This window comes from Rutidosis leptorrhynchoides, unplaced genomic scaffold (assembly GCF_046630445.1).
Source record: "Rutidosis leptorrhynchoides isolate AG116_Rl617_1_P2 unplaced genomic scaffold, CSIRO_AGI_Rlap_v1 contig374, whole genome shotgun sequence".
NCBI classification, from domain to species: Eukaryota; Viridiplantae; Streptophyta; class Magnoliopsida; order Asterales; family Asteraceae; genus Rutidosis; species Rutidosis leptorrhynchoides.
The window spans coordinates 9,337-72,991 of NW_027266612.1; the positions used below are offsets into that span (position 1 = coordinate 9,337).

At 39.3% G+C, this 63,655-nt stretch overlaps 5 protein-coding genes and 2 pseudogenes across 5 annotated transcripts in view; 4 read left to right on the top strand and 3 right to left on the bottom strand.

Moving 5' to 3' along the window:
- Positions 1–1,596, top strand: part of LOC139883248 (receptor-like protein 54) — a 1,901-nt gene extending 305 nt beyond the window's left edge. Inside the window, exons 1-3 of the mRNA XM_071867457.1 lie at positions 1–119; positions 419–945; positions 1,123–1,596. The exon at positions 1–119 is cut by the window's left edge and continues 305 nt beyond it. Of these exons, the coding sequence (XP_071723558.1) occupies positions 1–119; positions 419–945; positions 1,123–1,596 (1,120 nt within the window). The remainder of the gene's footprint in view (positions 120–418; positions 946–1,122) is intronic.
- Positions 1,597–8,351: 6,755 nt separating this feature from the next.
- On the top strand, positions 8,352–8,888 carry LOC139883249 (receptor-like protein 9DC1). The gene has a single exon (XM_071867458.1). It carries the CDS (start codon positions 8,352–8,354, stop codon positions 8,886–8,888), a length of 537 nt encoding a protein of 178 aa, XP_071723559.1.
- A 16-nt stretch (positions 8,889–8,904) lies between these two features.
- Positions 8,905–10,683, top strand: LOC139883250 (receptor-like protein 6). The gene has a single exon (XM_071867459.1). It carries the CDS (start codon positions 8,905–8,907, stop codon positions 10,681–10,683), a length of 1,779 nt encoding a protein of 592 aa, XP_071723560.1.
- Positions 10,684–28,420: 17,737 nt separating this feature from the next.
- LOC139883251 (uncharacterized) lies at positions 28,421–30,493 on the top strand (annotated as a pseudogene).
- A 4,694-nt stretch (positions 30,494–35,187) lies between these two features.
- Positions 35,188–37,582, bottom strand: LOC139883252 (uncharacterized). The gene is made up of 3 exons (XM_071867460.1): positions 37,510–37,582; positions 36,541–36,750; positions 35,188–35,906 (listed from the first exon to the last, which is right to left on the bottom strand). Exons 2-3 carry the CDS (start codon positions 36,743–36,745, stop codon positions 35,188–35,190), a joined length of 924 nt encoding a protein of 307 aa, XP_071723561.1. The 5' UTR covers positions 36,746–36,750; positions 37,510–37,582.
- Positions 37,583–43,390: 5,808 nt separating this feature from the next.
- LOC139883253 (uncharacterized) lies at positions 43,391–46,150 on the bottom strand. The gene has a single exon (XM_071867461.1). The coding sequence runs from the start codon at positions 46,148–46,150 to the stop codon at positions 43,391–43,393; it is 2,760 nt and encodes a 919-aa protein (XP_071723562.1).
- Positions 46,151–52,214: 6,064 nt separating this feature from the next.
- On the bottom strand, positions 52,215–54,650 carry LOC139883247 (uncharacterized; annotated as a pseudogene).
- Between the last annotated feature and the right edge of the window lie 9,005 nt (positions 54,651–63,655).

The following is a 63,655-nucleotide window of genomic DNA, read 5'->3' on the forward strand; positions in this document are numbered from 1 at the left end:
ATTCCACGGTGAGATACCTTCATCAATCTCTCAACTCCAAAATCTCCAGATCCTCCTCCTTGTTAAAAACAATTTCAGCGGCACTGTTGAGCTAGACAACTTCTCAAGCTCAAACAATTGTTAGTGCTGCAACTATCATTTAACAAGCTATCATGCCGCACTAGTAGCACGAATGTTAATCTTCCTCAGCTTCTTGTCCAAGGACTGGCATCATGTAATTTGAGCAAGTTTCCGGCATTCTTACAAAACCAAGAGAGCATGAATTGGTTGGACCTATCGGATAACAACATTAGGGAGAAGTGCCCTTTGGGTGTGGAACGGCAATTTTAATAGGATGCAATACCTGAATCTCTCTCATAACTTTTTATTGGTCTTGATCAATATTACCCTATGAATCCTATATATATGTACACAATAGACCTATCTCATAATGTGTTGCAAGGACCACCCCCAGAAGCACCGCCGTCCATAATGTTCTATCTAGTATCCAATAACAGGCTGACGGGAGCATTGTCACCATGGATCTGCAATTTGAGTTTAGCAATCGCACTAAACTTGTCTTCTAATGATTTGACTGGCGTGCTTCCAGTTTGTTTGGGTAATATCAGCGAATCTCTCATGATATTGAGCCTAAAAGGCAACAATTTTCGTGGAAATATTCCTAAGCTATTGGTGAAGGGGACGCAACTGACGATGCTTGATTTGAGTGACAATCAGTTGCAAGGCAATTTACCAAGGTCCTTAGCCAATTGCAAGATGCTCGAGTTCATCAACTTTGCAAACAATCTTATCGTGGACAGCTTCCCATCATGGTTGGGATCTCTACCAGAGCTTTGTGTCCTTATTTTGCGATCCAATAAATTCCACTATGTTATAGAGAGGCTCAATCTAATCAGACGTTCCTTAAGCTGCAAATACTTGACCTCTCTATTAATGCATTTGCCGGTAAGTTGCCTGTGGAATTCTTTCAATCTTTGAATGCCATGAAATCTGAGACGGGAAACTTTACATAGATGCATAGAAACCTACAACCAAGATGGTACCTTAGCCTCACCTACTATGGCAATTACGAATTTCTCCATGATAGTGATTTATAAAGGCCTTAAATTGTATTACACGAAGATATCAAAAGCCCTCATAGTCATTGACCTCTCCAGCAATTTGTTTGAAGGAGAGATCCCGGGTGCCATTGGTGATCTTAAAGGACTACGGGGATTGAACCTTTCAAATAATCTCCTCACTGGTCACATCCCACCATCGTTAGGGAATCTCAAAGCACTTGAGTCATTGGACCTTTCTTTGAACAAACTCTCGGGACAGATCCCCCAGAAGCTAACAGAACTCGGGTTCCTTTCTTTCTTGAACATGTCTTACAACAATCTTACTGGGTCTGTGCCTAAAGGGAAACAATTTGATACGTTTTTGAATGATTCTTTCGAAGGAAACTTGGGACTATGTGGAGAATTCATATCCACAAAATGTCAAGATTCAAGGGATAAGTCAAGACAACCTTCAACCCACCAAGAAGAACGCCTGGGATCGCCAATCGAACTTGATTGGAAAATTGTTCTTTTGGGTTATGGAGCGGCTTGGTGATTGGAGTGGTCATCGGAAATGCATTCATCTCCTGGAAACATGATTGGTTTGAAGGAAATGCTAGGAGAAGGCGACAGCCTAGGCAACCTAGGAGGGGTAGGAACTCTTGGTCTGGCAAGTTTTTTAATTTTTGCAGATATTAGAACTTCCCTAGAAAAAATGAGCTAGGTATTTCCTTCTCTATCTCAAATGCATTTGTTTCTTCATAGTATTTTTATAATTATTTATGTCGAACTTCATTTTCCTTCATCTAATCTCTCATCACGTCTATTTATAAAGCCATTATCAACTTGAAAACCCAGGTCATTTGCGCCTTTTCCTATAAATGTATAAGCAAAAGTACTACTGTTGAACACTCAAATCTGAATTGCCATAAGGATTTCTTCTTTATCCAGGGCTCACATCACTAGCTAAAACCCATTTATGGATTCTCGTAAAACAATGATACAATGTTCTCACAACTTTATGCAAATCCTAGCTTTCATCCATGCCTTGATTATTTGCTTTGGTTGTTTGTCACCTCACAAATTGTACAGACAATGGTTGTATTGACATTTGAAACAAAATTCGCATTTGGAGATTCATTGGACCTAATCCCATTTGCTCAGCCCATTTATTAAGTCTAACTTGCTCAAGTTCGCCCAGTCCACCAACCCAAACCACTAGCCAAGCCCATCAGGAATTTGACCGGCCCGTCAGTCTAGCCCATGAAGCCCAAATTTAAAATCGCATGAAGCGACTTCTGCACAGGCCCACATTCACAAGTTTAAGTTGGAGCCTCTAAAGCCTGTTAGAGCTTGGCCCATAAAGCGCGCATGTGCAGGAACTGAGGAGCGAAGGAATTCTGGCAAGGGGACTATGTTACACCATATACTTATAGCACCTCACGGACTGACAGAGTTCCCTTCTCTCTAGAATTCGTAGCCCATTCTTCTTCTCCGGACATTGCTTGCCGTCGCCGCCGTCGATCGTCACTTCAATCCATCTCCACCGCCGCGAGATTAAGACTCTGTTCCCCCTGTTCTCAGTCATTGATCGCTGAAGAGCTTGAGCGGCAGTTCGCCATTTACTCTTTCGCTGATTCCTCCTGTCTTCCGAAGTTTGCTTCTGTGACTGTCTTGCTCTGGTCCGATCGATAATCATTGCAGGCAATCCTTAGTTTACGAACCGTATCTGCTCTGTTTTTGCTAAAAAGAGAGGCCGAGAATCCTACGTACTGATTGTGTCTGAATCTTATGTAATCGAGCTTCTGCTAGCAGTTTGAACTCCTCGCGTTTTGTCATATTCCTGCGTTTAGATCATTAGATTAAAATGTCTACCATGTGTTTGACAATTTTTTTAGTGAAACCTACCTGTGAATTTGAGTAAAATTCCTTGCATATTGACGTTTTGTTGATTCTTACGTCTTCAGAATAAGACGTCTGTGTTTGATCCTCTCATTGCACCATTGAATTGACCTGCTGTGATGCTCATCCGAGACGTTGCCTGTTCTGTCTTTGCTTATTTCAGCCTTGATTTCAGCCCATTTCGCTAGTCTTATTGTCAAACGTGAATATATGTCGATTGATCTTTAGAGGCGGCTCAGAATAAACCAATATGAAAATTGATAAAATAATTAAATATTAAATTGCGCTTTCATTTAAAAGTTTAACATTTTAAATAGTTGATAGTCTAACAAAATCTCACAAATATGAAAGATATTAATATATATATATATTATATATATATATATATTTCAATAACAAGTTGTTGATTGTTATATTTGAAACCGTGTCATTTGGATAAAAGGACTACCATGTCATTGCACCTGTACTTGTAAAGTTGGGGGTGTGATAGTAATTTGGAAAATTACATAAAAAGTCCTAAATCGACCGGTGTCCACATCAGCACTAGTCGGTGGACTAAATTGGCATTAATGTGAGAAATTTTGGACTAAATTGGCAAAAAAAATGACTAAATTGATACAATTATAATAAGTTTATGATTTTTTTAAATAATTTTCATGAAATAAACATACATAGGATTTTTATTTTATATTTTTTACGAGTGAATATTTGCTGTGGAGATGGTAAAATGTTGACAAGACCCCTTCTCAAAAAATTGATATGTAATGTATTTAAGCGAGCAAGTATACAAATTTTTATGGCCTCCATGTTTGTGATCAGATTAACCATTGTGAACGAGGAAAATTCAAACGGGGAAAGCACGTGACTTGGTGCTTGACTTTTGCAGACTTGAGTGGAACCGTTATTGAGACCTTGCATTATGCACAGTAGACTGGCTGGAAGCACTGGTTTGGCCCAGTCCTGGAAATATCCTGCATGGCTGTTTGAATGATATGATCGAGTAAAAAATTATTGAATACGAGATCTCGACCCCACGAGTCGGCTTAACGGTCGAGGCCTAGACATGTGTATGCTGTTACAATCTTCCTAGGACCACGTCATCGTGTGGATGATCGACAACGCGTAGGTGAAAAGTCTAGAGAATCAAGAGAAAAGTCCTGAAAGTGGTAGCTATTGACAAAATCAGAGGAACGTAATGTCAAATGACATATCACAATTAAGAGTCTCAAAAGCATTGGAGGTGAGCCTCTGTTGTTGATGGGGGTAAAACTAGGCTCGCAGGCATTCATTGGATTCTATTCGACGAGTATTGTCTATCTTTATGACCACGAGTTCCGAGTACCCTAATGACTAAGGCACAAAGAAAATTGTGGCTATTCTTATTCTATTTGTAGCATTGGCCTCCAAGTGTAGCCCTGGAGAGACTCGGGGGTTCACATCTCCTGTGAAGCCATGAAAGCTAATTCTGCATCGTTGAATTTGAAAAGGAGTTTGCCATGTCCCCTTCATGTAAATATAAGAGGGATATGTTCATCACAAATTCTAAAACTTATTACAAAAATATAATTGTATATTAAAATTTGCAAAAAGTTTAATCAAGTCCTAAAACTTATCAAATTTATGCAATCAAGTCATAAAATTAATACTGTCAATTTAACTAGTAGAAAACACTAATGTAACTTTTTAAAATTCCACATGACATTTTTTTAAATAATTTTTAGCCAATTTTTTTAAATTAGATTAAAATAATAATAAAAAAGCTAAAATTTTATTTAAAAAGACAAAACTGAAAAGAAAAAAAGAATAGGGAATCCGGACGAGAAATCGCGTTGGAAGTCCACCACGAAGTACGATCCAGACTCTTCACCGATGGATTATTCGAATTCGTGGAGGAGGACGAGGTACTGTCGGATTTGGGGGCTGTCTCCGCTTAAGAGCAGAAGAAAAGTTGCTGAAGAAGGCAACGGAGGAACGGGGAAGAACGCGAGGATGGCGAATCAAATGGAGGTGTAGGCTGTTAATTTATTCTTACTCAAATCTCTCCGTTTTGTTCGCGCTTCCGCGTTAGTCGAAACATGATTTGTTACTTTCTTGGCAGATTTGCCCTTAAATATCTGTTTACTTCATTACTGAATAGTAGTGATTACAATCTCGGCCATATGTTTTGGGTTTCAATATAACGAGCAACTTTTTCACATAACCGTGATTCGGAAACAAAAATCAAACCATAGATGCCGGCAAACTGGGCACGGCCTAACTAGGTCGATTTTGAATTTCTGGTCGTCGAGATCTTTAAATGTCATTACTTCTATGTTTTGAAAGAGGAAATGAGCGTGAACTAGCAATAAGAGGAAACGAGTGTTTGGCAAAACCCCTGCTAAATTAAATGATCTGGTTGAAACTCAGGCTGAGTTGCGTGGAACTTTAATGCCTCTCTCAAGTCTCAACTAGATAGAGTGGCCTTATGAGGCTCTAAATCAAGTGATTTCGCTCAAGGCTGATGCTTGGAGCTTAACTAGGGAGGAAAAGGCTAAGGTAACTTGGCATAGGCTAATTTGGTTTAATCCAAATGTGCCGAGATTCGGCTTTATATCTTGGCTTGCTATCCTTGCCAAGTCGCAGCAGACTGGTGATAGATTATGCAAATGGCAGAACGTGAATGGTATTTGTGTCCTCTGTGGATTGCATGCCGAACAAGGAGACGTTTGTTCTTTGATTGTTCTTTCTCCTCTGAAAAATGAAGTAGGCTTTTGCAGCTATGTGGTATAAGAGGTTTTGTGGGAGATTGGGACGCTGAGTTAAGGTGGGTGTTGCAGACATCAAAGGGGAGATCTCTGGAAAGTCTTATTAAAGGTGGCAAGGAATGGTGTCATTTATTTCTCATGGAAGGGAAAGAAATACTATAGTTGCAATAGGAGAGTTGCATGTGCTGAAAAGGTTTCCGAGAGTATCTTGTTTATGGTAAGGTTGCCGTGCAATTTTTTTTTTCGTTGAAGGTACTTTTTTCACTCGGACACAACGAAACGTCATATAGCTAAGAAAGAAATCACATTACACCGCATTTTTGTGCTTAGTTAAGATAACACATCGTGTAACTACACTATAAATGCCGTACCAAAGAGACAATCACAAACAATATGCTTTGTTTCTACTCATAGGCAATAGGGGTATAAAGATTGGGCCTAAAGAAAGGTAGATCCATCATTGAATTGCCTCTGGATGATTGATGGGCTGCAAAAGATTGGGAAAATTATCTAAAAAGTCATATCCTTTTACACTTTTATTAATTCATTCTTAAATTTTTCAATTTTATCAATGAGTCTTAAAAATTTTCACACTTTATAAATTTAAAGTGCATTTAGCCAATTTTAGATGAATACTGCTAACATAGACATCGATCATCTTACGTGACATAATCCATGATAACATGAATATTTTTAATAATATTTAAATATTTTTCGTCTTTTTTTCCTTTTCTTCTCTTTTTTTTTTTCTCTTTTCTTTCTTTTAAGTTTTTCCTTTTCTCTTCTCTCTATCTTTTTTTTTTTTTTTTTTGCCTTCTTTCTTTTTTCCTTTTTCCCTTCGCCGACCACTACCAAGACTCATTAATGGTGTGTCGAAGTCACCAGTCTCAGGCAAGGGCCCCACCCTCATAAACCCTTGGCGAAGGTTGACCTCACCAAGGCAGGCAAGGACTTGAGGCACACCGAAGGCCAGCGACCTCCACTAGCTTGGCGAAGGGAGAAAAGAAAAAAGAAAAGAATGAAAAGGGAAGGATAAAAAAATAAAAATAAAAAATATATTATTTAAAATTGTCATATCAATGTCAATCATACTATATAGGAATGGTTGGTGTGCCAACACTCACTTAAGCAATTTATAGTCAAAATTGGCCAGATTAACTCAATAAGCAAAAATATAAAAAATGTTTAGATTGGCGCGCCAACACCAACTTAAGCAATTTGCAGCCAAAATTAACATGATTAACTCAATGAGCAAAATATGAAAAATATTTAGAATTCAGTTGGTAAAATTAAAATGTTTATATTAAATTAGCAAAAGCGTAATAGATTTAAGATTTTTTTAACAATTTTTCACAAAATTTTTTTTAACAATCTTCCACCCATAGATTTCATGCTTTCTTACTTCAGCAAATGAGGACCTGTTTGCTTCATTGTAATGCGTGGAGATGTCAAGAAGGTTAAAATAGAGGGTCTCAAGAAGGTTAAGCGTGTGTGGGTCCATGTTCCCAAGTTTGTTCTCACGGCTGGGCCTGAGATTGGTGCTCGAGCCAGGTCTACAACACTCCGAACTTGGGACTCCCATTGTGCTCAAGACTTATTCCCAAATGTCTATTCCGTAATTTTCTTGTAATAAATGACTTTGTTAATGATTGGTAGGTACAAACCAAAAGTTCCTTTCAAAAAATTTCAAGCAAAGTTCATTTTTCGAGAAATAAACGAAACTTGAGTTTGAACAAACTGCCTTGATTGAATATGGGACTAAATGTAATAAATTTGTTGTTTCTTGTGAACCGATAAGTATTGTTTGCGCAATGAACAGAGGAGCTTGATGTTGCCAACAACACAGTTTAGTTTTCTTTTGTTTTCTATTTATTTCAAAGACAGAAACAAGACTGTTCCAAACTCTAATTAATCTTAATTTCTACGAATGCATTACACAGTGTAATGACATACCTAATCAATGACCCAAGGAAATGTCTACAGATCATGAATCCAAAGTCGAAACAGCACTAACATTGCAAATAAAGAAGTCCAACGCAGCGTAACCTAAGTCTTCAACTACCCTTTATTATTTTTTATTTCATGAATTTTTTTGCTGTTTTCCGTACGGTTGACCCAAGTCTACCATTCAAAATGCAAATATATATGTATACAATATAATACGATCTAATATATATGTGCTTTTTGCTGCTTTCTCCACGGTTGACTCAAGTCTTCCACGCAAACGGAGATCGATTGGATGAGTTCAGAGTATGTGCCCAGCAGCTACCTGCTACGGCGCTACGGAAAGTAATGCCCATGCGCATGCGCATAAAATATTCATAGATGCTGCGCACGCGCACATTTAAATATATATGCTTTTTTGCTGCGTTCTCCATGGTTGACCCAAATCTTGCACGCAAATGTAGATCGATTGGCTGAGTTCAGACGGCAGCTGCCCGGCAGCTACCCGTTACGACGCTGCGGAAAGTAATGCGCATGCACATAAAATATTCATAGATACTGCACAATGTGCATTTCATCACACGAAGAGTCATTGATTCAATGCATTGTAACACGAGATAAAGCGTGTTTATATCCCCAGGCACCCAGCGCCACCTATAAAATCTGTTTTGCCCTCTCATACTCTGCTCATCAAAACAAATTTGTCTCTATTTCGAACAAAATGGCTTGTTCGCCGTGCTTCTACATGTCGATACACTTTCTTTTCTTGTACTTGTCGTGCCAGCCTATTGACGCACACGTCCTCTCTCGTTCTGTGAAACCTCTATGTCTTGAGGATGAAATTTCTGCACTGCTACAGTTTAAAGAGAGGTATGAAATCGCCAATGTTTCGGGTGGTCCTCTCGCTCATCCCAAGACTCTATCCTGGAAAAATAGTCAGGATTGTTGCTCTTGGGATGGGATCGAGTGCAATGAGAACACAGGCCACGTAATTGTTCTCGATCTGGGAAGTAGTTTTCTCTATGGTTCTATCGACAACAACAGTACCATCTTCCAGCTTGCTCATCTTGAAAAGCTCAATCTTGGCAACAATCACTTCAACTACTCTCAAATACCATCTCGAGTTGGAGATCTATCAAGATTGACTCATCTCAATCTCTCTGCTTCCTTTTTTTTCTGGCCAAGTTCCATCAGAAATCTTCAAACTTACAAGGTTGGTGTACCTCAACCTGTGTTGCAATCTGGATCCACATCATGATAGACTTTTATTGGAGATGAAAGCGCCAGGCCTGAGAAGGCTGTCTCAAAATCTGACCGGCCTAGAAGAACTTCTCCTTGGTTTCGTCAACATGTCGTCCCAAGTGCCCAACACTCTGGCGAATCTGTCTTCACTAAGAAGGCTGAACATGGATGTGTGTGACCTGCACGGTATATTTCCGCCTGCCATTTTTCATTTACCGAAGCTGCAATATCTTAGTGTGGATGACAATGAGGATCTCACGGGCCGCTTGCCTAACTTCAACTCGAGTAGTCCTCTTAAAGAGCTGCAACTGGGAGACACAAGCTTTTATGGGGAGCTACCGGCTTCAATCGGTAACCTCCGCTCTATGGAGATATTGAATCTTGAATTCTGCAATTTGACAGGGTCCCTACCCCTGTCAATCGGAAACCTTCCTTTGTTGAGTCATCTTGGCATATGTGGTAACAACTTCTCAGGATCCATCCCGGCTTCATTTGCTAACCTTAGCAACCTCGAATACCTAGATGTCGGAAAGAATCCATTCATCGCCCAGCCCACTTCCTCTTTGTCTTGGGTTTGGAAGATAAAAAAGCTTGCCACTTTGTACCTATGGAGGATCAATTTATATGGCGAAATTCCCCCTTCAATCGGAAACTTGTCTCAACTTGTGGAGTTATCCTTTCTTGGCAACCAATTAAGCGGTACCATCCCATCTCAACTCATGAACCTCACTCAGCTAACTCATTTGCGACTCCGAACCAATCAACTATCAGGTTCTATACCTTCTTGGCTTGTGAACATGACTCAACTAGTTGTGCTTGACCTTTCACACAATAAATTCCACGGCCAGATACCTCCATCAATCTATCGACTCCAAAATCTCCAAGTGCTCCGCCTTTTCGAAAACAACTTTAGCGGTACTATTGAACTAGACAACTTTTTCAAGCTCAAACAACTGGGGGTGCTTCAACTATCATCTAACCGGCTATCATGCCGCACAAGTAGCGCAAATGTTATTCTTCCTCAACTTTGGGCTCTAGGACTGGCATCATGCAATTTGAGCGAATTTCCGGCATTCTTGCAAAACCAAAAGGATATGAATTGGTTGGACCTGTCAGATAACAACATTACAGGAGAAGTGCCCTTTTGGATGTGGGACGGAAGATTTAAAAGCATGCAATACCTGAATCTCTCCCATAACTTCTTAACTGGCCTTGATCAATATTACCCGATCAATCCTTTATATATGTACACGATAGACCTATCTCATAACATGTTAAAAGGACCACCCCCAGAAGCACCGGCGTCCATATTATACTATATAGTATCCAACAACAACTTAACGGGAGCATTGCCACCATGGATCTGCAATTTGAGTTCAGCAATCACACTAGACCTCTCTTCTAATAATATGACTGGTGTGCTTCCGGTTTGTTTGGGCAATATCAGCGAATCTCTCATGATATTGAACCTAAAAGTCAACAATTTCCATGGGAGCATTCCTGAGGTTTTGTTGAGGGGGACGCAACTAACAATGATCGATTTGAGTGACAACCAGTTGCAAGGCAAGTTACCGAGGTCCTTGGCCAATTGCAAAATGCTCAAGTTCATCAACTTTGCAAACAATCTTATTGTGGACACTTTTCCGTCATGGTTGGGATCTTTGCCAGAGCTTCATGTCCTTATTTTGCGATCCAATAAATTCCACGGTGTCATAGAGAGGCCTAAATCTAGTTCCACATTCCTTAAGTTAAGGATACTCGACCTCTCCATTAATGCATTTACCGGTAAGTTGCCTATGGAATTCTTTTAGTCTTGGAATGCCATGAAATCCAAGACAGGAAACTTTGCATACATGCAAAGAAATCCATCAGGTTACCTTATGGACAGCGGCAATGACAATTCTGAATTCTCCATGACTGTGAATTACAAAGGGCATAAATGGTATTACCCAAAGATATTAGAAGTCTTCACGATCATCGACCTCTCTAGAAATTTTTTCAAAGGAGAGATCCCTAATGTCATAGGTGATCTCAAAGGATTGCAAGGACTGAACCTTTCCAACAATTTCCTCAGTGGTCACATCCCATCATCGTTGGGAAATCTCACAGCACTCGAGTCATTGGACCTTTCTCTGAACAAACTCTCGGGACAAATCCCCCAAAAACTATTAGAACTCAGTTTCCTTTCTTTCCTGAACATCTCTTACAACAATTTGACTGGGTCTATGCCGAGAGGAAAACAATTCGATACATTTTCAGACAATTCTTTTGAAGGGAACTCTAGACTCTGTGGGGAATTCATATCCAAGAAATGTCAAGATTCAGGGGATAAGTCAGGAAAACCTTCAACCCACCAAGAAGAAGACTTGGGATCACCAATTGAACTCGATTGGAAAGTTGTTCTTATGGGGTATGCGAGCGGCTTAGTGATTGGAGTGGTCATTGGAAACACATTTATCTCCTGGAAACATGTTTGGTTTGAAGGAAATGCCAAGAGAAGGCGACGGCCTAGTCAGAGGCAGCCTGGGAGGGGTAGGAACTCTTGGTCAAGCAATTTTTTCAATTCCGGTAGATGTTAGAACTTACCTGGAAGAATAAGATGAGCATTTCCTTCTTTTTCTTGGAAGTACTTGTTTCTTCATAGCATCTTTACAAATATTTATGTCAAACCCTCACTTTCTTCAATTAATCTCTCATCACATCTGTTCCCCACCTCTCTAACGTAAAATTACACCTTTTGTTCTTTTTTACAAAGCCATTGTTAGCTTGTAAACCAAGCTCATATGCGCCTTTTTTCTATCATTGTTGAAGCAAAAGACTCCTATCTAACAAGCAAACCTAAATTGTCACATGGATTCTTCTTTATCCAAGGTTCACATTACAACGCGAAACCCGTTTACAGATTCTAGTAAAACGATCAATAGCAAGACCACAGTGTCCTCGTAACTTTATGTAAATCTAGGCTCTCGTCCGCACTTCAATCATTTGCTTTTTTTTGTTTTTATGTCACCACACAAATTATGCAGACACTGTTGTATTAACATTTGAAACAAAATCCGTAGTTGGAGGTTGATTGGATGAGAATTGTAACAAATTATTCTCTCGGATCTTCTTTTACGTTTTTGCTGTTGGAAATAGGATTCTCATAGAGCAGTATATTATGCAGAGAACCAACATGGCACGGTTGAAGTTTACGCACTTCAATCATTTGCTTTTTTTCTTTTTTTTGTCACCACACAAATCATGCAGACACAGTTTATTAACATTTGAAACAAAATCCGCAGTTGGAGGTTGACTGGACAAGAATTGTAACAAATTATTCTCTCGGGTCTTCTTTACGTTTCTGCGGTTGGAAATGGGATTCTCTCATAGAGAAGTATATTATGCAGAGAAACCAACATGGTATGGTTGAAGTTCTTAAAGCTCTTACTATGTCTGCTTGCTAGTCATGTACTCTGGAATTTACACAGTAAATCTATTTGATTTTTCTGTACATCCATTTCTTTTTCCCCTGAAAGGATAGTTTGGTAGGATGGCTTCTCTACAGCTAATTTAATCACTTGGAATGGTTCTCAAGATAATGATTGGTTGATTATGGCTCGAAGTTAAAGTTGATCAATTCAAAAATCCGATACGTAATTGAATCTTAAGGAAATATGGCTATCGTTAGGAAAGTCCGAATTGAACTCTTGCCAATGAGTTCGTGGGTGATGGAAAAAAGGAAATCCGATTTCCTGTAGCCTTCGTTTCCTTATTGAAGTATATGTTGACGTCGGAGAAGGGCTCATAGTATATATGTATAAAATTATTCTGTTGTTGAGTTTCATCTCTGGTGCCCAGTAGTGCGCTAAAGCACGCTAAAATGTGCGGAATTTGCTAGAGTCACAGAGCATCGAGAGCGTTCTAACAAGAGAACTGAGATTTTTAGAAAACTCATTCGTAGGGATAGACTCTTTTAAGTTCGGGTGCTATCTAAGACTTGGAAACGCTAGAGATTAGAACGTTCAAAGGATTGTAATCTTCTTTTTGCTGATTATAGTGAAATCATGCCATCGATCTCTTCGTGGGTATGCACACCTTCGAACCATGTAAATCCATTGGGTTTTAGATTGAACTTCTGTAACATAGTTCTCGCTTGAATTGTTTCCTTAATTGTCGGTCCCGCATTCGTCGTATCGTGATTTGCGTTTCTTTCTTTGTAGATATGCCCTTAAATATTCGTATACTTCACTATTGAGTAGACCGCCACTTGTTTTGGTTTCAAGATAAGGAAGCAACATTTTCCAAAGCCCTAATTCAGAAACAAAAATTAAACCATTGGTGCCTGGGAACTGCTTGGGTGCAGCGTAACTAGAAGGTTCATTACTGAATTTCTTGTCAAAACTTGTTAATGTCATTACTTATATAGCGACAAGTGATTATCATGTAACAAAACCTAAACTTAGGACTTTATTCTCATTTCAGTAATGAGTATTTTCATGTACAATTTAAATCAGAAAAAGATATTCGAGGACAGAATATAATTTACCCTGCCATGGATCTTTGATCATTCATCTAATTTGAATCTATATATACATCAATTAAATTTTTAAAATGTCCCATTGCCAAAATCTGCAGAAGTCTATTGCTTTTTGCACATCAATTAGATTATCAAAATATGCATAAAACTTAAAAGACTTTCTAAAATTGGAGATACTCTAAAGTCCATAAAAACTAAATTTCTAGACAAACCTCACACATGAGAATGGGAAAATTTGTTTAAAACTCCTAAACCTATTATACAGCGGTCAATTTAATTCTAAATCTTTCAATTCTGTCAATTTAATCATAAATCTTTTGACAATTTACCAATTTAGTCATGAATATTTCAATTGTGTCAATTTAATTTTAAGCATTTTCATGATTTGCCAATTTAGTCATAACCCTTGACAATTTGTCAATATAGCCCTTTCGACTAATTATATATATATATATATATATATATATATATATAATTTTTTATGACTAAATTGGTAAAATTTTAAAACATAACTTCAAAAGGTTTAGGTGCCCATGTCCAAGCACCCAAGACCTATGCCAATTCACCGATGACCTAGCCTAAGTCCATGGCTAAATTCCACAGAGGTGAGCTCGTGACCCCAATGCCTATGCCTAGATCCCTGCTAATGATTCCCAAGTACTTGTCACCCAAGCCCGAGTCCAAGGAAGTTGGACTCAAGACCCAAGTGCTTGCACCCAAGTCGCCAACAGCCATGCCCACGTACTCAACTCACACACTCGAGACACTAGCGCTTAAGCTCCGACCCACAACCATCGAGCTCCACGCCATGGTGCCCATGCCCAAGTCCCTAACTTCTACGCCCAAGTCATCAACGATGCCCGAGCCTAATTTCTCATTAGCTAGGCCAAATGGGCCTAAGACCTCAACACTCGTACTCAGGTCCTTAATGGCCTTCCCTAACTCTCGTGCCCAAGTCATCGACAAACAAGTCCATAGAGGTTGGGCCTGAGAACTCAATGCCTATGTTAGAGTCCCCAGCAGCCAAGCTCAGGAGAAGACCCCAATGCAATGCCTAGTTCTCCGATAGTCTTACTTGGATAACTGACCATTGCTCCCAAGTTACTAGCTCTAGGGCTCAATTCCTCGACAGGCAAGCCCAAATCTGAAGAGACTAGGCCTAACTCCCTCAAGATTGGGACCAAGACCTTGGTGCCTATTCCCAGGTCCTTGATACCCATGCCCAAAAACTTGGCTCCTACACCCAAGTCACCAGCATCCAGACCTAGGTCCATAAAAGTCAGGGTTCTTAGTGATTGGGCTCAAGAACTGTGCTTCCTCAGCTGAGACTCCGGCAATTGGGTATCTCTTATGTAGCACGTATAGCGCTTGTCCTTTTTAGGAAAATAAAATCAAGTTGAGAGAGAGAGAGAGAGAATATTCCTATTTTCTTGAAAATTGACTTCCTAACAAATATTTTCGAAATATGTGAAATTTTTCGCAAAACAATGGAGCCTTAATATCTTTCTATACAATCTCTTCTTATTTTTCCCTGAAAGAAGGATCATTTCATGAGGTTGCTTTTTACAGCTAATATAATCACTCGGAAGGTTCCCAGATAGCGATTTGTGGATTATGGGTCGAAGTAAATGTCGTTTGATTAGACAGCTTTTACACATAATTAAATTGGAAGGGAACCTGGCCCATATCAAGAAAGTCTAGATTGAACTCTTGCTAACGGGCCCCCAAGAAAGGATCCTTATTGAAGTTGAGGTCGACGCTGACGTCGGAGAAGGGCTTATGGCTTTTTATGCATATAAATTTTATTGAGTTTGGTCTGGATACAAAGTGGGTGCGCTTGACATATGTGAAACTTGCGAGAGACACAGAAAGCATTGAAAGCCTTCTAGCAAGAAATTAAAGAGTGAGAGACCTCATTTGCGGTGATTGATTCTTGCGAGTTCAGGTGTTATCTAAAATTCAGAAATGCTTGAGAACGAGTGTTCAAGCAATGGGAATCTTCTCCTTACCATTTATGATGGAACCAACTTGTTGATCTCTCCTCGGTAGAGTAGGCACACCGCCAAACGTGTTCAAGTTTTATTTTTGCAGTTTATTTCTTACTTGATTGCAGTTTATTTCTTACTTGAATCACTTCGTTTATTCATGCTTCCACATTAGTTGTAATGAAGTGGCATTAGAAACTAAGTTCATTGTCAATTGGTTGTTCAAGGAATTTTGTCAGCTACGATAATCATTATGGTCTCTGTGATATTCGAGTTAGACAAATCCACAATTTTAATTTTGTGCTCATTAAGATGCGCATTGGAGACACGGGATTTGATTGAGCATTTAAGGGAGACGATAAATTTCCCCAAACTATGAAAGCTGCTAAAAAAGCAGATACTTTGAAAAGAGTTCCACTTTTTATTTTGCTGAATTTAGGGAACAACGTTTTGGTTTCAGTGGCGTATGAGAGGAATAGAGCTGCAGTTTCAGCGAAACTTGAAAGCGTTATATATGTCGAAATCGCTCTCAAAGGTACTTTTCGTGTTTTTTAACTGTTCAGATTATTGAGGGAACATCAATCCAGGATCACCTGTATAAGTTCAATAGAGTCATCAATGATATGAAGAATGTGGATGAGAACGTGTTGACCAACCGTGGAGGAAGCGTGAACTGGTGAACCTGCTAATTTACTCAAGACTGCGAGCATTTGGGTGCCCTGCATACGGCCATGTTAGAGACGGTAAGCTAGAACCGAGGACAAAGAATTGCTTATTTCTATGCTACGCAGTACGCACTAGGGATGCAAGGTTACAGGCCGTGGTGTTCAGATCCTAAAATCACCCGGATTCATCAGCAGCAGAGATGTTGCAAGGAAACTCAGTAAGTACAGACTGGTGCCACGAGACAAGCGGAGCTTCAGTTGGAGGCTCGGCGGAAAACGCAGATGGGAAGTGAGGATAGAGGCCCCAAGCCGGGCGTCAGTGAGGGCACTAGTCAGTCTAGAGCAGAAGATAGTACTGGTGGAGAGGTGCAGCTCGCAAAGACCTCATCCTCCATAGCGACAAGTAGAGAACGCGGGGAGATCAGAGAACCACGGAGCCATGCAGATTGCGTTACTTCACATAAGTGTTACATATGCCATGTCTGCTGAGGAGGATGTCGAGGATTTACTCTCATACCGAGAAGCAGTGTCAGGTGTAGAGCTTCAGCAATGGATTGGTGCAATGAGAGAGGAGAAGGGTTCTCTCTAGTGGAATCAAACATGGCAGTCACTGGTATCTTCAAAAGGGCAGAAGATAGGGTGCAAGTGGGTATTCAAAAAGAAGCATGACAGTTTCAACTCATGAGCAACTAGATATAAGACGTACCTGGTGGTGAAGGGGTTCATGGTACGAGATATTCTCACTTGTGGTGAAACATAGTTCGATCGGGGTGGTGTTGCGATTAGTTGCAATGGACAAGTAGCTAGATGTTAAGACGGCTTTTCGGAGAATCAGAGCAGATATACATGCAATAGCCGGAAGGCTTTGTTGTTCTGGGTCCTGAAGACAATGTATGCTTGCTCAAGCGATCTCTTTATGACTTTAAGCAATGCCACAGTGGTGCAAGCGATTTGACTCCATTCAACGCTATGATAAGAGTGCTGATAAAAATTGCATGTAACTTTAGGAGGTTATGCGGTGGTAGTTACAAATTTTTACTCTTCCCTGCTGATGATATATTGATAATAACTAAGAACATGTTCATTATTGATGAGTTAAGACGCTAATTGAGGAGTAATTTTAAGATGATAGATTTAGGTACAATGAAAAAGATACCATGGAGATCTAGAGAGATAGGTTCGTAGCCAAACTTTTTGGCTATCACGAGATGATTACATACATAAAGTGTTGAGGCGGCTTAGTATGCAAAACACCAAGCCAGTGAATTCCTTGCTAGTTGCAGACTTTACAATTTCAACTGACCTTAGACCAAATTCGGAGGATGAGATGGCATATAAGTCCCACTCAAGCTTAATGGATCTCAAAAGCATTTCTAGGCAAGCTATGTAAGACTATTTAGTTAGAAAGATCAGGTCCAGCCCGAGGGCAGGCCTAAACAACAAGTTAGGCTCAACATAAATACATAACTAAGCCTAGTCCCGCCCCGATCACATCTATTGGCAAGTCGAAAGGTACCCTTATTTATAGTGGAAAATCTACATATAATTAGCAACTTTTTTTGTATTAAAAAAAGTATCTATACTCATGTTATCTTTATTGTAATTCATAACTTTTCATATAAAAAAATAATTAAGAACGTATTGAAATTCATTAAGTTATCATAACTAAAGATATATTTGGACATCCCAATAATTAGTGACTAGTTTTGATTGACCAACTTCACAAACGATACATTAATCGACCGAACAAGTCATTTGTTTTTCTTTTTTTTCCTGATCCAACTCCTTCATCAACAATGAACGGTCCACAATGGCCACGGACAAATATTCATTTTCAAGCCAACCAAACCATCGGAAAAGGCCCAACCTCATATTCTCATATGACCATTTTTGAAATAATGTTAAAAGATGGATTATTATACATGCCATGCCTGCATCAAAGGAAAAAAAAAAAGGTAACCCTCTTTGCTTGTACTATTTATTCTTCTTTTTCTCATCTTTTTCGAATGAATCTGCTTTAGTATCCCACCTTAAATATTGCGCATGGAGTTAAATAAAAAATAAATAAAAGAAGAAACTAGTGTTAGATAAGATTAATTAAAAGATTAATTTAAACCCTCCAAAAATGTTCGCAAAGCAAATACCAATATGGAATTGAAGGCATTTCTTAATAAAATGGATCATTTCAATTTTCAAACCATCTTTATTGTCATTTTCACTAGGGGTAAGCGATTCTAGAGTTGGTCCAAGTTCCGTCTAGAATCTACCCATCAAAATCGATTCCCAAATTTTTGAAATCTAGAACTTAACATATATACTCTAGAACCCAAAACCTACCCCGTCACAGGTCAATTCTAGGGTCTACTCATGTTTCACATGTATTATTAATTAAATGATTACAAGAAGTCAACAGCTCTAATGATCATTATTTGCTATTATAATTTACTTACCATAGCTCATATTTAAACACATGAAGAATATGAAAAATTAACAAAGTAAAATTTTAGTCGTTAATATGATGAAAATGGAAACTCAAAGTAGTGATTCCAGATTACATACTCATAATCGAATACTATGGGAATTTCACAAGATTGCGCGAAGATATAGAATAAGAAAAACCAAAAATTTGTTCCAAGTTCCAGGTTCCACAACCTACTAATCAAAACAAGCTCTCCAATTTTTGAATCTCGAACTTATCTTGCGTACTCTCAAACCAGGCCGATTCCAATGGGTCCGGTTTTTGCTTCGATTCTTGGTTCCACCCTCAAACCATGCTCGTCCCTAATTTTCATGGTGAAAAAAGAGAGAAAAAAATTCTCCTCCAATTATCATCGTGCAATTTCCTAGTTCACCATTATACCTAATTTAATTAGGCCCAACGAGAGATTGGTTAATATGGTTTCGAATGTGTGTAAGTTACTTGTGCAATACCTACTCTTGCTTATATTAAGATAAACATATAAATATGCCTATGAACTATGTTAAATGCTACGCTAATGTGAATGTAGAGGATAATTACCAAATCAGTCTTAAATCTATTGTTCGAATGCTAATTTAGTCTTAAACTCTTCAAGTTTACCAACATAGTCCTCAATCTTCAATTTCTAGTGGCAATTTGCTAAGAGGACTAAATTAAATTTTTGCACAAATATTTAGAATTATGTTAATAAAATTGAAAAGTTTAGGATAGAATTGACATCCGTATAATATGTTTAGAACTAAATTAGTATTTTCCGTGAATGTAATATTGAAGATGGAAAGGCTCATATGCCATTGGAAAAATATAGTTTATTAAGAGCTAAAATTTTCAGTCTTTTCTTTCCCAAAATGCCTCGAAAATAGATTCGAGAAACACAATAAATAATTGTGGCACATTTGCAAAACGAAAATTACCCACACCTTTAGAGATAAGATAATAAAAATTAATAAAGCTCGCGAATTAAAGAAATCAGAAAGTTCGTGATTTTTTTAATTAATAAAAGTTACTAACTCAATAGAGAAAGATTCGACCAAAAAAAATTAATAGAGAAAGCTTTAAACACAATTACTTGCACATTTCCAAAAATTACAATCATTCTTTGGAAATTACCATTCACGAACATCTAACCCTTTTACCAAACATGACCAAAAAAATAAACTAAAATCCAGCAAGCACTTACCCACAAAAAATAAAATAGTAGATAATAAAATCGAGAGAGCACTTAATGACAAAAAATAAAATAAAATCCACACAATCTCCCCCCCCCCCCCCCAGCTGTCCATTATCAATGCACTTAAGATTGTAAATGACTTTGTCAAAGACTCGGTCCACTTTTTTGCCCCTTTTATTCCTCCATTATATTATACATCCTTCCCAATTATAATTTGTATATTTTCTTTGGCCCTCATATACGAATAACAACACAAAAAATACGCTAGCAATCATGTATGCATATAAACGAAAGAGACATTCGAAAAATTAAGAAAAATCACCCTATCAAAAAATACTTCAATAAAACTAAATAATAGAGATGCAAGATGAAAAATACACAAGAAAATCGCGAGAAAATTACTTTGCAATTTTTCTTAAAAAGGTTGTTGTAAGATAGATTAGATTTGAATGGGGGAATATAACGTAGATTATCAATCCACACATTTATTAATGGCTATAATATTTGTTAAATAAATATCTAAGGTTAGTGAAAAAGAAAGGAAAATAATTAAAATGCCATAAAAGTATTAGATTCTCCTTGTTTTAAATAATAGTATAGCCAGTATAGATATATATATATATATATATAGTATAAAAATATATGTATCACATCAAATCACATTATTAAATGACACCATAATTAATAATGACAAATAAAAAAATACAAAAAAGTACACATCTACCTCATCATCATGGCCTCCCTCTCTCTCTCTCTCTCTCTCTCTCTCTCTACACCAAAGCAAATGCACCCCCCCACAATTTAGTAAGCACCCCTTCACTTTCCGATTTAATTAAACTAAAATTAAAATCAAAATCAAAATGTTATAAATAAATAAACTAAAATTTATTTCTTTCTTGATTGCTCCATTTGTTCATGCTTCCATGTTAGTTATAACAAAGTGGCATTAGAACCTATGTTTATTGTTGATTGGAGGCTTGAATCGCTTCGTTTGTTCATGCTTCCGTGTTATTCATAACAAATTAGCACTAGAAAGTAAATTATTGTTGATTGGTTGTTCCGGGAATCTTGTTTATCTAGGACAATCATTATGGTATCTATGATATTCGAGTTAGAGCAATCCACAATTTTAATTTTTTGCGCATTAAGATGTGTACTTTATTGGAGACATGGAATTTGGATTGAGCATTTAAGGGAGATGATAAAATTCCCCAAACTATGAAAGCTACAATAAAGGTAACAATTTGAAAAAAAGCTACAGGTTTTATTCTACTAAAGACATAGGATTCCTAAGCAAGTAGGCCAACCAAGCCTAGGTCCTTTAAGGCTTAACCCAATACCTTGGTGCTGGTACCTAGGTCTCCGACGACCTTGCCTTGCTCCACACCTAAGTCACTAGCGAACAAAGCTAGGTCCATCAAGTCAGGCCTGAGAATTCAATGCTCCCATCAAAGTCCCCAGCGGTCCATGCCCAAGACCTCAGTATTAGTACATGGGTCCTCAACCGCGATGCTTGGGTAACTGACTTCCACACCCAAGTCACTAGCTCCCGAGCTCCCTCAATAGCCAACCTCCCTCAAGATCGTGCCAAAGACCTAGGTATCTATGCCCGAGTCCTTGATACCCATGCTTGGATACTACTCATGCCACCAGGACACCGACGGTTGGGTATCTCTTATATACTATGAATAGTGCATGACTTTTTAGGAAAATAACATCAAGTTTTTCTTTCCAAATGATATAATTTTCAATTCATTTTTAAATTTCAGTCAAATACCAAAAAAAATTCTTATTTATTTGAAAATTATTTCTTGAAAATTATTTTTGGAAAATATCAAATTTTTCGCAAAAAAAATGGAGCCTTAATTTCATTTGATTTTTTCTTTCCAATCTCTTCATCTTTTTCCCCGAAAGATGGATCATCGGATGAGGACGCTTCTTTATAATATATAATCACCTGGAAGGGTTCCCAGATGGTGACTTGGGGATTGCGGGTCGAAGTAAATGTCGTTTGATTAGAAAGCCTGCGCACAATTGAATTGTAAGGGAACCTGGCCCATATCAAGAAAGTCCAACTTGAACTCTTGCTGACAGGCCCGCAAGACCTCCTTTTCTTATTGAAGTTGAGGTCCATAGTCGGAGAAGGGGCTTATACAGCTTTTTTTTGCATATAACTCTTGTCGAGTTCGGCCTGGATACAAAGTGAGTGCGCCTAATATACGTAAAACTGGCAAGAGACAGAATGCCTTGAAAGCCTTCTACAGAAATTTAAGAGTGAGAGAACTCATTTGCGGTGATTGATTCTTGCGAGTTCAGGTGACATCTAAGATTAGGAAACGCCTGAGAGTTGTCTGTTCGAGCAATTGTAATCTTCTCTTTGGCATTATAATGGAACCATCTCATTGACTCTCCTCGTGGCGTAGCCAAAGCGCCAAACCATGCTCACGTCTTATTTCTGCAATTTGTTTCTTGCTCTAACAGCTTCATTTGTTCACACTTCTGCATTAATCGTGACCAAGTGGCAATGGAAACTAAGTTTAAATTTCACTTGAGGCTTGAATCGCTTCATGTGTTCATACTTCCGTGTTGGTTGTAACAAAGCGGCATTAGAAACTAAGTTTATTGTTGATTGGTTGTTCCAGGAATTTTGTCCATCTATGATAATCATTATGGTCTCTGTGATATTTGAATTAGAGAAATTTATAATTTTAATTTTGTGCACATTAAGATGCGCACTTTATTGGAGACACAAGATTTTGGATTGAGCATTAAAGGGACACGATAAATTTCCCCAAACTATGAAAGCTGGAAAAAAAGCTGATATTTTGAAAAAAGCTGCAGGTTTTGTTCTGCCAAATTTAGGAAACGATGTTTGTGGTTGAAGTGGCTGATGAGTTTAATGTAGCTGCAGTTTGGGCTGCAAAGCCGTCCCGAAGATACTTTTCCCGATTCAAACTTTTCTTAACTTTCCAGATTAATGAGGAACGTCAATCCAAAATCACCTTTATAACTTCAATAGTAATTAATGACATGAAGAATGTAGATGAGAACATATCGACCGATGGTGGAGGAAGCGTGAACTGGTGAACCTGCTACTTTACTCGAGTCTGCAAGCATTTGGGAGCCCCGCATATGGCCATGTTTAGGACGGTAAGCTAGAACCGAGGACAAAAAAGTGCATATGCCTATGCACTAGGGATGAAAGGTTACAGGCCGTGGCGTTGGGATCCTCAAATCGCCCGGATTTCCATCATCAGCAAAGATGTTGCAAGGAGACCTGGCAGCCAGTAGTATTCTTCAAAAGCGATGTCAGGTGCACAAGCTTCAGCAATGGATTGGTGCAACGAGAGAGGAGATTGGAGTCGCTTGAGTGGGAATCAAACACGGTAATCAGTGGTATCTGGCAGAAGATAGGGTGCAGGTGGGCATTCAGAAAGGCGCATGATAGTTTTGATTCACGAGCGACCAGATACAAGACCCGCTTGGCGAAGGGTTTGTTGCACGAGATATTCTCACTTGCGGTGAAGCATAGTTCAACCAAGGTGGCGTTGGGACTAGTTGCGGCGGACGGCTTGGAGTTGGAGTAGCTCCATGTTAAGACGGCGTTTCTAGACAAGGAATTAGAGGAGCGGATATTCATGCAATAGCCAGCAGGCTTTGTCGTTTCGGTTCATTAAGGCAATGCATGCTTGCTCAAATGATCTGTTTATGGCTTTAAGCAATCTTATAGTTGTACAAACGATTTGATTTCCATTCAAGGTTATATAAGAGTGCTCATGATCATTGCATGTACTCTAGGAGGCTATACAATTACATTTATTTAATGTTATATGCTAATGATATATTGATAGCAACTACAAACATGTTTCACATTGATGAGTTGAGACACCAATTGAGGAGTAATTTCGAGATGAAGAAAGATAGTCGGTATGAAGATCTAAAGAGATAGGTTTGTATGTGACGCTTTTGGCTATAACAAGGTGATTACATATGTAAAGTTCCGAGGCGACTTACTATGCAAAATATCGAACTGGTGATTTTCTCACTAGTTGCATACTTCACGGTTTCACCTGACTTTAGACCAAAATCAGAGGATGAGATGGAATATAAGTCCCACTCAAGCCAAAGGGGTCTCAAAAGCATTTCTCGGCAGGCTATGTAAGACTATTTAGTTAGAAAGCTCGGGTCTGCCTGAGAGAAGGCCTAAACAACAAGTTAGGTTCAACGTAAATACCTAACTAAGCCTAGTCCCGCCCATTGATCACTTATGTTGGCAAGTCGAAAGGTACCCTTCTCTATAGTGGAAAATCTACATGTAATTAGTCATTTTTATATTATCTTCATTGTATCCATAACTTTTCATATAAAAGAAATAATTAAGAACGTATTGAAATTCACTAATATCATAACTAAAGATATGTTTGGACATCCCAATAACCAGTGGCTAGTTTTGACTGAGCACCTTCACAAATAATACATTAATCGGCCGAACAAGTCATTTGTTTTTTTCCCTCGATCCAACGGTGCATACTCCTTCATCAACAATGAACGGTCCAGAATGACCACGGACGAATATTCATTTTCAAGCCAACCAAACCATCGGAAAAGTCCCAACCTCATATTATCATATGACCATTTTTGAAATAATTTTTAAAAGATGGATTATTATATATACCATGCCTGCACCAAAGAAAAAGCAAAAACAAAAAAAACACGTAACCCTCTTTTCTTGTACTCTTTATTCTTCTTTTTCTCTTCTTTTTCGAATGAATCTGCTTTAGTATCCCCACTTAAATATTGTGCATGGAGTTAAATAATATATATAACAAGAAACCAATGTACAATAAGATTAATTACAGGATTAATTTAATCCTTCGAAAATGTTCCCAAAGCAAATACCAATATGGAATTGAAGGCACTTCTTAATAAAATGGATCATTTCAATTTTCAAACCATTTTGTCGTCATTATCACTAGAGGAGAGTAGTTCTGGGGTTGGTCCAACTTCCATCTAGTATCTATCCTTTAGAACCAATTCCCAAATTTTTGAAATATAGAACTATCATACATACTTTGAAACTCGGAACCTAATCTGTTACAAATTTCAAAGTCAATTATAAAGTCTATCTAGGTTTCCCATGCATCATTAATTGAACGATTATAGTAAACACCTCTAATAATCACTATTTGTTGTTATAATTAACTAACTATAACTCATATTTAGAAACACAAAAATATGAAACATTAATAAAGTAAAAGTTTTAATCATGCACATGTCGGAAATGGAAAAGTAGTGGTTTTAGATTACATAGGAATTTCGCAAAATTGCTCGAAGACTTGGAACAAGAAAAACACAAAAACTTATTACGGATTTCTACAACCGACCTATTTATTTAAACAAGTTCCCCAATTTTTTGAACTCATAAGTTACTTTGCGTACCCTAAAACTAGACTAGTTCCAACAGGTTCGGTTTTTGCTTCGATTCTCGGTCATATCCTCAAACCATGCTCACCCCTAATTTTCATGGTTAAAAAAGGAAAAAAAAAAAAACTTCTCCAATTATCATCTTGCAATTTCCTAGTTCACCATTGTACCTAACTTAATTAGGTCTGATTAAAGACAAGTTAATTCGGTTTCGATTGTGTGTAAATTACCTATACAATAGTTAGTCTTGCTTATATTTAGATAAACATATACATATGCCTATGAACTATGTTAAATGTTACACTAATGAGAATGTAGAGGATAATTAATAATTAGTTTTAAATCTATCATTCGGATGCCAATTTAATCTTAAACTTTCAAGTTTACTAACATAGTCCTCAACCTTCAATTTCTAGTGCCAATTTGCCGAAACAACTGTCTTCAAATCGCTCAAATATTGAGAATTATGTTAGCAAAGTGACTAAATTGATACTTTCCTATGAATGTAATGTAGAAGATGGATGGCTGAAAATTGAAATGCCTCGAAAATGGACTCGAGAAACACAAAAAACAATTGTGGCGCATTTGCAAAACAAAAATTACCTATACCTTCAGAGATAATATAATAAAAATTAGAAATGCTTACAAGAACGGAATCAGAAACTTCGTGGTTTTCTTTTACAAGTTATTAATTAATGACAAAGCTTTACACACAATTACTTGCACATTTCCAAAAATTACAATCATCCTTTGGAAGTTACCGTTCCTATCACCAAACGTGACCAAAAAAAATAAAATCCAGCAAGCACTTACTGAGAAAAAATAAAATAGCTGATAATAAAATCCAGAGAGCACTTAATGACAAAAAATAAAATAAAATCCGCACAACCTCTCTCTCTCCATCCCAGCTGTCCATTACCAATACACTTGAGATTGTAAATGACTTTGTCAAAGACTCACCCCCACTTTTTGCCCCTTTTATTCCTCCATTATCTTATACATCCTTCCAAATTATAATTTATTTATTTTCTTTCACCCTCATATACGAACACCAACACGAAAAATACGCTGGCAATGATGTACGTGTATAAACGAAAGAGACATTCGAATAATTAAGAAAAATCACCATATCAAAAAATACTTCGATAAAACTAGATAATAGCTAGATAATATAAATGTAAGATGAAAAATACACAAACAAAAAATTATGAGAAAACTACTTTGCAGCTTTTCTTGGAAGGTTGTTGTAAGATAGATTAGATTCAAAACGGGGGAATATAAGGTGGATTATCGATTCATGCATTTACTAATGGCTATGATATTTGTAAAATAAGTAACTAAGGTTATTTTAAAAAGAGAAGAAATTAATTAAAATGCCATAAAAGTATCAGATTCTCCTTGCTTTAAATAATAGTATAGCTAGTATAGATATATATGGTATAAAAAATATATATATCACATCAAATCACATATTATTAAATGACAACATAATTAATAATGACAAATAATAAAAAAATAAAATACAAAAAAGTACACATCTACCTCATCATCATCACCTTCCCCTCTCTCTCTCTCTCTCTCTCTATCTCTACCAAACCCAGCCCTAACCAACAGCAAATGCACCCCCCCGCACATTTTAGCAAACACCCCCTTCACTTTCCGATTTAATTACAATTAAAATTAAAATTAAAATCAAAATATTATATATAAATAAACTTTATATTAACGCCCGCCCCTCCCCGTTTACTTTCACTCAATCTCATAATAAATTTTTTTTATTTTTCCTCCGTTTTATTAACTCCCTTTTTTTGGGGCCCTTTTCCTCTAAAGACCACATCCCCCCCATCGGCGATCCACCGGCATCTCCCGGTCCGCGCCGCCGATCGCCGGAGCTGCTCCGCCGCGCCGCCCCGAACCTCGCCGCCCTCAGCCACCGTGCACGGTGAGTCCTCCATTCGCGGCCCCCGTCTCTGTGCTGCGGCCGCCTTGAAAAGCGGTTCCTTCAGTGTGTTTTGTGTGCGCGTGGGCGTGCGTGCGTGCGTGCTTTTGGTGGTGCGTAACCCCACCGAGATTCGCGAGCTCAACTCGACCTCGATTCGCTCGAGCTCCGGATCGCAGCGCCGCGATCCGAGGCCCCCCGAGCTCAAGTCTCAGCTGGAGTCACTGTGAGTGTTGATTATCTGCTTAATCTCTCCCGTAATCTTCTCGGTTAATCGCTCGCCGATTCGCGGTTGGGCCGGATACGGCGGAATTCGCCGTTTTCCGGCTTCCATCCGGTGATTCTGTGCCAGGATCTTGGTGATTTGGCGCCCTAGTTGATTTTGAACTGCGAAATGATGCTTTTTGCTGTTGATTACAGTCGTTCGGGTCGATTTTCGCGTCAAATGCTCGGTTCCGCTAGGGTTTTGTGTTACTTCGCCTTTGCTCGGTGCTAGTGGAGTATTGGTGTAATTGAGGTCAAGTATAAGTCGTGGACACTCGGGCTTTTGGTGTTTTGACTTTCGAGGTAGGGTAGAGAAGTACTAGGCGAGTCTTTCTAGGGTTTTGAGCTGGTGCTGCTCACTGCTCTGTAGTCTGTACGGTTTAAATGTTTTCCGGTTCTGTCTCTGTGACTTCAGGTTTTACGTCAAAGCCCGCTGACTCGTCCTTGGTCTTTTGCGACGTTGAGATTATCTGGATGCGATGCATGATTAGTCGGTTTGATTGCATGGGGAAATGATAAAGCAACTCAATTAGAGTTTTGTAGCTGTATTTATTGCGCAGTATGCTGTGCCGAAATGAGAAAGCAACTCAATTAGAGTAATTACTGTGCAGTATGCTGTGCCGGAATGAGAAAGCAACTCTATTAGAGTTTCGTAGCCGTATTAATTGCGCAGTATGCTGAGCCATAACAGTTGGCTCGAGTTGGCGTTATAGTCCCTTGATTGCTTGCTATCGTGTTTTGGTAATAGTCGGATTTTTGAGATATCAATTTTCTTTTATCTGACTTTTATTTTTCTTTTGGAATTTTAGTTATCAGGTGGACCGGAGAATATAAACTCGAGATTCAAAGCAAGTTGTGGTAGTACAGCCAGCGGATAGTTTCGTTATTTAGCATCAAGGTAAGCAGTACATTCAACTGAATTAAGTCAGATTCGATTGTCATAACGCTCGTTTTAATACGAATTAGACTTTAATGTTAACCAAAGTGTTTGCAGACTTGATAAGGTGGCTCTACATGGAAGTCAAGCTTGTTTCTGTATCAAGATGCTGAAGTGACCGTGGCTTCCATTCTCAAGCACTACTGTTCTAAAGCAATTCACTACATGGAAGTAAACAAAGAAGAGGCCCTTAAGGCAAAAGAAATTGCTGAGAAGCGATTTGCTGAAAAAGACTTTGCTGCTGCAAAAAGTTATGCCTTGAAGGCTAAAAAGCTGTGGCCTGAACTGGATGGTATATCTCAGATGGTGGCCACTTTCGACATTTATGTGGCTTCTGCAGTACACTTTAATGGTGAGGTAGATTATTATTCGATTCTTGGGTTAAAGCCTACTGCAGATAAATATGCAGTGAAGAGACAGTACAGGAAGTTGGCTGTTCTCCTTCACCCTGATAAAAACAAATGTGTTGGAGCTGATGGTGCTTTTAAACTTGTTTCTGAGGCATGGACTCTTTTGTCGGACAATGCTAAGAGAGGCTCTTATGATCTAAAGAGAAATCAACACTCGGCATCGTTGGTTCACAGCCAAGTTTATCTTCAGTACATGGGGCTGGTTATACAACGCATGGTAACTGCTTCAGTCCACCCACAGCTCAACCTACAGTTGATACTTTCTGGACTGTCTGCACGTCTTGTAAAGTTCAGTATGAATATCTTCGTAAGTACGTCAACAAGAGACTTTCATGTAAAAATTGCCGGGGTATTTTTGTTGCTGTGGAGACCGGTACCGCTCCAGTTACTGGGTCTTTTCCCTATAGTCCTTATACTTATCTCCCCGGTAATGGATATGGAAGCCACAGATCTGATGGCATGTCCTACGTCCCAACAAATGCCACTTATTTTGTGGAAATGGAGTGTCAGGCTATCACACCGGACAGGGCTATGATTACACCTCGAACGTGTCCTTCCAGTGGAGCTCGCCCTCTGGGAGTTCCACTGTAGTTGTTGGCCCTAATGGGTCTACAGCCAAAACAAGTGATGCAGTTAAACCAGCCAATGGTAAGGTTCATAAAGCTAGACACAGAAGCAGTGAAAAGCATGCTACTAGGAATACTCTGGCAGACAGTGGTCCACATATGTCTGGTGGTGTTAATGGATCATCTGGGTTGAACACGGTTAGACCTGACAAACCTGACAAGAGAAGGAAGGTTGTGGTTGGATCCGAGTTTAGGAATGGCTCTGAACTAACAGGGGTAAAGTCGTCTCCAGAAACCAAAAAAGAGTTTGATCCTAAGTTATCGAACTCAAATGAACTTCCAGCTAGACGTTGCTCTGCTATGCCAGCATTTGATGCTAGGAAATTGCTGATGGACAAGGCTAGGACAGAAATCCAGAAGAAATTAGAAGAGATGAAGCAGAAAGCCGCAGCAGCTGCAGCGGCAAAAGAGGCTGCGAGGTTACAGGCTGAAGCTGCTGGTCAGTCCAAGTTAGTTAGTCATTCAAAAGCTAGTAGAAGTGGACCAGTCACGATAACAGTCCCTGACCCTGATTTCCATGATTTTGACAAGGACCGATCTGAGGAATGTTTCAAGCCCAAGCAAATATGGGCTATTTATGATGAAGAAGATGGCATGCCTCGACTTTATTGTCTGATCCGTCAGATCATCTCGGTAAAGCCATTCAAGATCCTGATCAGTTACTTGAGTTCTAAAACTGATTCTGAATTTGGGTCAGTTAACTGGATAGATCGTGGATTTACCAAATCATGTGGTCATTTTAGGGCATGGACCTCTGATGTTGTTGATCATGTGAACATCTTCTCTCATCTACTGAGTAAGGAAAAAGCTGGCCGTGGAGGTTGTGTTTGCATATACCCAAGAAGTGGAGATGTATGGGCTGTTTATCGTAATTGGTCTCCCCATTGGGACCGATCCACACCAGCTGAGGTGAGGCATCAATATGAGATGGTAGAGGTGGTCGATGATTATTCTGAAGAGCTTGGTGTCTGTGTTACCCCCTTGTAAAATTGGAAGGGTACAAGACGGTATACCAGAGGAATACAAGCAAGGATGCACTTAGGTGGATCCCAAGGAGAGAGATGTTATGCTTTTCGCACCGGGTCCCATCTTGGTCTCTGAAGAGAGAAACAAGCAGTAACTTGCCTGATGGCTGCTGGGATCTGGACCCTGCTGCAACTCCTGATGAACTCCTCCACGCTGGAATTGAAGTCCCTGCCTAATGCATCTACACAGAGAGGCAAAGAAGGATCAGGTGGAACCTATACTGTTAGCATTCTTTAGACAAGGTTACCTTAAGGTGTACAAATATTCAGACACATGGCCAAAAGGCCATTGTAACATTAACCCCAAGATGGTTTTCGAGGGTTCTTTGTTGTGCCTTTCTTGACTGTTGACTGTTTGTTCGTGGAAAAATCCACTTTGTGGTCGGTCTGATAACATAGGATACATGCAAGCAAGTGGGTTTTGCCAAAGCCTGGAGGGAGTGAACAGCATTCAAATTCCATCACGGTTGAGAAGCTCCATTCCAGTTATCTGCCGCATTCACCTCAAGGTCCGTAGGAGTATCTACAGCCCTTATTGTTCTGGGAATACTGAAGAATCCCGTCATAGATCTTTATATTTCGAGTTTCACTGACAAGTTTGATTGGGCATATTATGTCATTTTCAATGTCAAGAATTTAGATACCGTTCAGAACTTCGATTACGGATTATTTAAGGTTTATCTGTGTACCAATAGTTGTTGGAGGATGCAGGATCATTTGAATTGAAATTTTAGGGGCAGCAACTCCGCTTCGATTGTTACTATGCTATGATATGTCGAATCTTAGAAGTCTGTCATTCAGTCTGCCGTTAGCTCTTGAGCCATTCATTAGTGATTTAGTGTGCTTTCTTCTTTTTTGAATTAACCCGGATGTCGTCATCTGGCTACAGTTTTCCATGTTCAAATTGAAACTATAGTAGTCTCTTAATTTTTCTTTTTCCTGGAAAGGTAACTTCAGATTCGTAGTTAGAGTTATGACTATTATTTCCCATGAGGCATAGTTCCCCGTCTTTCTTTCGAGTCTTTCAATTCTGCGATTTTTGTGTTCTCTGTAATTGTTCTATGTATAGAGCGTAACTAGTTGAAACCAAAAAAGGAATTTCACATCTCTTGGCAATGGAAAGAACCGCTTGCAAGCATGATTTAGGTACACTTCCAGCAAGAACATTCCTATGACCGATTTCTGAGGAGAAATCGTCCATACATTGGGAAAAGAAAATGAAGTAGAACGATAACGAAGCTCTCTGGTTTGAATTTCCTCCAAGTAAACCTGGAGACCGGATCATGCTGCCTTGGCCCATTGATCTGCATGCATCCGAATCATGGAAGGTAGTCGTAGTGGCAAGAACCATGACCTGCGAATCGAACAGCTTGTAAAGTCAGCAGAACAGTGACAGATTTTTTCGGGATCCGCCCGATGATTACGCTTCGTCCCTTTTAATCGAGAGCACTGATGAGAGTTATGCAGTTGTTGATTTATGGTCATCTGTCTTCTCTCAATCTTTAGAAAGCAAAGTGAAAAGGAAAAAGAAAAGTAAAGCGTTGGGCCATGATATAAGAGTCAGCTCGAGAATGCATGGGATTCCGGACGTGGCCATTTAAAACTCCCAAGGCACGCTCTTCCTGGGCACATGGACTTTTGCTTCTTTTCTCTAGATCCCATGTGAAAGATCGCATACCAGTAAAGCTTTAGCTTCTCGGATCGCCCCTCAGTAGGAAATTAATTATAAAATGTAAAGCGTGATTTGTACACTCTTTGAATTGAACAAACAAAAGAATATCTCTTCTTCTGTAACTTCAGCTACCAAAATCTTCACGCAAGTGGTATTATGCTAGAAGATTATTACTTTCGCTGTCATGACATATGACCCTTCACATAGCGTAGACTACTTTCAATGGTAAACACTCATGTTTTCTAGTTAGATCTGTATGGAAGAACCGATTCGGAAGCAAAGAGAGGAGATCAAGATGCTTACTGGGATCAAGCTCAGTGGTCATGGCGGCGCTGCGGAAGTAGCAAGATCCCCCCGAGTGCTTGAACTTCTGGTAGTATCTGTTGAAGGCATAGGAAACATGCGCCCTCAGAGTGTTGGGGAGATAGCAAGGCTGGTTCACCTGGATCGCGGTGCAATCAACCCCTCCTTGTGCACATGCCCAGTCCAGAGCTGCTTGCAGTTCGTCGTCCGGGGTCTGCTCGTCAGCCACACACCATTGCTCGAACTCCCCAGCTGAGTGAAACGGCACAAAGAACAGAGAAATTGAGATCAGAAGAGGCTCTCTTGTTATGCCTTGCTGTATCAGATGAGCAAATGGAGGCATCAGAGATGTGAATCAGATAGCGGAAGCTCAGTGAGATGCTTGTCTATTTGTCTGGTTTAACTTTACCGGTGTTTGGAAGAGCAAAACGACCGTGAAGGGTATACAGTTTCAAGATCCTTGATTGCCATGAATTTCTTGTGACGCAATATTGAGAAACTCACCTGATTTGTGTGGAACAGTTGCCAAGAAGAGGGCAGCTACCAGAATCCATTGCAGTGAAATCGACATGCCTCTTTCTGGTGAGTGTGGGTGTGTGTGTGTGTGTGCGCGTGGGTGTGTGTGTGTGTTTGAGAGAGAGAGAGAGAGAGAGAGAGAGGGGTTCAGTGGGGACAAATATGTGAGCTATCTCCAGAGAGGTCTTATGGCCACATTCTATTGAAGCTTAGAGGTATCCAGAGCAAGAGTGTCATATTATTATAAGAAGGGCAAGACGCGAGACCAGAGAAAATAAAAAATTTATCAAATTCCATATAACATGGACTCCAGCTAGAAGATTTTTTATATTCCAATCCAAGATTGCGAATTCATTCGGAGAACAATTAGATGCATGTGACAAAGTTATCACCATATTGTCCCTGTACACAGTTCATGAGGAGGTGTTCCCTTTTCAACTTTCTTTAGCACTTGAACTTCTCCAGTTCACATTGATGCGGTTTTGGCCTATTCCTTCTTCTTTCTTATACTATTTTTCCTTTCTAGAAAAATGAATAACCTCACAGCCTGCTAGGGCCAAAATGAACACAAACTTTGTCGCATCGCCAATGTCAAATGCCAACCCCCACTGTAAAGGTGGAGCTTGTGTAGCAGTCACAGGAGAGAAAATCTTGTCGATAAGCTGCCCTTGTATGAACACAACGATCTATATAATGTACATACAGCCTTCCCGAGGTCGTATTATTTACCCATGTCCATCTCATTCTGAGGTAGATGAAATCCGTGGATGAGTTTGCCTCTTCTTTTTACGAGTCGGGCGGACATTCCTTTTCAATGATATCAAAACGGAGATCTTTGCAAAGAAGTAGATGGCAAATGGGATTCTTATCATCTACCTTAATCTCCTACAAACAATGTCCCAGTAACGACTAAATTGCTGTCCGATGTCAGGATCCTATGTTCAACAAAAACATGCGGCTTAAACGTTGTTACAATCCTTTTTGTTGTATGAATGGCCAGTCCTAAATTTTGGGTTCTTCTCCTTTTTTAACCAAACAGGCTTATGCACTTTCCTCGTGTTCGAACTGCCCACCAACTAGCCCCAGGAGATATGCACCTTCATCAGCTCATGAACCTTGGAATATATATAAGCAAGCTTCATTCTGAAAGACATGCTCAAAATCTGCAGTTCAGAAGAACTCACATAGAATAGAGATGGCCTTGTGGCTCTTCATCCTTCTTCAAATTTGTGCTTTCGCCGAATCTTGGCCCACAGGTGAAATTAACTGGATAGACCTGCACAAAGCCATGGCCTACATGAGAATGAAGTCCTACCATGGCTTTGTCATCCTTCTCCAAATTCTAAACACTTACCCCGATGCGCTCCATGGCTCTGATATCGCCTTCATAATGCCAAATTACCAGAAACAATCTCCAAGATTTCATCCTCGGCCATTATCCCCATGCCACTCCTGATGACTCACCTGATTCAATTCCCCAAGGGGACACTCATGCCCACATGCCTTGCCAACCGGATGCTCAAAATCACTAACGACGGAAGGTCAGGCATGTTAGTGAACAACGCCAGGATTGTGAACCCAGACGTCTGTCTGATTCCCTGACTCGGTGCCACGGTATTAGCGACACGCTCATGTCGGACGCTTTCGGTGAGTTGAAAAGGTTCGATAGACGGAACCAAGCCAAATTTGCTGCTGACCGTTTGGCCGAAAAGAACGACTCCCCTCCATTGATCCTGGAATTAGCTTCTAGTAATTTCTGTTCTGTCGAATAAGGTAGACGTGCGTTTTGTCCATGGCAAGCTTAAAACCGTCCCAGTGACGGCGATAAAGTAACATTGACAATAATGCTCACAAGAACTTTCAAACCCGGAACCTTGGACAAACCCACTACTCTGCAAATTTGTGTACTCTTGTGAAGCTTTAGTCTTTTATCAAGCATATTCAACGATTGGAAACGGCAAAGATTCTTTCTTTTTCATTACTTTACGGTGGTGCTACAGACGTGAATGTTGAGGACATATTCCCGGTGGCCTTGCTGTCTCAAAATCTAGTTCTTGCGCAAGCAATCCGGACAGAATAAATCTATCATTTGAGACATTGCTCAAGAAAAAGCAAAGGATCATGGTAGGAAACTGCGGAAATCATCAGGATTCCAATTTTCAGTAAAAGCATGTCCGGTATACCATTTTACAAAGTTCTTGACCCAAAGACGTAAGTAGTTCGTTTGAAATCTAACACTGACCACGCGAGGCCGTATGCATATGTGAGGTTGACTCTCCATTCATCAAAAAGTGCACAACAAAATCAATTAGAAAATTGCACAGTGAGCATCTCATCCCTATCATCAACGACACCCCCAGGGCTGCATCTCCTACATCGCTTAATCACTCAAAGTAGTGCTCTGCAGTAGGCTTTCCAAATCATCAGAGCAATGGCAACTTAAATCGGACTCGAACCGTTTGAGTGAATTTCTGATACCATCACAAGCCCGAACAAAACCCTCTGAAGTTCCTTTAATATTTTCCACCTCCACCTGTAAATCATTGAGATGAGTCAACATTTTCCCTGAAGCCACCATCATGGCCGAGACCTCTTGCGGAGGGTAAAGGCAAGCACCGAGCTCATCGATTTGTACTCCTATTCCTTGGCATAGCTTCAATAAATTCTCCAGAGAATCCACAAAAGCACCACTGTCATCTGAATATTCCATCTTGAGCAAACCTGTGATGACACGTATTAACTCCTTGATGACTGTGAGGGTATCGGACACCACCACAATTGCCGCATTAGCAACTTTCATCTCTTCAGGTGATAAGTCATTGCCTATGTCACCTTCACTTGAATTATCATCAACTTGAGTCTCGCCTTCCTCTTTTATAGAGGAGACATCAGAAGTTTCATTACTGGGGTCCAGGCAAGCTGGCTTGAGCTCTTTCATCTCGCGAATGACATCTTTCATGGTAACTGCAACCTGCGACATGGCTCGCCCAATTGCAGTTATATTTGTTGCTGGAGCTTTCTTAAGAGCAGAACATGCCTCCCATACTGTACCAACTAGCACTGGAATGGAAGCCGCCTGTTCCTCACCATTGCTAGAACCTGTTGATAAATGAGTTCTAAAATATTCAGACTATTACCATAGATTGCAGGACAACATGCACAAGTGAGCTAGTTAAGCGAAATGTGCAAGTGCCAAAGACCCACCAAAAAAAAAAAAAAAAAAAATTTGTGCTTCTGAATTCGTACCCTTATATACTAAAGAAAAAAATATGAGGACAACTGAAAATAACATTAGGCATTTTCAGATGACCCTGCTTTCAAAAACAATTCTCAAAACAATAAACTATTTAACAGTTAGACAAGCAAGTCTACATTGATATATGTCTTTGGAAACAAAAACGGTTCCTAAAAACAGCTTCAGACAAGCTCTTAATTTCTTTCATATGAATGTACCCATGTAACCCTTTCCTGGAATTTTCAATTATCTAGTCCATGAATCCCATCACAAGGTACTTTGCATCATTGTCACCTCTCCGGGAACTCAACAAGTTTTCCTAATGGGACAGAACATCAAATAAATAAAGGCTCAATAGCGAATGCCATGCTAAATCAAGACGTTACCGGCCTTAGTCTCTCAATCATTTTATCAAGGACAGGAACTCCAAACCTATCCATTGGGTGTAGGATGCATGAATATGAGAGAGCGAAAGAAAGAGATGTGACCAGGATTTACCATAAGAATGGACAGATGTGCTGAGCAACTTAAAGCTACAATCCACAACTTTCTTCACCGCTTCATGGATATTGGAAGAAAGAGTCGGTCCAGCACCCACCATGCTTCCATGGGACAACAGCAGAAAACCCTGAAGTGCATTAAAGTATGTTGTCATGCTTTCCTCCATTGCTTTAGCTTGAGGTTTTTGTCCCATCCACAACATTCCGACTGCACAGTCAAAACAGGCACCAATAAGTATGAAAGAACCGATATCGTTTGCTCCATAAGAACTGACTTCCATCACAAAGCCTATTGGTCAAGACCTACTCAAGATACTAGCAAAAAAAGTTTGTCCTCTTTCTTTCTTTAAAAAACAGATAGCTTGTCCTTTGAAAACCACAATGATGATATATGTCATTCCAGCACTTTTCTTGACAATTCCCTTTCCGCATTTAGATGTACTTGTACTGAATTTATAGATCATTTCACCAGATAAAATCCAGCCCTCTCCATGCATGTTATCATCTTACCCTTCAACCATTACTCGAACCAATTCAGTCTTTGGAAAAACCCAAAGGGTGAAATAAAATTTGCCAAAGTTCCAAGACCCGCAATGAATACTAATGTAGACAGCAGCCTAAGGTAGAAAGATGGATTTGCAGACAGACTCCATACACCATCAACTAAATCTACTTGAAAAAACAAATGACGGGTTCATCCTGAAATGTTGAGAGAATGACGCCCCCCCAAGTGCACAAGAAAAGGAACAGCATAGGCATAGACCAGAAAGGCCCATGCTGAAGGGAAAGTATCGCCACCACAACCATACATACGTATCAAGAAAACTACGAGGTCACCGATCATCATCAGAGCAAGCAAAGAGAAAGAGCACGTTCACGAGCTGCCAACATTGACAAGAATCACACGGAAGCAGAAATTACGAGCTCGCAGAAAGTGGACAGACAGAGACAGAGGAAGAGACAGTACCCACAGTGGCTTGCTTGGAGACTTGGTCACCGAGCTTGACGACCTCTTCCCAACTCACCCGTTCGAGAGAACCAGAGGGTTTTTGGCTCAACACCTGCACAGGGTTTACGCACGCAGACACCCATGCGATCCGCCATCGTTAAGGAAAAGAAGGAACCCAAAAGAAAAAATCGAATCTTTTTCTTGGAAATGGAAGAGAGGAGAGAGAGGAGAGTGGACCTGGAAGGTGTCGTGGATGTTGTCGAGGTGGGTCTTCAAGACGCGAGCCAGGTGCTCGTGCTCTCCCCCTGCTCCTCCCATTCTCTCTCTCTCTCTCTCTCTCTCTCTCTCTCTCTGTCTCTCTGTATGTCTACTGGGAAAGTTAGGGCATGGAGTAGTGATGGTGATGATGGTGGCTGCATATATAGAGCCATGTAAACGTGCTCCAGGTTCGGTTCATCCCGGTTAATCTCCAATTTGATCAGTTTTTTTACTTGATTTGAGAGGAAAGCTTTTTCGATAAAATACAGAATGTGATCAATTAGTTTAGTTTTTTTAAGAGATAATTAGTCTTAATTATAAACATATTCATCAAATCATACTTAACAATAATTATAAGGTATGACTCTTAAATAACATTATCATTAAAATTATCCTTACCCACTTTTCTTCATATTGTAATCATTTTGTTTGAGCGTCTCCTTCTATTTTGATAGTATCGCAAATAAGTTTTCAAAGTTATAATTATATTATCGTAAAAATTAATCCACTTTTGTTCATCATCTCCTTATATCTTGTTAGTATAACGATCTGAGTTTTCAGAGTTATAGAAACATAAAGTCTGATTCAAAACTGAGTGTGGATCCTTTCTTGTTTGGACTCAATATATATACTCGAGGTATGCTCATTTCCGAAGGAGGCAAATTACTCTAGAAGGGTTCTTATGTGATGCCTTCTCTTGTCCTTACAAATGGGATGTCCACATTGAGATCCAAATTAGATTGCCTTCCTCAGTTTCTCCAAAGGCTACCTACAACATCAGGTTGCACCTGCAACTTTCTCTGTTTCATCCATACTATGAGGTAGTCACACACTCCAGAGCAGGAAGTCCGTGATGATCGGCTATTTGTAAAATGATCGATGGTGACTGTGCTCCTTGGGTAGAAAGAAAGAAGAGGAAAGGAAAGGAAAGGAAAAAAAAGAGGAGAACAAGTCTTGAAATGAACAAGAAAACGAGCCAATCACAAAACCGCCGAACACGTATTATTATTTGCCATTGTATATGTATTGTTATCACTTATCCCCCTCTGTTCACGCAGCATATAATAAAGAACAAGGATACAAGATGTATTGATTTCCTCTAAAGATGGAGAGAAGTATCGACGTCTGAATAATCAGGACTTCTAAACGAAGTCGCAGACGCTGCATTTGGCCATATGTCAGGAGATGGCATCGTGTTCATGGTCCGAAACTTGCCGTGGCTCCGCTGCGGGTGCGAATTGAGGCCTGGCGAGAGGAAACAATCTTCAGGGGCCGGTCTTGATGGGAGATGAGGATGACTCGTCTCATACTGGAAACAAGCCCTGGAGCGGTCGGGGCTCACGTTGTAGTTGGGCTGGACCGGTTCTGGGAACCATCTCATGTGCTCCCTCTGCTCTCTCCTCTCCTTGGCTCTCTGAAGCTCCTTGAACCTTTCTTGAAGTAAGGCCAGGGAGGACCGGACCATCTTCGTATCGTCGCTCTGCCTCGCCATTGTCGGAGGGGTTTAGAAATTCTTGTGATTTCTTGGCCTCACTCCTTGAAAGCGGAGGCTGAAATATAAGGGGAGGATCGGCAGGGTGGAAACTAAGTCCAAGAGCAAAAATTCAAGATTCCGGTGGAGGTTCATGGAGGGAATGAGGAGGCAAAATGAATTCTTGTTGGGGGTGGGGGGGTGGAGGGAGTAGCTGCAAGAGGAAGAGTCCAAATGAAGATGGAGCGAGCATATTTGGAGGTGCCTCTGCAAGGGAATAAGCAGATTCTGGGTGGTTGTCACAGCCATCTAATTTTGTCATCAACAACCCCCCTAGCTTCGGAGAAAGAGCACTTTTTTGTTCAAATAGGGAATTCATTAATCCTATTTATTGGACTGGTTCTCTTGTTTTCTTCTTCATTCTGGATTATGAGAGAGAATGCATGAGATTTGATGGGGTCCTTGAGAAGGAGACAACAAACATAGTTTTTAAGTGTGTCATCTTCTGATTAGAGCCATGCTTTAGGGACGTGAGGAGTGAGGCCTACCATTATATGGCCTCTTTCGCTTGTTGCCGTCAAGAGCATCACCTGAAAAGGCCAGAGAAATGAACCAGCAGGGCTTGGAATGGGGCATATGGTATAGGGCCTCTGCAGAATACACGTGAGACGTGAGATCAGAATGTGGAGAACCAAGTCGTGAAAATCAAGGGTTGGAAATAGATTTTTTTTTTTTTTTTTATCAATGTCACTAGAGATGAACCAGAAGGCCGGAAACCAAACAGATGACATAAGAAGTTACCGTTCAACCATATCTTGGATAAATTGCAGTTCAATGCAAGAACTAACGCGTTCCTTCTTTCATTTCATCCTTGTATGGATAGATTACCCGATTTTCTCTTGACAAGAATGGGGAAAGAGAGCACTATGTAAGAAGTCGAGAGTCATTGAAAACTCAACTGAGGATAACTCGGTACGGACTCCGACACTGACTTCAGAAGTTTAGTCCCCCTGAAGAATTGAAGAATGCATGACCACAAGGCAGCCCAAACATTATGGGCAAAAGAAGTTCACAAGTAGCACAGGGAACAAGCTTAGATAACAGAATGCGTTCTCACTGGACAATTTTTACTCACTTTGAATGCACAATGTTTGATCAGTAGAGTACCAAAGGGTACCACCCTATACAATGATACAAAACTTGAAACAAATTCTGATGACAACTCTATCTCTGTGACACAAAAGCCCAGGAACTTCATCAACCTATCTTATCGTACACTAGACTTCTGATTCTCAAATACCCCTCAGATCACCCAAATGGACAACCTTCCCAAAATTGAAGAGTAGATTACTAGTGCTTGATGCACCACTTATTTGCATAACCTATAATTGAATAAAGAATAGGAGAGCCAACTCAACAAGGAAAACCACCATCCTTACTAAGGAGCACCTTTATAAAATTAGACCAGAATGCAGTGATTATTTTCCTGATCACTTCTTTTACCGAGGCTTGACTAGGATGATTAAACATCTACCAATGTACAATAAAGAATTCATCACTGATGATGATTTGAGCTCTACTTCTCCTCCTCCTCCTTGTCCTCGTCGTCCTCGTCGTCCTCCTCCCCTGCTTGTCTCTTCTTCTTCTACAGCAGGGCCGCATAAACTGTACTTCATTACCTCAACATTCATCTCTGCTGTCTGCCAGGCAAGAGGAAAGCTTCAAATGGCCAAGAAACACAGTTTCATCCCGCAAAATGGAGGCAAGTATGTCAACATTCCCATATCTAACCTTGATTTCCATCTGGCATGGCAAAGCTATACTGAAATTTGCACGATTCCGCAATTGTGCTGAAATGGACAAATGAAGGTAAGGCACCATATTGTTCAGTTTACATTGTAATTGTGGTGTACTATTGGCAGAGCCACTCTGGTGAATATATATTGTTGCAAACATTTCTCCTCCAAAATGTTAACCCTGAATACTTCCTTCTTGAGCTTAGCAAAAAGAGCTTATAGAAGTGAGTCATACAAAACCAAAAGCGACCACAAAAGGGATGAGAGACACTTAAATTGAGGTAAAAGAAGGAAGAGAGTAAAAAAACTACTTTTGGGAAAGAGATAATTGCAGATCTTTGACATTGAAATCAAGAACATCTACTAGGATTAATCATACTAAAAACTATGCAATCTTCACCACTACTAATATTACAAACTCTACCATCTTCTCTAAACAAATCTGAACTTGAGATGGCATAAACTTCAACTCGCAGTAAAAGACTGGGTTAACAATGATAGAAGCATTGCTTTAGACAAGAAAATTCATCTTAAAAGTATGAGAAGTCAAAAACCAACCATTAAAACCTCCACTGTGCTTCACTATTTGTGAACTTATAGCAGAAATACTTCAAAAGCAAAATGGAAAACTTTCAAGAGCAAACATAAATTTCATTTGAAGTGAAGTCAGCAGGTACTTATATTCTCTAATCTACAAATCAACTATTCAAAAGATGTATCTAAAGACATGAGTGTCCATAAACTTGGGATGAGACATTTCATAAACCGGTTAATAGCCAAATATTTCCTATGAAGAACCTGTAACAGATCCTGCTCTCTACTCGAACTTTGGACCAGGACGGTTCATTATAACTTAGGTCAACCGTGTGCTGAAGTAGTAGAATGTGTTAGCTTCTTCATTTCTCCAGTATATAAATGCTCACAAGGAAGCCATATCAGGTACTTCACTAGTCCTGCTGCTTGAGAAAGATGGAGAATTTGTTTACATTGCTGCCCTGAGGTCCAATCAAACAAGGGTGTAATAAGAATATTCCACAAGGCTCAAACTGCTAAAGGCAGTCTGTGGCAGGATTGAGCAGGGTCCTTTGAAATTCTATAACTCAATTATCAGGTCTGGCCAGGTGCAAAACTCAAAAGTTTTCCCTAACTCAATCATCAAATGCAAATCCCTGATGAAGTACGGATAAAATTTAGGGTTGGCCAGAACCTAGACAGAGTAAGAATAATATTTTGGGATTGGGCAACAATCGATGGGCTAGGCTAGGTACTATAGAAGAGCCGATTGTCCAAATCACACTTATGATCACTTCAGGTCGGCCCGCCAAATGAAACAATACTTTTTCCGAGTCTACTTAAACAGTGGACTTGAACGCTCAAAATAGTCACATACATTGTCTGTAATTCAGCCAATAGTAACTGATTCATTTTCCATGCAGGGGCCAGGCACTCACAAAGTCACTCTAGAAACCTGTGCTCCATCTTTTTCAGTGTATAAAGAAGTTCATTTCATTTCATACAAGAAATTCACCAGCCACTATCAGAGATATTTTTCCTGGATAGATAACAACTATCAGACATTTATGCTTTAATTTATTTTCTGGTCTTCTTCGGCATCAAATTACATATCTCAGCATTTACTACATTCCAGGTTGTCAAGACAAATGTTAGATGTTTAAGGTCTTCTTATAACATGCACAAATTGTTTCCAATTGCAAAAGATGCCCGAGAAACATCAATAAATTTGAATGCCTCCTAGTGACCAAATTGTACCACATAAAAGTAAAAGTATTAAATTGCACAATCAGAAAATTTAGAATATTCTTTTTTTTCCTTTATCAGCAAAATTTGGCCAGACAAAAGAATAAGCGCACAGTTAGGGCCCACATTATGATGCCCAATTTCTCAAACTTAGCTGGTAAAAAGTAGACATGATTCTGAAGGTCAAGATAATGGGTGCATCATATGAATATATCTCGAGGAGCATGATACCTGTAATATGACACCCACCTTAAGCCAGTGCTTGACATAGGGCAACCGTTCCAAATCTAGCTTGACCACAATCACCTCTCCAAGATATGCAAGTTTCTCCAATCCTATCAATTTGTTGCAAAGGAGGCAGATGTGTGGTTCACAGAATTGTCAGGTGAACTACAGTTAATGAGAGGATTCAGATGTTTGTAAAGAGAAAATCCCAGAGTCAAGTAGACACAGAAGGCAGAAGCAGAAGTTACAGCTTACCAATTATCCAGAATGTGGTCGCGATGAAAATTAGAAGCAGCTCCATGCCAAAAAGCAAAATTACTATGGCCAGCTGGGCTCGCGGAGTGGGCAGCACTGTCATCTCAAAGAACCTCCCTTCTGGTGAATGCTGATGTTACAGTGAGACAATCTTATTTTTCTTGCTGTACCCAAAAGCTTTCATTTTCTCAGCTATGCAATCAGCTTCTTCTGACTTGTCTATTTTGGACAGTTCTCTTGCCAGCATTGTGTATGTATGAAAGCTAATTATGTAATTTTTGGATTCTATGATGTGGAGGAACTCCATGCAGAAATCTGTATTTCCTTGCTTCAGCAAGCCATCAATTAATACTGTCCAAACAATCTCATCTACATTCAACTCTTTCTCAAGCATCCTCTCAAATAATGCTTTTGCCTCACCAAAGCGACCTACCCTGCATAGAGCAGAGATGAGAGCCTTAAATGTCAACAGGCAACACTCAAAGCCTCTAACTGCCATCAAATCAAAGATTCTCAAGGCAGGATCAACTTGGGAATCTCTACAATGCGAAATTAACAAAAACTGATATGCCTCCTTGTTGGGATACAAGCCTTTCTGCTCCATGTTTTCCACCAACTGATCTGCCTCTGCACATCTACCTTCCCTACACAAGCCCTTTATTAACTCACTGTACATGTTGGTTGTGGGTTCACATCTGATCTCAGACAAGCGATTCAAGAGCACAAACAAGTTGATGGTAGAGTAACTCTCATCAGAGACACTAGTGTAAGCAGCTTCCTGTTGTGCAACAGCCTTTTCTGAGAACAACTGGCATTCCTTTTGCAAACCTTTAAGCAAAACAGCAAAAGTTCGAAAGTTCGGTTCACAGCCTCTAGCTACCATAAGCTTAAAAAGCAAGAATGCATAATCTAGTTTGCCAATCATGACGAATCCATCAATTAAAGAGGTGAATGTTATGTGGTCAGGATAAAAACCCTTCCCCTCCATCTCTTCCAATAATTTCTCAGCACTCTCTGGCTTACCCACCTGACACAAGCCAAAAATCAGTGAACTGTAAGTTAACAAATTCGGCAAGCAATTTCCTCTTTCCATTTCATGAAAAATCTGAAATGCATGGTCGATCCCTCCATTTCGAGAGAGCCCATCAATTAACGATGTATAGGTTATAACATTTGGTTGAAGTCCTTGATCTTCCATCATACTAATTAGCTTTTCAGCTTCAGCACTGCGATTTGCTTTGCTCAAACCACTAATAATGGCATTGTATGTTTCAATACTAGGCAAGCAATCTTTTTCCCCCATCTTATCAAATATGTGCAAAGCATTATCTACCTTCCCCTCCTTACAGCATCCATCAATCAAAGCAGTGTAAATGACATGATTAGGACTGATCCCCTGTCCCACAACATCATTGAAAAGATCAAAAGCTGAACTTAACTTGCCAGCTCTACAAAACCCAGTTATCAATTCACTGTACGTCCACTCATCTGCTGCACATCCATTCTCCTTCATAAAATACAATAGTCTAGTTGCATTGTTAAGTGAACCCTGTTTGAGGTACCCACCAATGAGTGTATTATATGTTATCACATTTGGAAAAGGACCAAATTTGAGCATCTTATCAAAAAGAACCATTGCTTTGTCCATCTCATCAACTAAGCATAAACCCCTTATTATTTCATTAAAGGTCTGAATATTGGGTGCACAACCAAGTCTGTCCATCCTACGAACAATTGTCGATGCATCATCAAATCTTCCACTTAGACATAGCAGATTTATTAAGGCATTGAACGTGATAGTGTTTGGCTTCAGACCTAGCTTCAGTATTTTATGGTACATTCCAACTGCCAATTCATACAGTCCTGCATCAGAGAACCCACTAATAAGAGCTGTATAAGTCTGAATATTTGGACTGCAGCCTCTCTTCTTCATGCTATGCACAAGCTCCATTACTTCTTTCACTCGTCCAACCTCACATAAAGTGGTGATCGGAACCGTGTAAGTATAAACAGTTGGTTCGATTCCTTTCTCAATCATTTCATCGAGCATATAAAGTGCCTCACCCACCCTTCCTACCTTGCACAACCCATTGATCAGATTCGAATATGTAACAGAATTCGGATCACAACCCTCCCTGGTCATCCTATCAAAAACCTCAAAAGCCGAATCTATATCCTCATTCCTACAATGCCCAAGAATCAAGGACGTATAAGTAAAAGTATCTGCACGCATGTCATACTGAAAAATCTTACTGAATATCAACATAGCTTGTTGAACCATGCCCTTCCTACACAACATATTAATCATCGTGTTGAATGTCAATAGACTAGGTTTAATACCATCATTAAGCATCTGAGTGTACGTGTTTTGAGCTAAAGCAATCATCCCAAACTTTCCCAGCTGCAACAAAAGAGTATTATAACTGTACAACGTCAAAGCAAGACCCTTTCTACCAATCTCATTCAAATACTCAAGAGCCCGCTTCAGCTCCTCCTCGCTTCTACAAGCCTGGATCATCATGATCCTAACCTTATCCGCGGGCGCCAAATACCGATCCCGGACAAGCCTATCCAACATCGACACAAAGCAGCGCGCATCGTGTTTGTAGAAATGCCGCTTAGACATCCAGAAAAAGAATTGCAGGGCGGAGCCGGTGTTATCATGCCATTGCACGATTTCGGACACATGGTGGGGCTTCAACTCCGCGCTGACACGGAGGAGCTCGGGATTCTTCTGCCAGTGGATGACGCGCAGAAAGCTCAAAACTTTGGACACCAGACCGGCGGGAGAGCCCGTTTCCGAGGAGGAGCAGAGCGGGGACCTGGGATTGAGCGCGGAACGAAGGCTTTGCAGGTGAACCAGAGATGGGTTATTGGGTTTGAGCGGGTTTAACATGGCGGGCGATTCGGGTTCATGGGTTCGTCCCGTTCTTGAAGTTCAGCACGAAGAATCCGGACTGGCGGGGCGGTTTGCCAGAGCTGTCGTCGATCTTGGGAAATGGTAACATCCGGATCTTGGGTTTGGACTTGCGCTTGGTGGGTTTGCGTAGATGGGATTTGAGTACGTGGACATTGCAAGATGCTGGGGACGTGGTTACAGCGACGCCACCAGTGCCTGGGATTCGCTTATATGTTGTTGCCCATGAGAGAGGACCAGGACCAGCAGGTTTCTCTCTCCGGGAAGGAAGGGAGGAAGGACCGGTCTAGTATTCCGGACGATGGCCGGCCGGTCATCCCTAGGGTTGCTCCCAAGTCACCAAGCAGTAAAACAACGTGAAACAGAAATTTCCCATTCCTTCCTAAAGATTAATATCATTAATCTCGAAAAATACTTCAGAAGCATCTCTGGTCTGAAAACCGATGTATTGATTTTCGTCTCGAAAAATACCTCGTACCATAGCTACATGACACATTTCCACTAAAGATCTCAAATTAGTACTCCTAACATAAGTCTATCCAATAGCCCCATTAAAATAGTTATAAAAGCACCATTTTATGATTTTTTGTACGATGAAAATTAATTTGAGAGAAATCAGCCATAATAACAATTTGAGTAAATGTATCACGAGTAGGGATGAGCATAGCTTCATAATAGAATTTGGAATCTAAAAACCAAACCAATTAGAACTAATTTGATTTTAGGTTCTAAGGTATACATAATAGATTTCAATTTTAAAAAATTGTGAAATTTATTTCGACGGATAGATTTCATGTTCTAAGTTGGTGGAACTTGGAACAAGGAACAATTTTTTGCATTTTTATCGGTTTATATCTCCATGTGATCTTGCGATATTTCATAGTGTTCGATAATGAGCGTATAATTTAGAATCATTAATCTGAGCTTTAATTTGATAATTGAGACTTTTATTTTGTTAATATTTATGTGTCTAAATATAAGTTATGATTAATAAATTATAGCAACAAGTAGTGATCATTAAATGCGATAATTTACTTCAATCAATCAATTAATAATACAAATGAAAATTAAGTAGACATTGAAACTTAGGACAGAGTAGGTTCTAAGTTTCCAAAAATAAAAAACATATTCTAAAGGATAGGTTTTAAGTTCTATGTGAAATATATACTATTCGAAACCTAGAACCATTCACCCATAATCACAAGTATATCAATTTTGGATTTTTTGTGATTGGATAAATGCATCATTAAGGTACCAAGTTGTGATTTTTAATGATATAAACATTTCTTATTCTCCAATAAAATTTGAAAGTATAGATTTTACTTCGTTACTTTCTTTAAATTATACTCTTTGAGTTCCCTTTAATGAAAGAATTCTATAGACCTTTAAAAGCAACTTATTCTTAATGTAAATTCTCATATAAATTTTTCGCGATTTTTTAAATTCGAATAATATTATAAATTCTTACGGCAAAGTGAAAAGTACCAGTTCTTATTATTCATAAGTCCAGACAAATAATCCCAGTGATGTGGATATGAATTATTTTTGGTAACCAATAATCGTGATTATTCCAAAGTCTGAAAAAGAAGTTTATAAGTTATATTCATCGCTCACCAACCAACAAAGAGAGTGGGAGACTAAGTCCACTTGCAAGCCAAAAGCACAATCCCATCAAGAACAATGCAAACCAATACAGCTAACGAATAACAATCCCAACATATCAGAAGTGACCAATCTGCCGCTAATACCACAAGATCCACCACCAAAAGCCTACAGAGATTGATACAGCAATCCTCCGATAGCAGCAACGAAGCACCAGGGTAAGCTCAAATTTCAGTTTAGCAAGCGCTGCATGCATAATCTCCTCTGCAGCTCGGTAGTAATTCCACTGCTGAAGTTCGTCGCACCCCAAAACAATGTTTAACTGTACATCTCACAGATCGAATCACAGCATCCACGGGAAGAGAAGTCTGAGAATGCTGCTTGGACTTTTTAGCTCGCCCAATCTAATAGATACAGCAACTGCAAACCAACTTTATCAGACCCTCATGAAAATCTCCGCTCTTAGGGGACTGCTGGAACCAAAGCTAGCTCACCATTCCAATCACCAGTATTACGATGAATGTAACACTATCATAGAGCTTAATCCCTTTCCTGATGTGAACAACCACACTCAAAGAAGAGATGGGACCTAGTATAAATCACAATTATTAGAAAGGAGATATAGAAAATGAACATAACTTGTGGACGACCACTTGCCAATCCTCTTAAAAAGTAGGCGACTTTTCTAGTATGGCAAGCCATGCGAGGAAAGAACCAAAGCAAATTATGCCAATTAACTTTATGGCCTCTGTTTCATAATGATATTCAATTCAACACCGGGAGTAAACAACTTAGATGCTAAAGATGAGCAAATGACTTTAACATCCATGGAAGAGTTGGGAAATATCAGACGACAAATAGCTCTACAAGATCTTCAGATCTAGCATTTGGTCAACTCCATTCAGACTTGCAAGTAACAGCCACTGCTTTGGCATATTTGGAAGAGTAGGATCATATTCATGTACCTCTCACAGGATATATATATCCTGAGGTATCCCATTGGGATGCCACAAATCATTCCACAACGAAATAGACTCTCCTCCCTTCCCAACTGGATCTTCGATATGGGGTTTCAAAATATGCCTCACCTTCATCATTTTCCTCCAAGCTTAGGTGGCATCTGTAGGAGAGCTCACAGACCAGATACGACCCTGGCTAAGAGGGTAACCATATAGCCAAGAATCCATAAGCGGCCAAACTCCATGAAATTCTCCATAAGCACCTTAAAATACAAGCAAGATTCCATCAATGCCAAGACCTCCTTCATATTTGGGAGACAAAGAAAATGCCATTTAACTGTAGCATCTACTCTGGCTTCTGCCATGAGCCCTGCATTTTTGCTCCACAAGCTTGATAACCTCCTTTGGCAACAAGAAAAGCTGATACCAATAGTTAGTAAGACTAAAGATGACAGACTTAATTAGTTGCGCTCGACCAGCAAAAGACAGCCATTTAACAGTCCAACCCTCAGACCTTGAAGTGATTCCATCTGCAATATTATGCAAAGTCTGCCAGAAAATGCAACGCCCGGATATTTAACAGGTGATAATCCTCCTTTCTTGATCCCACAGCAAGCTATTAATTTCTCCACTTGCTCAGTAGTACAACAGAAGTATAAACCTCAGCTCTGGAGGATTAATTTTCAGCCCAGAGATGCTTCTGAAGTATTAAAGCAGATGAATTTCTCTCAAGAAAGCCACGTCACCTACAAAGAACAGCATCTAATCATCGGCAAAGCATACATGATTGAGTTGGATTTTACTACGATAAGGATGAAAACTAAAATCTTTCCAGCCTTTGCAGCATCATTTAACAGCCGACAGAGGACCTCCATGTCAAGGACAAAAAGATAAAGGAGAGAGAGGATCTCCCTGCCTCCATCCTCCATTTGACTACAATACACCCTTAATCTCAGCAACAGTCAGTGGCTCAATGAGAACTGAAGAATCTCATTTCGTGCTGATAAATAAATACCAGAGTAATCATCATCGGGAGATTCCAGACTACTTCAAGAGACAAACTACTTCATTATATGCATCTTATTACAGTCGTCAATCATACATCACAAGGAAACATTATGACTTCCAATAGATTGATTGTACATAACACGAGGCAATGCCTTGAAAGTGACGAGCATTCCTTATCTGATTGTTTAACAAGAGGCACTTGTTAGGAAAACCCTCATTTTACAAAGAAGAGATAGAGCACAACAAGGCACCCAGGAGTAAAATCCTCAATGTATAAAGCCTATGCTAGCCATATATGCCGTATAATATGGCAAAAGACACTTTTCTGGAGTGGAAGCCTCTGACAATTTCCCTCATCACCAATCGTTGCGCTCTTATCATCACCAAATAAACCCACGACTCCAAAAGGATATGGTGCATGAGAAATTGGCCCGAAATGTGCTCCGATTAAGTCCATAATTAATCGCATCTTCCATGAAAGCCAATCATCTTTCCATCAACTTGCAGAAATCAGATAAACTGTCCCTTTTTTGATCCAAACAGTCCGCATTTCTTCCTATTGCTATGGATATAGGAGCTTCGTCATTTCTAATATGGCATGATATAGAAAGTAGGCATTCATTTGGATGATCCAATCTCACCTGCAAGAAATGAAAGAGTTATTTGTGTGTGTGGGAAAATCGGCATATTCACTTCGTTCATTTACAGGAAGAGGAATTTTCGTGGATGGCCAAAAACTGCTATAAATAATATTTTAAGCCTATTTTGGAAAAATGGTCTATCTAAGATATGGTATAAAAGTACAAGTCCATGGTTCAAATTCGGGCACTCTCTTAAGTTTCTCCTGACTACACTTCATGGTATTCTGTGTGTGTTGCTGTACAGTTGTCTCATTGATGCGATTACGTTCATATCATGCCTTACGCTTGTAAGGAAGTGGCTTACGCGTGAGGAAAGTGTTACAACATGGTGTTAAATGATCTGAAATATATTTGACAGGTGGGGCATTTTTCTTGGGGTTAAAAGGGGGGATAAGATTGAAAACATTTGACGAGATTGGGATTAATGTCGTAATTTGCCCAAATTAGAATTAGGGTTCTCTCCAGAAGTGAGAAAGATGCCAGTTCCACTTCAAGAAAACCCAACCAACAACAGAACAGAACGAAAGGAAAAATGGGCACACCAAACACAATGTCGGTTCCTTCCACATGCTCATCATTAGACAGCGAAGATATGCTGGAGATGAGGGTTGCTTACCAACTTCTCCAATATCTGATGCCATTGATCTTTGGACTTGCCGACTTGCCATTGTGGAAGGAACCGAGTGTTTTGAGACCCCAAGGATACTTTCCTGCACAGTGCACTAGACTTTTAGACAACTCCTCGGGACCTTCCTCGGGATCCAGTCCTTTGGCGAGGAGCTTGTCGTCCACTTTGAGAACGTCGAGCAAGTCACCATCTTTCCCAAGGCGACCGTAAATGACTCCAGCCGCCATGGTCTTACCTATTCCTCCTACTCCATGTACCTCGACACAACGGGAGGGAGGTAAAGGAGGAAAAGGGGGAGGAGGGGACATGATTTCTGCCGCGTTCATGGTGATTTGTTGTCAGAAACTTCGTTTGAGAGGTCATATGTATGTGTTCAGTTAAGACATTGGACACAGTGGACAGACTTCTCGTTTACAAAAGTCGTGAAGGCCACCTCCTTTAGCCTTGGCCAAGGAAAGAATGATTCGAAGAACCGACAGGAAAAGAATCCTGTGTCATAGAAAATAAGAATCTGAACGAAAGATAGATAAAGAATCCCTCAAGATGAAGGGAGAACTCATGAAAGAATCCTTAATCACCTCCTTTTCTTCACTTTGGATCCTTTAAATGAAGCACGTAAGAACCATCTTTCGCTAGAGAAATCTCTCTGCCATCTCTCTCTTTCCCTCTTTCTTTCACCTTTGTACTGCTCTATGTTTAATCTTCCACAGCGATTTCGGGGACTTCCAACCGCACCCTACTTTCGACATCTTAATTTTGACCCGCCAATCGGGCGAGATTGAATTTGAGGTCGATATGAATTTAGGTCCTGTATCGGGTCTTTTTCAATGGGTCAAGCTTTGATTGACACAGACCTACTTCTATTCGAGCTGGCTTGTGCCCATTTTTTGGCCCATTTCTCCCGTCGATCCAGAAATAACTCCAGCATTTGATACATAAAGATTTCACGCAACAAGCCATACAGTGTCTTGCACTTTGTTCGCAATGACATGATATTGTTCTTCGAAATTAGGGTAAATGCATTTAAAACATTTACAAGAATTAACAGAAAACGCGCAGCAGGTTATCCGTGCAGGTTGGTGATGGTTCTCCGAGAAGGGACCAACGGAAGCACCTTGCAAGATGCAAAGAAGCCAAAGAGCTTGCTCCTACTTTCACTTTCCTTCTACGAGGCAATCTTGATGTCGGCAAAACCATGTCACGCATCATGGTTCTAGTTTTAGTGAAACAACCCTTGATTGTCTGTTGCGCTTCGCTGCCTTCACAGAGACTATCGAGAGGCACGACGGAGCCCACCACGGCCTCCGGACCTTCTGATCGCCTTTCAAGCATGCCACTGGAAAGAGTAATTGACCTCAGAACATGTAAGGAAACTGATGCGTAGCCTAGAGTGCATATAACATATAAACGGATGAATATGCTCATGTGTCAATTTGTCAAATGTCATTATGCATAGCAAGAAGAGACCAGGAGAATTCTACATGAGGAATACCCGTGACAGCAGATAACATAATTCCAGATCATCACAAGTTATCACCGAATGAGAATATCTGGCTACAGACAAAAAAATTAATCGGAACCACTAACGTCGCCACTACTGAAAAAGATTTGCCCCTACTTAATCTTAGTCAAACGTATTCCCTCAAAGAGATACCTGCCCTCACAAAGGAACTACCCCTAATAAATATGATTCCTGAATATGCATCAAAGTGAAGCAAAAAGATATCCACAGCTCCAAAGTCAAAAACAACACTACTTATCAGTTAAAAAAAAAAGTCCTAAACACCATTCATGGTTCATATTGACGGTGATTTAACATGTGAAGCAAGAGACGCTACTGTCAGGATTATGCATGTGGAAAACAATGAGACCAGAGGGAGGGAGGGAGGGAGGGAGAGGGTGAGGACCCTTAATCCGCCGGAGTTCTTTGCAGAGCGTAATGAAGTCCCCCATTTCATGTGGCACTTTCTGATAAACCGAAGTATCTGCTCAGTAGTGAACGTGGACATGCTGTCCAGATACTCACCATTGATCCCATTTTCTTTAAAAATCTGGCGGTAGCTTCCCAAATTTATTTCTTCTAACCACCTACCAACATCCTGAAAAGCAAATAAGAAATGGAAGAGCCACAGAAGTATCGCCATTGAAATATGTGGCATTTTTGTGAGGGAAAAAAAATTATGTTATCTTGTTTGACCAACCTTTCACTTCGTTATACCCAAGTATTGCACAAATAAATCAAAACTTTTCAGCACAGGGATTTAAGGACACAAGTTTTTCAACTTGAAGATTGTGTCCCAGGCATACAGCCTAACTAATCTAATAATCATAACACCTACATCAAGATTCTTTACACATATCATTACAGAAACATGCGGGCTGAGGTTACCAATGACAAAATCAGATAAATTCTAAACCTATTGGTAAGACCTTCGCGTTTCATCCAAGTTCAGTCCTCATAAAACTTATCTTCAAACCAATTTGACAACCAAGGTCATCTCCTTTGCCAGATTTAACACTCAAGAGTAGAGTTATGATCCTTGCAAAATTTCCAAATGAACCATCGATTGCTCCAATTTAGGTGCATGACAGGGCAAACCAACCACACATCCTGTCAGCAGTTAATTTTGGTTTTTCTTGCACTCAAGTTCCAGTTTGAGCAACAGTAGAATGAACTGAAGTAGATATATCTGTCGCTGGAAAATCACAACTTTTGCCATGCCAAACAAAAAACTGTGATTAGCTAATCCAGAGACCTACTAAGTCGCTCTGCTGATTAACCTCATGGGTGAATGGAGGAATTCCCCTATTTCTCATTAGGAGTCCCTTAATCACTCCATTATATTGCTTGTCTGTCCGACAGAGAGGATTAAATTTGAACATTCATGACAAACTTGCAGGCAGATTATGTCTATCATGCAAAGAAAATTTGGATTTGTAGAGTCTAAAAACCCAAGCATCTTGCGACGTAGATAGTAATGCTTCAAAGATATTGGTAGAGCGCAAACTAAAGCGCCACAGATTAATGATGGCAATCCATTCAATTGTTGTGCCAGTGCTTTACTTTTGCATCAATTACTTGTTGTAATCACAACACTATAAATGCCTATATCAAACTGCTGCTAAGAAAATGGGCTCTTGAAATCCAAAGGCATCACCTGTCCTGGAATTCGCATTAGGTATGGTGCTCCAACAAAACCATTTGATGATCTAGAGTCAGGTGCAATAGGGTGAGTGTAGAAGGCCAACATGACAAGCGCAGTTTATAGACAAATGCTCTCATTTGCTTGCGACATCACCAAACCAAGAAATCCCCCCAGTGCAAACCGACAAATGAAAATTCCGGTTCACTAATCACTAAAAATCCAAATTCCAATTCCTTGTATAAGGGCAACATCTCGAAATGAAAGAAACAGAACTTCTTTTCTTCTCGGAAGGGAAAAGAAAACGAGAAGAATCCAGAACCCAAAACTCTCATGGACATGAAAATTTATACCATGTCTCCCAAAAGACAAGAAAAGAAGAGAAACTGCAGGCAAAGTCAACCAAAAAGCTAATCAATCAAGAACCCTCAGAAAAATGAGTACCTCAACAGTCCAGATGAAGAAATCGAGAGGCTCGGGCGACTTCGCTTTCCTCATTTCCCAAATCAATTCTACACGACGAAGATCACAACATCAATTCAAGCCCCAACCCTTCACTCCTGGAACGACATGATGAAGACCAGCAAACAGCAACAAAATCAATACCCAGTATTCATGGGCAACGACACATCCAAAATCAGGAAAGCAAAAACTCAAAAACAGAAACCACCCCACAAAATTAAAACGAGGAGGCAGTGAAAAAAGCCTCCAGCCGTTTTCGTTTCGTTTCACATACACTCCCCCCTCTACATTTCTCATCGCTCTGCAACAGCCAAACAGCAGCTGGGAAATCAAAGAAAAAGCAAGTACAGAAAGATCAGTCAACTTACCTTGACAGTTGAATTCTGGGAAGCTTTCCACATTTGGGACTGAAAGAATCCAAGAGAAAAAGAGACCGAGAGAGAGAGAGAGGAGAGAGAGAGAGCAAAGGGAAGGCGCAAAGGAAGGAAGAGAGAGAGAGAGAGCGATGCACGCACAGAAGCTCAACGCTCGTGCGTCAGCTTGTGCTGTACGTGTACGTGGTCAACCCATACGAGTCCTCCATCCATCCTCTTGTACTGACAGGTTCACTGCGTATCCATGAAATCGTGACGCAACCTCGTGAACATGCAGGCTCCATTTAGTAAATCCGCAGTTTACTGAAGATGCTTTTGATAGAATTTCTGTTTCGAAAAATAATTTTTATTTCATGAAATAATTTCTGAATAAAATAATACATTTGTTAATTATATAAAATTTATATTCTCAAAGTAAAAAAATGATAGAAATTTGATATGATCCGTAACTTTTTTTTATAACTTAGAATTTTTTAAATTTTTAATAATTTTTATAGATATTTCTTTTTTCCTTCTCTTCTTCTTATTGCTCCTCCTCAAGCCGGCGGCCGGCAACTAGCGACAAATGGCGAGAAATGGCCAATAGCAAGAAAAAAGATGAAAAGAAAAAAAAAATAAATAAAATGATTTATTTATAGAATTTTTCCCGAAAACAAAAACTTATTTTTCCTATTTCTTATTTCTGTTTTAAACATATCCGCCTACTACTTTTCTATTCGGGGAAATAAAAAAAATTGGTTAACGTTACCAAACGGATTTATGTCCTTTTTTACTCTTGGGAACAAAAGGATATAAATTAAGAGAAATAAAAATGTTACTAAGTGAAGCCTAAAGCTCGCAAATCAAACACATCATAACTTAAGATCTATATGGATGTTGTGAGTGCGAATTTACTTTACATTAAATAATAAGGAGAGACCTAATGTTGCGATCGATTCTATCTGTATTGCTGAAGTGGCGAGCTTGATTCGGTATTAGAACAAATTGGAGATTACAAAAGAAAAAAAGGGTTGTGCATTATGCTTCTAATTAAATAGAGGAAGTGGAGTCAAAGTCAATGGCCACCATGGAGATGCATGTGCAGCATGTGGTGCCCTAGAGCCTCAAGCCGCGGTTCCCGTAATTGTCGGCACGCCAGGGCCACACCGTTCCTAATATGTTTGACCTCGACTTTGCATTAATTTTGAGATTTGAGAATGATTATTTCCCAAAATCATGTAGTCAGTCGGTCCGATTCGGACAAATTAAGTGTCGCCGAAGCCCCGCCGGAGATGGAAAATTAAGCTGAATGTGGTTGCACAGCAATTTAATCCATCTATTCTTATTATGAAGTCCAACCGGAAAATATAGATTAAATTATTGTGTAATGTATAAATGTAAAGGTTTCTCAAAACTCGTATTTAAACAATGCAAGATAATTTTTTAAAATTTTTCCAGCATTACTTTCATTACCCGATAAAATTATTCATTATGACAATATTGTTCAAATCATGAATCACGTGATAACCAAGTATATGAATGTGGCAAAGTGGCACTGAAGCATAATAAAATTAAGGGTGAGTATGACTTCATGGTAAAACCGAGAATCGAATCAATTATAGGTTCTATTAGGATTCGGTCCAATTCTCGATTTCATATATTTTTTGAACATGTATCGTGCAATTCATTTATTGATTCTTAGTTAGAAATCGAATTGGGAACCAAACCACTTACAGTATTGGTGAGGGCCGTGTGGCAGAAGCATAAAAATAAAAAAATAAAATGTGTTTTTGAGTCTCCTTTGCATTCTAACTATTGCTATCAACATTTGTTGGCTTATTCAGTTGAAGTGCAGTGCACGGGAGTGGTGAGCTCCTCTGCTCCGTTTTATGCCATCTGCATGCATTTAGTGTTTATGATAGTCACCGACTCACCGCGAGCATAGTATAGATCATCGGATTTGCTTAACTAAAAGTTAAACAAAAAAAAAAATTTGTTAGTTCCGAGCTAGACTTTGGAACTGACTTTTGGTATATAAAGTGGGTTCCTAGTTCTTAAAAAAAAATAATAATTGATTTTAATGGATAGGTTTCAAGTTTTAAGCGAAATCTGAAATTGCTTACCCTTGAGGCAATATAAGAGCTATCTTTCTTGATGCACTTTATTTTTGGCATGTGTTATCATGGTAAAAATAATTATTGCTTCTTTAAGAAGAAACGGTTTGAGAAAGTTTATGATCAATTCTTTGAATTAACCGGATAGAAAATAAAATAAAATAATGTATACTTCTCTAGATTGCATTCCCATATTTCATCAATGAATTGAGTAGTATGCTGTGAAGGTAAATTAATCCTATTACTTGGTTTTATCATACTTTCGAGCGTCCAATGACAAAGAAAATGCAAATTGAGGGAAAAAAAAAAAAAAAAAGACGCGACTTTGGTCGACATTATTATATGAACATGTCACGTGATACCATATAATTGGTGGAATTTTTTTATTTTTTATTTTTGGTCGGTAATGGTTGGAAAATTGGCACGCTAAACTTTCTCGTCATAATAGTTAATAGGAGGATTGGAGACTTGTGGCGACATGGATGGGCCTGCTTGATGGGCCTTGGACTGGTAGACAGGAGTGGCCTTAGAATTTTTTTGGATGAAAAGTTCTGCATTGAATACTTTCCTTCCTTGCAGAATGACAGGAAATTACCTTATCTTTTATTGCTACATAATATATATATTAAATGAACAGGAATGGCAAATCAAAATTCCAAATTGTACTCTTCTCCAATCAACTATCACCAGGAAGGGCCTAGGTAATTTGGCTTGCTAATATCTAGTTGTCGAAGAATAATAGATTTCACTTTGAACATTCATATTCATATCTGAGTTTATTATATTAAAAGTCGACGTGGGCATCGTTAAATTTGGTAAAGAAATTAAACTAATATTAGGGACCCAGAATACGCAGACCTTTTTTTTTTTTTTAACGCAAGTCATATCCATCATTGTATGCTGTAGTAGAAGTTAGAGATGAATATGATAGCACGAATTTGCTTTAATTTAATTACCATAACATCAATAATCAACGCTGGTTTTCTTCCCAAAAATAGAAAGATCTTTTGAAGGGATTTTACGGAAACCCATGAGAATTGACACCAGTCCAAGTCCCAGGTGTACTAAAAAGAAGACGAATTGCAATTATTTCATAACATGCATAAAGAACATGGTGGGAGCTGCGACTATGATTAGCATCCAATAATTTTGGTAAAATATATTATTTGATTGGATAAGATTAAAAGAGAAAGGAAAGAAAAGAAAGGAGGGGATAATGAGGTCAGCTTTCATAATGAGTTTCTTATGGTGAACGATCGATCGTGACAAGTGTGTCAAATGGGAGCCCTCAATGATTTTGCTTGCTTTGATTGCTCATTTGGACTTTACATTAAAAAAATACAATAAAAATCCGCATACCCATAAGCTATATAATATATATAGCTAATGTTTAGCATCTAGCAGTGTCTTTGATTGCGATTTTTAATTTCTCTCGGGCTCTGAAATATATGAGGATGATGAACTTTATCCTTATATTACTTTTTTCATTACGATCTGATAGTATAAGTACAATAACACGATATAACATTTCTTATAAGTAAAAAAAATCGAATCGAAACCATCGATCTAAATAGCATTTCATGTTTGGCGACTACTCATCATCATAAACCTATGTGGTCAAGAAATCAATCATAGGGTCATCACTTTACAAACCAATACCTCCATAAACCCAAATGTAGGTTTTATTACAATTTTACCCTAAACCTTTCTTCATCTCATAAAAAATCTAAAACTTTACATCTAAAAAACCCTTAACTTTTGGTCCAATTCCAATTTTATCCTCAACTTTAATTACCAATTTTTACTTTGGTTCCAACTCTAAGCGCATTAACCCTCATTCCGAAATTTCTTTTAACAACCAAGAGATAGAAAGCTCTAAAGCACGAGCTCTCAGACCGCCAAAGATGGAAGATTCCCAAACACAAGAATTGATGAGATGGAAGGAAGACTCATTTAAAAGTAAGAGCATTTGAAGAATGTCAACCCTAATTACTATAGTTTTTACCCAGATTTTAGATTGAGAACAACATCATTTGGGCTAACATGGAAATTCATTTCCAAAAGATGTCTTATTGGATTTGAAATTTGGCAAAAAAACTAGAGTGGCGACATGGAAAATGCCACGTCACTAAGTAGGGGTGAGCAAAATGAATCGACCGAAACCAGGAACTGTCGAAACTGGGCCAAACCAGCCGATTAGGTTTGATTCCTAAGAGTGTCGGTATGGATCCAAGGGAGGAATTGGATTGAACAAGACTACCTGAGCCAATTGTTATTCATATATTATTTGTATTTTTTAAAAACTCTCACACACATCTCCTCTCCTCTTTTGATCTTTCCCTTCTACCTCACACACTCATGCCTACTCTCTTCGTTTGTTTGTTTTTTTTTCTCTGTGTCTCTTTCACCTCTTATGGAGTTCAATGCATTATCTCATTGAACTCAATCGATTTTACTAGATCGCCCAAAAACCGAACTAGAGTGTGGGAATCGATCCCCTTATCACTAAGGGTAGTTTTGGACAAAGTGTTAAGGAGGGTAAATACGAGACTCAAGTAATTTTTTTTTTGATGACCTAGGAACCCGTGACGCTAGTAGAAAACCTACTATCCCGACGTCACGCTTAAGACCCCAAGCGACGAAGAGGGGATTCGAATTCCTCCCTTTCGTGAGAAGAAGAAAGCTCGAACCATCTTGGCCATCAAGACGGTGGTGAGACTCAAATAAAAGTTCGTAATTCTTTATGTGACAAAAAAAAATTATGGTAAAATTAGAACATGACCTAAAGCTGATGATTTTTTACGAGACAAAAAAAATTTAGGATAAAATTAGGATTCGATTGAAACTTGAGGATTTTCTATAGTATATGACAGTATTGTGTTATGCTAAATAATTTGTTCTGATTAGCCAAATTCCGAGAGGATGATCTCGTCATTTCGTTCTTGGGTTATCTCGTTCACAACTCTTCGGATGTCTAATTTCACGATTCTCTAAAATTAGATCACTAAAACAAGATCAAGCAGCGACTGACTGAGAGATCCCTCTTGTTATCTACGTTGCTCTAGCGAGGTCCATCTCGGAGACAGAGCAGTCACGCACGACATTCATAATGATATATTTTATATTTCTTCGAAATGAACGAGGAAATATGGGTAAAATAACCCACCGAGAAAAAAAAAATTAAGATAGTACAATAAAATAGATATTGACTCGACATCGAATTTCGGCATCGAACTGCTTAAGCAACCTTTTGAACACGGCATTAACAATTCTCAACTCTTGGAGCTGCCAATTCGTCGCTGATTTCGATGCTTATTAATTTATAATTAATTATCTCCTCATTTTAATTTAATTTAATTTAATTTAATTTAATTCGTTAACTGTGTTTTGCCCTTAAACCAACCAATGCCAGCATAACACCAGCACTGCCTCCCATGAAACAGATTTATTTTTTTCTTTTCTTTTTTTTTTCTCGATACTTTTTACTTACGTTATTTTAAGTATCACAGAAACATAAAATTCATCGGGACATTTTATTATATTGATATATCCATTGTGACGACAGCAAACATGCATCTTCGGACTGATTACGTTGTTATTGGACGTAAATCAAGAAAATTCTTGTCTGTCGCGTGAAATCATTCTATGCTCACGAGACATTTCAAATCATATAGAAAAAGAAATTATACTTTTTTCCAAGGAAATATAGGGTTTTATAGAGACAGCATAGATGTTAGTTATAGCAGAAAATGTGTGAGAAAATATCCATGTCATCATTAGAAATATCACGACAACTAAAACGATACATAATTACCAATCATGACTTTTCATTACATGTAACCTTGGGCTGCTTTGCTTTTCTTGTGATTTTGATTATTTACCTCAATATACATATACTAATCACTAGCAATTTCATACAAGGTCTCCATACACTAAACCCGACTCAACTAACATTTAACATAACTCCAAATAACAAAGTCACTTAGTGAATCCCTTGTGTATCATTACCAATTCTTATTGATAATTGGGTTTTATTAAAAGGTGACCTAGAGGTTGCTACTTATCGAAAATTCGATGTATATACTCTGCAATCAAGATATTTATTTTTATACATTTAGTTTTCGTTGTAATGTACACATTGGCCTTTGTCAACAATGTGCGCTAGGGTGAAATCCCCATTATTTGCTAATAAAAAGAGTCGCTTGATTTAATTTATTAAACTTGAACATAATCTCCAAAATGCGAACCACTAAACTCCTCCTCTCTTATCATGTCGACCATAAACGTTTTTTTTTTTTTTTTGGGGGTCCATCAATTCGGGTTGGCTTGCACTACTGTTCAATGAAATCTTATGCCCTTTTAGGAAAACCAATTAATAAAAGAAATGCAATCAAATGTCTCCATCAAAGCTTGGATAATCCGGCATCATCATCACTACTATTTAAAATATAATTATTTTTTATGAAATGTCCGTATGTACGTGCTAGCTACCAACATAATCGATAATTAAAAGCTCCTTTTCTTTATGGTCGGTTTATAATTAATATAAATGCTATCGTCGGAATTGTCTTATGTCACGGTACTTAGTGTTAAACCACCACCGTGACAACATAAATTCCATACGGAATGGTGACGTGGCGGCACGAGGAAAAGGACCCTTTTTTCTTTTTTATAAAATAATTTTAGCTATTGCGGAAAGAAAAAAATGTTTTTTCGAAATTGGAAATAACCGCGTAGAGAGGATTATTACTAGATACTTGCTGGGAGACCGGCAAATTAGGCAAGGTTTTTAACAAATTCAATAGCGAGATAATCTCCCGGTTAATCGGGCAATCCCAACGTATTAGGAATTTTAAGATGGGGCTTGCGTTTTGTCCAATTTGCCCTTTTCTCTTGCTTCTCCTCTAACCCATTTCGACAATTAATAATAATAATAATAAATCAAGATTAAAGTCCGAAACAAAACTCCGACCATTCATGGTCGGTCTTCCATCTTCCGATAGGGCTGGTCCCGACGTGCGAACTTCCATGCTATGTTGCGAACTATTCCAAATTGGTTTTTTTTTTTTTTTAACTTTTGGGGGATGATAATTATTTACTTGGTTAGTTGTGAAATTCGCGGGTTAAGGCAATTATTATCGACCGCTAATCACGGAAGACGTGATGATGCGCGCGGTCCGGTTCTCTCCCCCCGCCTCGGCGGACCGGACCGGACCGGACAGCCGTCGAACCGGACCGGGAAGATGGAAGCCACCGAATCTCCGGGCCACGTTTGGATTTGGAACCCGCAAAAGGAGGGGACAGAAAAGGGAAAAAGGGCAAAAAAAGAAAAAAGAAAAAAAGGGGAGAGAAATTCTGTAGATGAGGTGGGTCCCACCGGATTTACCCTGCGCGGTCCTGATTCTCTGCATATCCACGTAACGATCCAAAAAAATCCCGAGATCCGAATTCGGCGCGGGCGGGAGCACCGCGCGCCCCCCTGGTCCCGCACCGCGGACCACCGCAAATAAACCCAAGAGGAAACCGTGCAGGACCCGCGCCTCGGCCCGACACGTGGCGCGCATGCAAGCGCCTCGGGCGGGGGGGTTTCGCGTTTCCTCCTTCTGGCGGGAATCCAACGGAACCGGCAAAGAGGGAGGAAAACAGCTTCTCGAAGTTGGGAGGATCGCAGCCGCTGATTCCTCCCTCCGTGGGGCCCAGCAGCACCCCCCCCCCTCCTTTCCTGATCCCCTGCGCCGCGGCTACCGTGCACCCTCGTTGCTTCCTACATTTCGCTAAGAGAAAGAGGCTATACATACCAATCTAAATTCAAGGATTACATCGAGTAAATTAAAAATTTAAACACCTTATTGTATATTCGGTCAAAATTCATAAATTATCTATATTATCTTTCTTATTTAATGCCGAAAATTTACTATTATTCAAATTTTGCGACCATTCATATTTAGTTAAAATGAAATACCATATTGAGACAAATCTCGTATCACTGTATATAATATAGTAAATTCAACCGTTAGAATAGATATTAGGCTCACGTCACTCGATCATCGTCATGATTGATTATATATAAGATTGTCGTTTTCTCTTTGCGTTGTTTATAACGTATACTAGACCGTTCTCTCATGCGTTTTAGATTATTACTTTCTAATTATCGCCTTTCTAGTGGTTGATCCACAAGAGTTGGAAGTAGAAATCGGTGTATGAACACGTTCTGTTGGTCTTTTCAATTGTCCAACACAAAATTAATTGAACAATTTGAATAAATAGTAGACTCGTGCTGATCTATCTTCCTAGTGGTCAATCGAATGCAAAGACTATCATATTTCTTTTCAATTTTGTCTATATTGAACGTTCTACCATTTTATTTTGTGTTCTCAATTCTACTTTTCGAATTGCTTTGAGACTATAAATTCTTGAACAAATACATCATGTCGATATTTCATTGTGCACTTGGAGAACACATAATATTTCATTAGCACGTCTCAAATCTATGTTACTCAGCACTCTAAATAACATCTTTAATCGAATCAATTGCCATAATAAAAAAAATTTAAAAAAAAAAGATCGCCATGAT

Coding starts and splice junctions, on each gene's coding strand:
- LOC139883252 (XM_071867460.1), bottom strand. CDS start 36,745: ATGTTGTGGATGGGACAAAAACCTCAAGCTAAAGCAATGGAGGAAAGC. Junction 35,907..36,540: donor CACATCTGTCCATTCTTATG/GTAAATCCTGGT, acceptor ATTTATCAACAG/GTTCTAGCAATGGTGAGGAA.
- LOC139883253 (XM_071867461.1), bottom strand. CDS start 46,150: ATGTTAAACCCGCTCAAACCCAATAACCCATCTCTGGTTCACCTGCAA.
- LOC139883250 (XM_071867459.1), top strand. CDS start 8,905: ATGAAAGCGCCAGGCCTGAGAAGGCTGTCTCAAAATCTGACCGGCCTA.
- LOC139883249 (XM_071867458.1), top strand. CDS start 8,352: ATGGCTTGTTCGCCGTGCTTCTACATGTCGATACACTTTCTTTTCTTG.